This window comes from Podarcis bocagei (assembly GCF_964188305.1).
Source record: "Podarcis bocagei genome assembly, chromosome: 1".
Taxonomy (NCBI): Eukaryota; Metazoa; Chordata; class Lepidosauria; order Squamata; family Lacertidae; genus Podarcis; species Podarcis bocagei.
The window spans coordinates 27,609,008-27,681,096 of NC_138125.1; the positions used below are offsets into that span (position 1 = coordinate 27,609,008).

Consider the following 72,089-nt stretch of genomic DNA (forward strand, 5'->3'; position numbering starts at 1 on the left):
CCTGACAAGCAGGAGATACAGGAGAGTCTCACAGCAGGAAGGATGCATGATACAAGTGGGATGTTTAACCTGAGGAATATTTATGGGTTTTTGTTTTTGCTGTTTACTTATATTTGATTCGACCTCCATTTTAATACGATTATATTAAGATTGTGAAAGGTTTGGCTGAGCCTGTGGGAGATGAGCAAGGCTATCAAAGTAAAATAATAAGGATGCATAATCTGGGTAATGGTTTGCATTGCCCATTGCAAGTTCTTTCCACAGCTGCCTGCTGTTTTGTATTTCACTGTGCAGAGTAATTCCCCCCTCCCTTCATAAGTATGAAGATGCTACACTGCTGAGAATATTGCTGGTTTAAATAGCTCTCGGCCGTCAAGCTTGTCCAAGATTCCACAGGGGCCAATTGCTGTCATGTTTAGAGTGCATTAAAAAGCTTGATTCATTTTGCTTTCTCTGTGTATGTGAATCCTTCCTCTCTGTCAGATGGGGCCTGTCCTTTCAGTCAGTTCCAGGCCAGTAGACCCCCTCCACACACAGAGAAGAAGAAGAAGAGGAGGAGGAGGAGGAGGAGGAGGAGGAGGAGGAGGAGGAGTTTGGATTTGATATCCTGCTTTATCACTACCCGAAGGAGTCTCAAAGTGGCTAACAGTCTCCTTTCCCTTCCTCTCCCACAACAAATACTCTGTGAGGTGAGTGGGGCTGAGAGACTTCATGTGGAGGAGCGGAGATGTGAACCCAGTTCACCAGATTACGAGTCTACCACTCCTAACCACTACACCACACTGGTGCGCGCGCACACACACACACACACACACACACACACACACACTTCACTCCAATGTTCTTCAGTAGTTCTCAGAGTAGTAGCAATTCATCTTTTCAACTTGGGTTTTCTATCATTCCTTCCACTCAAGGGTACTATCTTGACCCGTGTTTCAGGAGGGGTTTAGTCAAGATACATACAGGTCCCATGGCAAAGGTGGGGAACCTGTTCACCTCTAGTTGTTGCAGCTCTCCCAACTCCCATCACCCTCAGGTCAAGGCCGATGGGGTTTGTAGTTCAGCAGCAGTTGGAAGGCCAAAGGTCAACCGCTATTGGTTGGAAGGCTTGTGGCGAAACAGGAGGTGCCACTCTGCCACTGATATTGCCTGCACTGCCCATGATGCTGCCACCAGCAGAGGTAGAGGGCCAGGCAGGGCACCTGCAGGGGCACCACCTAATGGCTGCACCAGCCCTGCTTGTATTGACTATAAAAACAAATGGAAAGGAACACTGCTATCCTATGCATGTCTGGTGTTTTGGACAGCCAGAGTGACCAATGGTCAGGGATGATGGAAGTCATAATCCAGCAATTTCTGGAAGGTTACAAATTCCCCATCCCTGGTATACCAGAGATACAGATACAGATGGATAGCTTAAAAGCGAAAACTGGTCTATAATGAATGTGGTATATGTATTATTATTATTATTATTATTATTATTATTATTATTATTATTATTATTATTATTTCAGGCTCATTTCAGGAGGGGATGAGTCCGCCTATCGGGACGAGGTGGAGCGGCTCTGTGTTTGGTGTGGAGAGAACAATCTGGCTCTTAATACGGCTAAGACCAAGGAATTGGTGGTGGATTACAGGGAAAAAAAGGCGGACATTCAGCCCTTGTATATCAACGGGGAACGGGTGGAGAGGGTGGCGGAATTCAGGTTTTTGGGAGTGACTATGGATCAGGGCATGACTTGGAGCGCAAATACCACTGCTCTGGTGAAGAAGGCCCAGCAGAGAATTTATTTCCTCAGACTTTTAAAAAAGAACAATCTGAGTGAGAGACTGCTGGTGTCCTTCTACCGAGGCTCCATAGAGAGCATACTCACATACTGTATTTGTGCTTGGTTCTCCAGTTGTACAGCTAGAGAGAGGAAGGTGCTCCAGAAGGTCATAACCACAGCCCAAAGGATTATTGGTCACCCTCTCCCACCTTTGGAAGAACTGTACGGTTCCCGTTGCCTTAGGAAAGCAAACAACATCCTGCAGGATCCATCTCACCCGGGATACAGTCTGTTTGCACTACTGCCTTCTGGCAGGAGGTATAGAAACATCAAGTCAAGGACAAATAGACTGAAAAACAGTTTATATCCAAGAGCTGTGGCCTTTTTGAATGCTGTAACTCGATAGTGAGATCTGGGAGTTTTTGGGGGTGGGTGTGGGTGTGGTTGGAAGGTGGTTTGTTTGGTTGTTGTTGTTGTTTTGCTTTTATTGTTTTTAAGGGATGGCATCCAATTTCGTTGCACTTGTGCAATGTTGCACTAGTGTAATGACAATAAAGAATCTATCTATCTATCTATCTATCTATCTATCTATCTATCTATCTATCTATTGGACCTATGCAGAAGTGATGCTTTTCTTGTCCACTTGGTCATCTCCTCCAGTGAGCATAAAGGCACTGACATTTATTTATTTTAGCATACAAGCACTCTGAAATTGTACTGCAAATCACAGCTTATCAACAGCTTAAGCTTCTTGGAGGTAGAAGTGGAGGGAGCTTGCCATACAAAACCTCTGAATGCAATTTTACCAGGGAAAAGAATTGTCATCCTGACTTTCTAGGGAGAGGCGAATCTTTAAAAATAGTAATAATAATTTGTCTTCCCAGAACAAATGATTTCTAATTTATAAGATGATGGATTGCTTAAAAATCTCGATTGTTTAAATAATTTGGCCAACATTCCAAATAATATTAGTAACAATGCTTTGCAGCCCATTGGTTAAACAGCTGAAACACCCACAAGGGGGTTCCACATCCTGTCTTCCCTTCTCCCAAAGGAGCCAAAATTCAAACATTTTAGGGTGACACTTGTTATCGCAACTCACCAGCTTTATCTCAAGGACTTGTCATCAACCCTGCAGTTATTTCTTGTTCTGGAAAAGGGAGGGGGGAGAACAGAAAAAAGAGATGAGAAATCCTGGTTTAAATAATATATAAAACAGGTGAGAGCTCTGTTTAAAAAGAACAGTTTTTTTTAAAAAAAGAGAAAGTGTGCCTTGCTTCATAAATGTCATTACTGAAACAAAAATAGCTGAGGTCTTTGAAAGTAGTGCAAGGGAGGCAGATGGTGCCATTGTGAGAGCAGAATCTGATTATTTACCCCCCCCCCTCAGTCTTCATCAGTCTAATGAGCAGAGTGATAGAGTAATGATCTGTGACTGCTAACATGTTCTGGCAATGCAGCCACCGGTTAAGGATATTCTCTGACTTCATAGTGTTGGTACAAAATTGGCAATGTTTGGATGCCCAGCATACACTGCTGCTGGATTTGGTACAGGGCTGGGGTGGGTACATTATATAAAATTAGTGTGGACTAATGGGCAGAATGTTGAATCTCTGCCAGAAGAAGTCAGAATGGGGACATGAGGGAGAAAGATGCCTACATTATGTGGTTCTACCAAATGCCTGGGTTTTCAGATCCACTGGGGCAACCCACCCAACTTTCCCAGGCCAGTAGTGTGGGGTTAGTCAGTCACATTTCTGGATGTGATTCCTTCAGTTGGTACGGTGGCCCTCCTGATGTTGCTGGACTCCAACTCCCATTAGCCCCAGTCAGCTTAGCCTATACTCAGGGATATTGGAACTTGTAGTTCAATCAGCTGAGAGGTACAGATTCCCCATCACTGGTCTACTCCATACTGTTAGGGAGTGATGTGTCAAGAGTTGACTGATTGGATAATTGAATTGACACTAGTCAATTGAGACTAGTCACAACTAGCAGGGAGTTTGAGCGAGGGCAGGAGTTATGAACACTTTGAGACACCTGGAGAGTCAGTTTCCTAACCTACTTTTCAAGACCAGCTAGCTCAAGGGGATGTGGGAGGAATGCTCTCCTTGGGCCCTAGAGGATTTACCCCATCAAATGCTTCCCAGGTAGTGTGGTGCAGACAGGATTCCCTTGGCTCTCCTGTTAATGTGAGCAGGTGAAAGCTGTAGATCCAGAATGGTGTCATCCATATTGTGAGACAGTGACTAGTTTTTCGAGTTGCATCCTTAAGATATAGGATGCTTGCATGGATATGAAGAATGTTAGATAATATGGTGATAGTTGCAGATCTGTGGCAGATTCTTATTAGTTATGACCCTTCCACCCAATTATGGTCTGCTGTCTTCACTCCAGCCTTGAGAGGAGGCCATGGTAAATGGACCCAGGAATCATAGAATTGTAGAGTTGGAAGGTAGCATGAGGATCATCTAGTCCAACCCCCTGCAGTGCCCATGTGGGGCTCTAACCCACAACCCTGAGGTTAAGAGTCTCATGCTCTACTGACTGATCTGTCCACTTCAAGATGGGACTCAAATGTCCACTTAAATCACAGGATCTGGACTCTTGAATGCTTAGAATGTCAACACTGACTTGTGCTCACTGAGATATTTGTGTATGCTGTTAACCAGTTTCATTTCCTTGGAGTGGAGTGTGGCGCTCAGTTGAGCCCTGCACATCCATCCCAGGAAATCTTATCCAATTATCACTGTGGCTTCTGAGATTCTACTAGGTCCACAAACCTTCAAGGATAGCCTTGTAAGTACCCATAAGGGGGGGAACACACATACTGTATATAGTTATTTGATTCAGTTGTTCCTCCAGATGCAATTTCAGTGATAGGGAGGGTGTATGCCTCTTTTGCGCTCCCCCCCAATTGCATCCCCCATGGCTCATCACTGCAGCTGTCTGTGCATTTGAGCTGAAGTTCTTCTCTTGTCAACTCCCTGTGCAGAGTAGAATCTTTCATAAATAGGATCCTGTAATGTAAGTGGAGCTGGCTTTTCTAGATAAAAAGACCTTCCACTTGAACACATGGATAGGCTATTGGGAATGCAGTGAAAGGAGCGGGGCCAAGTGTGCGCACTGTCTTGCCCTCCTCAAATGGAATCACATGAGAATGACCTGAATTCTGCATCTAGTTATTCATTATGTGGTTTGTAGGTAATCAGGGACAACACCCGCAAAATCCAATTCCTTCCAAAAAAATCTCAGTAGTTTTAGCTTCCATAGAGTGAGCCCTGGTGTTTTCAAATTGTGGGGCAGGCCCTCTTTGTGGGCATGTGCAGAATATTTGAAAATGCTTAAGTTCCAGGAAGGGACAGGATCCTGAGACAAGTTGAGCCTTCCTCCCTTCTTCCGTGAAGTCATGAACATACTCTCCAACATGTTACTTCATCCCTGAAAGCATACCCTATCTTCATCCCTGAAAGCATACCCTATCTTCATCCCTGAAAGCATACCCTGAAGCCCCTGCTAAGAACACACTGCTGAGGGCTCTATCTGTGTCATGCTGTATTTGTTAAGTCTGCTGCAGCCTGTTTTCCATTGATATAAAGTCACAATTACATTTGCACCTTGGGGCAGACACTATTTGTCTGGCATATGCTGCTGTGGTTCAATATAGGCCTCGGCATCCAGCATGTATAATGGCAAACTGGATGATAGATACATGGTGCCTTTCTGTTAATTTCCATGCATTTATATGCCTGTGCATTCAAATAAGATGTGTGTGCCTGTGTGTATGACCCCTAGTAATTCAAAATAACAACATGTGAACAAGGCACCCCAAATGACAAAAACAGTGTCTGTCTCTGGTATATCAGCAGAGTTGAAATATATGCCTATGTAGGCTAATTTAGCCATGATAAATAAATGAGGATTCAATGACAGGGGGCAAACTTGTGGAAATTAGGTCTGCTAATAGATATTAGTCATGCTGGCTATACGGGAGCAGTCTCTGGTCTAAATGCTGCATAATTGTAGTTGCTGAAGAGTTATTGTCTTCCCATGCTGCTTGTGTGCTTCCAGGAGCCATCTACTTGGCCTTGCTGGGCAGCAGGATAGTAGACTAGATTAACACCTGGGCTGCTCTTTTGGGTTTGCAGCCCCTATTGGCCCAACATAATTTGGGAGGAGCTCCTGATGTGTTCTAATGGTGTCCCCATGCACGTGGTTTCAGGAGAGGCGTCTTCTTCCATTCCGTTCTGCTCCTTTACACAATAGTTGCAGTTTGTATGCATGTGACTTCATGCACACTGATGTGGAACAAATGCTGCACTGTTGGGGAGGCAATTCTGCAATAAGGTTAGGAAAGGTGGAGGGGGGCAAATGCCAAAAGCTTGAGAAACACTTTCCTACACTGAGTGATGATATATAAATACATCTCAAAAGGAAAATTGTTTTAAAATAAATAAATAAGGCAATGCCTCGGCATCTATATAAAGGCAAAGGTGACATCCCTTTAGAGTGTACTCGGACAATAGAAGGAAATTCTTGGGTCTCTGTGCTGAGCTCACAGGCTGAGGATTTGCGACAGACAGAGTCCTGTAAGATCTCCCGCCCCACTCGTAATTTTCTATCTCTGTAGCAATGATGCCACTGCTGAACACAGGCCAAGCTGCCATTGGAAGAGTTTGTGGTCTGCAGCAAAGGCGGGTGTACAGTTTCATCCCCATGGATGAATTGCCCTGAGACCTCTTGGATATGGGGCATTTGGTTTGCTCGGGGTGCTCCTCGAGAATGTTGTCCTGCCACCCTGGAAGAAAGAAAGACCGGTGAGTGTAGGCTTACAAAGGCTTACCAGAGCAGCACACAGAAACACCATTTACCTTCCCACCGGAGCAGTACCTAGTTATCTACTTGCACTTGACGTGCTTTTGAGCTGCTAGGTGGGCAGGAGCTGGGAGCTCACCCCGTCGCAGGGATTTGAACCACTGACCTTCTGATCAGCAAGCCCTAGGCTCTGTGGTTTAGACCACAGCGCCACCTGATCCCTACAAAATGCATTAGGGTAGAGACAATTACTTTGCCAAAAATATACTTGGTAGGCAAAATTCCATACAAACCGTGTGCATAATAGGATATTCTTGAACTAAAATGCTGGTGTATTTTCATGAGGACATTAGCAACAATGCAAACTGATGTGGCAATGAGGAGAAGTGAAGTTAAAGAAACTGAGAGAAACCCAAACTGACTTATTTGCTCGTCCCCACTAATGAGTTAAAAATGACTTTTAAACATGAAGAGAATATTGAAGACAGAGATGAGTCAAAGAACCCACATTCTATACACTGGGAGAAAGTAATCCCTTTATATAAAAATAACTACTTATTTGTTTTTTATTTATTTGTGTGTGTGTTTTTATAAAAAAAATGCTTGCTATTGTTTTCTTTCCTTCCAGGCAGCCTGTGGTCTGACTGTGGCAGTGAAATCATTGTCTTTTTGTGGGCTGAACTCTGTCATCCTGTCAACTGGGGAGTGTGACCGTCAGAAGGGCAAGGGTAGGTCACTGCACCTGGGACAGATTTGTATAAACAGGCTTTTCCTGCTGTCTGTCTACCTCCCTTCATATCCTTGATCCCACCCACAGACTGTTTGAAATTGCAGGCAGGAGTCCTGCAAGGAGGGTGGGGGGGGGGGGAGAGACCTGGTTGAAGTGAAGATAGTGGCCTGATTGTGTCTTTATATGCATGCTGCTATTTTTTCATCAGAGTTTAAGCAGTGATTAAATTTTCTCCTCTTTCTTCCTCCACCTGCAGTCATCATGTATTGTAACCATGGAAATATTTGTGACTTGTGGCTTTTATCTGTACAGTTTCCTAGCCAAGATGATACATCTATTTCCTGTAAATTTCAAAGTAGCTTCCATCTTGGTCCCAAATAAATAACATTTGGGTTCTTTGTACCTTTAGTCTCAAAATCAAATATATCCCAGAAGGATCATGAAATCATTCTTTCTCCTAGTTTGCAGTGCAGTCCTACCTATGTCTACTCAGAACTCTAAATACAGTTCTGCCATTAAATATATGGCAGCAGAACACCCCTGGTTACAACATTGTGTCCAGGTTTCTAAACCTACTGTTTTCCTAAATGTTAGTCTGACCTTAGCAAAATTCCCTCTCACCCCAATATAGAATCATGGGTTTATGAATGGATGCTTTTAAAGAATGGGGATCTACTTTAACTTCAGTTTTAAGTAATGTGCCAGTTCTATTATGTGTGTCTCCAAGTTGCCCATGTAGAAATTTATTTTGCATTATATTCAAATCATTTCTTCTAAAGCTACCCTAAATTGCTGTACCATGTAACAAGCAAGGTAGAGTTTCAGCTAGGAGGAACTTTTACCGTCAATGACCCTTAGTATAATAAGCTGCCTTTATAGTCCCCCAATGAATGCAGATGAAATTTTAATTGCCTCACAATGGGTGTGCCATAGAGCACCTTCACAAAAAAATGAAAGCCTAAGTACTCAAACGAACAAGTCATTTATGATGCTTATGCCTTTTGGCAAACACCATCACTTTAGTCTTACCGTAATTAGTAGATAAACCTCCCTGCTTCTGATAAGTGAGCTCCTGGAGTCTATGACAGGGTGTTGAGGTTAAGGACCTGGGGGAAGCCAAGTGTCTGTAATAAGTACATTTCCCGTCTCCTGTTGTGGCTAAGTGGTAAGATCTTGAATCCTGGGAGCTTTTGGCCCAGACATAGATGGTTTTCGCCAGGCATAAACAAAGTAAATGGAGTCATGTTGTCCCTTCTCTGTGAACGGGGCTCAAAATTCATCTCCTAATTCCCCACCCCATTTACTGCAGTGAGCCTGTGGAGATTGCTGTTGTTGTTGTGTGTGCACCCTTCTTAAATTTCCTGGCCCTTCCTTCCCTGGCTGTTTGTAATAAGAATATTTTCTTCCCTGTGTAGCTCTTGAACCCTTGGCCTGGAAGGGGAATGCCTGCTGTCTGTAGGGTCCCTACCCAGGAGCTTCATGTGTGATGGACTGTCTTGTGAACAGCACGAGGAGATGCAAATCCCTGTACGAATTGATGCCTGGAAGTAATGGGGCCATTTCTGTTTGCTTTCTTGGAGCTGGAGGAGTTTGGGTAGCACTGTGGCATCTTGTGTGTTTTGATGTAGGGCTGTGTGCTGGAGACATGTCCATGTCACAGTGAGTTCATTATAGGCAGCGTGAGGAAGTCAGCACTGGTAAAGTCCACTAGTTATAAAACTAGTGAAGCTTAAGCCTAAACGGCCTCAGCCTCAGCCCAGTATACCTGAAGGAGCGTCTCCACCCCCACTGTTCTGCCCGGACACTGAGGTCCAGTGCCAAGGGCTTTCTGGTGGTTCCCTCACTGTGAGAAGCAAAGCTACAGGGAACCAGGCAGAGGGCCTTCTCAGTAGTGGCACCTACCCTGTGGAATGCCCTCCCATCAGATGTCAAGGAAATAAACAAATATCTGACTTTTAGAAGACATCTGAAGGCAGCCCTATTTAGGGAAGTTCCTAATGTTTGATGGTTTATTGTGCTTTTAATTCTGTTGGGAGCTGCCCAGAGTGGCTGGGGAAACCAGCTAGATGGGCAGGGTATAAATAATAATAATAACAATAACAACAACAATAATAATAATAGCTTGAGGGCCCCTAATTCCAGAGGGGTCCCAGAAGCAACTTTAGTCCACATTGTTTAAAATGTTTGGGTCTAGTAGACCCAATTTGAGTCACATGACTCAGATAAAAATTAATCAGCTTATTTCAACAATACCTGAAACACATAAAATGTGCATTTTTTATTTTTACAAAAAAAGTACACAAAACTTAATTCTATGTTAGATGGGCTTGCTGAAATAATCAATAAAACACATATGGAACAAACTCCTATTCCCATCATCCCTGACCTTTGGTTGCACTGGCAGCACCTGATGGGCTTCCTCATCCCTGTTGTAATGTCTGAACCACCCCTGTATGAGCATCTCTGGTGACACACCTGCTCTAGCGCCATCTAGAGGCATAAGCTGCTGTGGGAATTTCCACCTGCCATTGAATTGCACTGCAGCCTTGGAATTTTCCTTGGGGCTTGCCCATTCCAAAATAGCTCAGAACCAATCTGCCAAACACCTGGCCCTGAACATAATCGCAAACCAATGTGGTGTGTCTACAGGTGCTTAGTCTCCCAGAGTTGCCGAACTGGATGCCACAAATCAATGCCTGACAAAGCGGGAGAGGGTGAGCAGTGAACTCAGTATAAGTGCAAAAAGATCTGAAATCAATACTGGAATGATGTTTGCGGGGGGGGGGGCGGTAGGGGAGAGACCAGGCATTAAAGTATGCAGTCGCTCTCTTTATTTATGAACCTGCCAGACATGTAAAATCTACACCCTGCAGAGTAACTGTAGGTGCTTAATTGACTGCCTGCAAGCAAAGCATTACAATGCCATTACTCCATCAACTGCAAGGGAAGGCACAGTGGGTAAAACCAACTTGTAAGTAAAGTTTTCACACCCCTGCTCTGCAGCTGACTCCCTCGATACCTTTTGGGCCATCCTCTTCCCTTATCCATTCCACGATCACATCCACAGCACGCCAGGGCTGGACCAACTGAGCCTGATGATTAGAAAGAAGTTCTGCTACGCAGCAAACATCCAGGCTTTCTAGGAGAGACAGCGGTTTCCAGTGGCGATTTTGCTGGAGTAAAGCTTTCCTGGATGGGCTCCATTAACATCCAGTTTTCCTGTTAAAAATCCATTTGGTGCACAGATGGAAGGGGAGAAACCAAACACAGCTCTTCCTGTTTTTTATTTATTTAAACCGTTTGCCTCGCCACAGAGGTCACCTCTCTGGGACCAATGTCAGTGGTATGCAATGAAAACAATGGAGAACCTCTGGGGCTTTTTTAATGATGAAGACATATCCTAACTGCAAGGAAAGTTTGGCAGCGCAGAAGCTTCGGAATATCTTCCCTTGGAGGTTTCCAAGAAAGGTTTGGGCCTGCCATATGCTGGGAATGATGCTTTAGGGCCGGGGTGGAAAACCTCAGGCTTGGGAGTCAAATACAACTCTGCAGGCCTCACTGTGTGGTACTTAGGACCCTCATAGGGCCACACAACCTCCATCGGTCAACATTCTCTCTCTCCAGGCCAGACCACTCACTAGCCTTGCTTCATACCTCTCCTTGCCTAGCTGGAATGTGTTGTTGAGCTTTGATAATGCCTCTGTTTGCCTGGATGAAGGGCAGAGTATGTGAGTATATGCAGAAACCAGAGAATTGTGCAAAGGTAACATTTGTTTGCTCTGCTCACCATTGCCTCTGGCTCAACCATCATGGGCAACGTTGCCTAGAAGGGCTAGAAGCCCAAACTTCTGAAATGAACTGGAATACCAGCACAGATGAAATGGAAAGAAATATTAGGAAGGGTAGAGTCCTGGTTCATACATTTTTTGGGGGGTGAACAGTGCTGAAATAGCATAGCCATGGGGTCACGTAAGCGACTTCCCTCCACCACACAGACAGCCTTCAGTGTGAAGCATCCTCTTCATCTGAGCATCAGGTTCCAAAAATCCCCATTTCTTGTAGACATTCACACAAGCCCTGTTGCATATCTTCCAAGTGTCCTGGAAAAAAAGGGACATTCCTTTTTTTATCTTGACAGCCATTATCTCACACGCATTTTGGGGCAAGGCAAGAGATCTCACCCAGAAAGAAGCACGTTTGGGGGGCGAGAATGATGCACGGATCATGTGCCTCTCCTGGGAGCATGCCCAGAAGACGAGCATCCTGGTTTTGAGTCAGAAAAAGTTGGACTGTATGCTATTGGCTGGTTCTGATGAACACATGGTGGAGGAAGGGGGTCATATGTACTGTCACCACTCCCAGTCTCCATATGTTCTGCCACGTCAACTGGCCCATAGTTGCTGAGACAATCTCAGTACTACAGGTCTTCACAGATGTCCAGGACTGTCAAAACCAGATCACGATCTTCTGTAATTAAATTATGCAATTTGCTCCCACAAGAGGCAGTGATGGCCACCAATGTGAATGTCTTTAAAAGACAAATGCATAAAGGATAAGGCTATCAATGGTTACTAACCCTGACGGCCATGTTCTGCCTCCATGGTCAAAGGCAGTAACGCCTCTGAAAATCAGTTGCTGGAAACTAGAGGAGAGGAAAGTGGCTGTTGTTCTCAGGTCCTGTTTGCTGACTTTCCATAGGCATCTGTTTGGCCACTGTGAGATCAGGATGCTGTGCTAGATGGCTCACTGTCCTGATCTAGTAGGCTCTTATGTTCTTATCACACAAACAGAATTATTTAATTTTGGGTTCTTACTACAGTTAAGCATCAGAAAAAGCCAAAGAAAGGAAGCCACCAGACTCCAACGGTTGGAATGTTAGAGACCAAATTTTCTCTCTAAGGAAACAATTACCTCTAAGGAAATTGGGGGTGAAGAGGAGATCAAGAAGGAACTGGTCATTTCTCTTTTCTGAGAACAGCTTGCAGGTGTGTGTATATTTTACTACCCGCACATCCATCTTGATAGTGTTGATGGATTTACTTTTTTAAGCTTACATTCCCTGCCAATAAATTCATCATATGCAACATGCTATATCCCAGTAAGGCAGCTGGGATATGCCTTTATATTATTTTGTATGCAATTCTGCTGCCATTATTTCAACACTAAATCTCAAGAGAACCCTCAGCATATATATCACCTTTAAAAATCAGTCCCTTTTAATTAAGGAATTGGCAGAGGGCGGGGTGAGAGAGAATGAAATGAAACATATTACGAGAAATGTTGATATGTTGCTACACATGTGAAGAACGTCAGAAGCGCCCTGCAGGGTTAGGTCCTATTGGAAGCTCTATGGGACCTATAGGAAGCCCACAAGCATGGCCTGTGTGTAGCAGCAACTTACCACTTGTAAGGTAAAGGGTAAAGGGGACCCCTGACCATTAGGTCCAGTCATGACCAACTCTGGGGTTGCAGCGCTCATCTCGCTTTACTAGCCAAGGGAGCCGGCGAACAGCTTCCGGGTCATGTGGCCAGTGTGACTAAGCGGCTTCTGGTGAACCAGAGCAGTGCACGGAAACACTGTTTACCTTCCCGCCAGGGCGGTACCTATTTATCTACTTGTACTTTAGTGTGCTTTCAAACTGCTAGGTTGGCAGGAGCTGGGACCGAGCAACGGGAGCTCACCCCGTCGTGGGGATTCGAACCACCGACATTCTGATCGGTAAGTCCTAGGCTCTGTGGTTTAACCCACAGCACCACCTGTGTCCCGTCCCCTCTTGTAGTTCCCTGCAATTGGTATTCAGAGACATGCTGCATCCAACAGTGGAGGGAACACATAGCCATAATATTAAAACAGGATCAGAGAGAAACCATTGTTTCAAGGCCTTTTCTGATGACACATCCATGTTCAGGGCTTGTGCAAAGCATGACCCCACTTGAGGCCTGCAGCTCTTCCACTCACCTCATCTCTCTCTATTCAATAAAACACAGCTACAACTCACAAAACTGTGTTTGTTTGTTTTTAAAGTTATATATAAGATAATTATCAAGGGGGGAAGGGGAAACAGAACATCTAATTTTAAAATAAACTTAGATAACCAAGTATTTGCATGGTGGTAGTGCTCCTGTCCTTGGATCAGGCCACGACCCACTAGTTTCATCAGTTTCATCAGTGTTCTCTAGAAGCTGTATAATGAAGGCGCCAATCACAACTCTGTGGGGAGGGAATTCCACAACTTAGGGGTCCCCTTTCCCAGGCTGCCACCCCACTGGGCAGAGGAGCTAGCACGTTGCTATGTTATTAGAGCCATGGTCTTTATGCCATGCTGTAGGTAGGAGAAGATAGGGTTGGGTGGAGTTCTGAAGTACATCCCAAGGCAAAGTCATGGTGATCTCAGTCCTGCTGCCAAGACTGCGATAAATGCATCAATTAGTCATTTTCTGTTCCACTTTGTCATTCATATTTATCAGGCTATGCCAGAGAGTCAAGGACGATACAATCCCTCAGAGAAAGTCGCTTGTTGTATCAAAGCAGGAACACCAATGTCTTGTTCATCTTGCTAAGCAAGGCCAGGTATGTTTTTGTAACCTTCGGTGTTGGGGGCACTTTTTGTGGGGTTGTGTTTGTGTGCGCAGCCAGCTGCTGTGTTCCTTGGCAGAGACAAGCCTGTCTTCGAGATGAAGAAAGCTATTTCCATCTTTTAATAAGTCATTCCAAGTTTCCTGTGATGTTATAAATAAGTGGGGCGAGTGGTCAGCCTTATTTGGCTTAATTTGATATGGCAAGAGTTGGAGAGTGGAGGGTAAAAATAATAATAATAAGGAGTCTCAATCTCTGGAGCTGGAATCAGACCAAGATTCTTTTTCCTTTCTCCCTTTCCAAATGTGATAAAGGTTTATCGCAAACTCTGCCTATCATTGCAACTGATATGGTGCTTGGCCTTCGTGTCTATATTTGTTCAAGGGTTCTGCTCATGGTCAGACCCCTGCATGCTTGGTGCATGAGGTCACCCTGAGCTGGGCTTGCTTTGGGGAGCTGGCAGCTAGGCTGACAAATGTTGCCTAAAGTGCTTGTCCTTCAGGATAAATGAAAGTGCTTGTGAAACGAGGCCAATTAACTGGAAGTGGAGATGCACCCTGCAAGTTTGTAATGTATTAAGGGCACTAATGCCATATTTAATATTCCTTTCAGCATCTTGTAGAGGGCAGGTTAGGAGCAAGGGGCAGCATCCTTCAGAGCAGTTGTTCTAAAGCTTTGCTGTGCCAAGAACAAGTCTAAAAAAACCGGTGGCACACAGAAGAATTTCCCTTGTGTGTTAATAGAGAACACAAGAAGAGCCCAGCTGTATCAGACCAAAGGTCTATCTAATCTAGTTTCCTGTCCCCCACACTGGCCAGTTAGAGGCCTATGGGAAGCTTGCAGACTCGACATGAGTGCAATTCTGGGGCATCTAGACCAGTGCAGAATACACCAGATGCTGGCTGTTAGCCAAGATCCCAGGCAGAGGAATTTGCCATCTCTGCTAGCCATATGCTTTGTAATTGGGGACCATTGGTGTTGTTTAGGCTCATTAATTTGGGAGGGACCTCCTTTAGTGCAGCCACTTAATAGGAAAGCAATGAGGGGAGAAGGGACCTTCTAATGTTGTGAGGTGACTAGATGATAGCAGGAATCTCTCTTTCATATCTGGGTACTGTATGCTTCCCAGCTAATCTTCTGGACAAGAACTATCCTATCCTAAATCATGAAAATATAGAATAATTAGAAATGGGTCATGTTTTTTTTAAAAGCAAACATTTGTAATTAGTTAGCTAAAATAAAATGTTTGTCTGAATTACCTCTGCTCACTGTCTCTGGATTCATTGGATGAAGTGGAGAGGAAAAAAACCAGACAAATAATTTTTTTGGTTATAGGTATGGATTTGTTGGGAAAAGTAAGCTACCTTATTTGTAAGAAGCAGGGTGGAAACAGAGGGAAATGTACCGAACAGGATCTTCTCCCTTCCTTTTCCTAGCCTTCCTTGAGGAGGAGGATAATGTAAAAATCCATAAAACCTATAAGTAAATGGGGAAAGCCCCCACCAAACTGCCAATACTGCTTCAAAAATTTATCCCTGCATTACTCTTGAGAATTAAAAGTTCTCCCAAATAAAAATGCCTTGAGATACGTTTCTGTTTCTGTTTTGTTGACTTGTAATGTAGAAAAAAATAGTAACCCCGAATAGTTCCTCTCTGTTAGGTATGCATTGGATTCAAATGAATCCTGAGCAACATGCCTCAGTTGTATCTGGGGTTTGCAAAAGTTAAAGTGGGATGTTTATGAGGTGGACACAAGTCGAAGCAGGATCCCCTGAAGCACTTCATGGTATCTCAGCAATCCAGACATAAAAAGACTTATTGGCAAGCTTCTGCCGAAAGCAAAAAGAATCTATCTCATCTTCCTTGATGGAATGAAGGGGGAAGGGAGAGCAAGCACTACAGTGGATAGAGAGTATGGAGAAAATTCTCTTTTGTGACTGACAGGACTACCTGGTAATCAAAGGGGGTGGTTTTACAAGCACTGTCCAGTCCTTTGCTAGGGGGTGGGAGGAGTAGCTTTCCTAGAGTGAAACTTATGTCTTGAAGCTTAAGGAAGGTGTCAGGAAGGAAATGCTGGGATGGAGAAATCCTTCACAGTAGACTGTTCTAACTTGTAACCAGAGAGAATAAGTTTACTTTGGAGACCAAAGCCCTTTTGTCCTTCCCACACCAAAACCATCTTCTAAAGTTCCTAGTCCATGGACCTATTTGACCATACTTTGGCAGGTTTCTTACCCAAGGACATCTCTTCCATTTTTGCAATTTCCAAAGCAATTGCCCTCCAAACCCACAGGGGATAGCAAGTAATTCCTTTTTATGCACCCGCAAACTGTAATAGCTGCCTGTATAAGAAAACCACTACAAACATTCTTCTGAAATATGACAGGATTCATGCCCTCCAAAGGAGTAACCATTCCTGCAAATTTCATTTGATTTTGTCAAATAATAATTTTTAAAAGGCTATATGTTGTTCAGGGTCGGAGTCATATTTTAGGGGTCTCCAGCACAAAAGTCCCTAGATTCACTCAGGAGGGACTGCTATGTTCGAAAATTCCATTCCCTTTTGTCAAAAGCAACAACATAGCTATATTTTTAAAATCTCCCAATAGTTAATAAGGGTGCGGAGAACAAAGCAGACTTAAGGCTCTCCCTGCTCCAACTTGATCGGAGCCAAATCAGACTGTTTTAAGAAGTGGCAAACTGGAGTCTAAACTGAATCTTGTGGTCAGTACACACTGTTCTCGGCAAGCCCCACTTCAGACAATTTCTAAGCTGCATATTTTCTTGTTAGCCAAAGTGATGCCCTGAAGGCAACCACATTCTGAACCGAAAAAAGCAAGGTCTTTTTCTTTAGAATGTCTCAGGTTATATTTTCAGATCAAAATCATTTGCAAAATACAATCCAGATGTATTGCTATAGATATTTCATAGTTACTGCAGAAAGGTATATCAGTGTTGCACACACAAGAAATTAGCTTGCTTGATGAGTCATAATATTAAATAATTTCCTTTTAAAAATATAAAACTAAAACCTCATCTGATTTCATTACATTCTGTGATGTTATTTCCAAGGTGATAATGTAATCAAGATTGGTCAGAGTGCTCTTCCTCACTGACTCTGCAGTCTTAAGAATATGATTATGCTGGGATGTTGTTTCTTAACAAAGCTCCTCTTTGATTTCAGGATGCTGGTTTTATAATGCTGGCAAGAATTGAATCAAGATGAGCTTAGTTTAATTATGAAAGGTATGTCTGTTGGTTGCCTACTAAAAACAAGCTTACCAGAAAAAGTATTAAACTGAATGAATGTCAAGTCTAGAAAAAGTAGTAACATTTAGGCTTTCTATACTATTGGCTTTACAGTGGTACCTCGGGTTAAGAACTTAATTCGTTCTGGAGGTGAGGTCCGATCTTAACCTGAAGCTGTTCTTAACCTGAGGTACCACTTTAGCTAATGAGGCCTCCCAATGCCGCCGCGCCACCACGGCACAACTTTTGTTCTCATCCTGAAGCAAAGTTCTTAACCCGAGGTACTATTTCTGGGTTAGCGGAGTCTGTAACCTGAAGCGTCTGTAACCCGAGGTGCCACTGTATTTGAAATGCTTCATATGCTTTGCTAAGGATGAACAAATTTTGACTTAGGGCAGGAAAATGGAAACTGTGGACTCCAGACATTATTGGACAATACCACCCTGACTATTGGGCACACTGACTGGGGCTGATGGGATTTGGGCATCTAAATGCATCTAAAGGGGATTTCACTGCTTTAGGGAAAGCCTGGTGACTACATAAGAATGAGAGCTACCTCCTTAAGTTTCCAGCAGCAACTATGCCCAATGCTAACCAACGACTAAATTTCATTTGATTTCAAAAAAGTGAAACCTCTCATGGGCACCAACAAGGCAGGGGGGGGATACCATTGAAATCCACTGGATTTTATTCTAAGGAAGCGAGTTTGGGATTTGGGTGGAAGAATCAAGTTTGCATTACTGTCCAACTCTCAACCTGAGAGAGACATTAAAAAACAGCAAGTCAATATTTGAAAAATCAACAATGTAGAACAGCTAAAGGTCTTTTCTGGAAAGCCGAAAGTCAAAAGTACAAGATGATTAATGATGATGGCCTCTATTGATCCTATTAGCAAACAAATTCACAAACAAGTGTTCGTTGTACCAGGGAGGTAAAATTCCTATTGCACTCAGGAACCCAGCATCCACTAATTTATTACATGTGAAGCAAGGTCACTGAATGCTTTCCCCACGATCAATGATATTAGAAAATGCATTAATCCTTGGACATGAATCAGTGGCATGGCCCTTGGGAGAATTCACAGGATCCAAAATGACTTTCATTGTGCGTTGGAAATGAAGCATTTATTTCTTAGCCTCCTGGATGCAATGTACACTTTGAGTTAGCCAAGTATAATCTGTGACTTCTTAGTGATCATCTCTCTGCACTTCAGTCCCCTTGGAAAAGTTTTGATTCTTGGTAACGTATAGCACATTACAGCTAAATTTAAGTATGCCAGAGAAATTTTTGGACACCAACAGAAGAGTAATAAGGTAAGGTAAAAAGGTAAATGACCCCTGGACAGTTAAGTCCAGTCAAATGCAATTATGTAGGAAAAACTCATAACTATCAAATCACGTTGACTCAACACAAAAGGCTTAAAAGGAGAACGTAACTGATGGGTACCAAGTGTGGATGTAAAGAGATGTTTCTTAGCATCTGTGCTCATATTCATTCCACTATTAAGTTACTCAAGATACAGAAAAAGCACACAAGGAAGACTAATAATGGGAGTTGATTTTTAATTACGGTAGGGCTGAATATTCCATTATTTCAATATTCACTTGAAAGAAGCACATTCAACATAGCTCATTGAACACCAAGAACTCACCTTTTTGAGCATTTGCTTTGCTTTGATTCCATTTATTGCTTTGTTGTTCCCATTACTGCTTTTTCTGAGAGCTGTTTTCCTCCATGTTTGCCTTTCCTCATCAAAAGGTGATCACAGTGCCATTCAATACAATCAGTTGTTGCAAACTTACATGATTTTTGTTCCTAGTAATGTTCCAATGATGGCACCATCTCAGCCTTACATGCACAGAGATGTGTGTTTGTGTGCATATGTTCCTCAACCCCATGCACAAATTTATATCATGCCCCTTCTCACACGCCTTTTTTCTGATTTCTATACCTCCCTAGTTATCGCTTTCTGCATCTTCCCTAGCACTAAAATATCCCCTTTGAGCTGTGATGAAATATATACAGGTATTCTAACTGTGGTGGCACCATAGATTTGTACAAAAGCGTTATGATATTGGCAATGTTGTTTCAGTTCCCTTCCCTAATGATCACTAACATGGAGTCCTCTCTTTTTACTGCTTCTGCACACTGGGTCAATTTTCTCATTGAACTATGCACCATGTCTTCAAAATAACTTTCCTAGTAAGCTGCTGTCAGTTCAGATTCCATCAGCATATATCTGAAGTTAAAACTTCACACCTATATGTATATTGAACCACATATGCCATTTTAATACCCAATCACACAGTTCTGAGAACTGCCCACACAACCTTGTTTGTTTTGCTTTACCATCCTGAATGAATGTCACCAGTAAACTTGGTCAAATCATTTCTCACCTCTATGTCACCTATTACGGTAACCAGTCCAACAACACTGGTCTTTGGCTGAACATCTTACCTCTCTCCACTAATTCTTCTTCTCTGCTTCTTGTTCTTCAAGCATTTATTGATCTGTAAGAGAACCTGTACTCTTATCCCATGCATAATAAGTTTACTCAGTCTCTGCTGAGGAACTGTATCAAAAGATGATGATGATGATGATGATGATGATGATGATGATGATGGAAGATTGCACTTAAGTGTATCATGCAAGCTGGCTTCTCTGGACCCATGTGAGTTTAAATATTTAGAAATGCTTTTTTTAAAATTCACATGTCCATAGAGGAGCCAGACATTTTTGTTTTCTTATACCAGGGATGGCTGACCAACATGTATTCTTGGGAGCTACTCTAGTCTCCAGGCAGGCAGTGGTTCAGAGGCTGGGAGTATATTTTTCAGCAGAAACTGCCTCTTTCATGGCAGTTCAGGCTTTGTGATAAAGTTGCTCCAATCTAGCAATAAGGGAATAATGATTATGGAAGACTTGCAGTCAAGCATAACTGGAGCATTATATATAAAATCCAAGAGAGAGATGTGTGTGATTAAATTACTTATACTGTAAACTACCCTATGATCTTCAGATGAAGAATGGTATATCAATCAATCAATCAATCAATCAATCATCATAATTAAAGCAGGAAATACCATTATATTTTTTATTTTGGGGCCCCATCCAAACTATAAATTTAAATTGGGACATTCTGGGATCAAATCAGAAACTGGTACAGCTTCTCTAAATCAGGGATGTCCGTGGAAAATAGGGACACTTAGAGGGTCTGGAATGTATAGTGTGAATGGGGCTGTTATGAATTAAACTTTAGTTAAATGTTTCACCAGATCTGATTAGAATTTAGTAAGGCTGCCTAATAATTGGGGGGGGGAGCACTCCAGCTATAGACTATTAGTTGCCTTTCTTGCTTAAAGGAAATGTGGAAGAAAACTAGCCCCCCCCCCCGAATATAAATTCTGCCATTATTCTAGCTAACAGGCTTTGATCATCAGATATGCCATATAGCACAGATCATAAACAGCAACTAGGTACTGAAGGTATCTCTAGCGGTCTTTCCCCAAATAAAAATGGTATTTCATTATGTTATTATTATTTATTAAATGTGTATACAGTGGTACCTCGGGTTAAGTACTTAATTTGTTCCAGAGGTCCATTCTTAACCTGAAACTGTTCTTAACCTGAAGCACCACTTTAGCTAATGGGGCCTCCTGCTGCCGCCGTGCCACCGGAACACGATTTCTGTTCTCATCCTGAAGCAAAGTTCTTAACCCAAGGTAATATTTCTGGGTTAGTGGAGTCTGTAACCTGAAGCGTCTGTAACCTGAAGCGTATTTAACCCGAGGTACCACTGTACTGCCCTTCATCTGAAGATCACAGAGCAGTTCACAGCTATATGTTGGATATGCCTGCTTCTTGGCAACTATCAAAATAAATGATTTTATTAACCGTGAATAATCTAGGCAGCCTCCTTTAACAACAATGATCTATGTACATTTTGGTGAATACTGGAATAACCAGTGCTATTTTTCTAGAAAAAGAGGTGCCTGATTTCACCATGAACACTTCCCTCATTCTCTTAGAATAGCAATGGCACCCACCTGAGAGGTGCCAGAATGAAAAAAAGCCTTGATAGCTAACATTGATTAAGAGACTTCCCATTTCATAAAAAGAGTTTTGAATATTGACATGTTTAGATTATCTTTTCACCTCAGACGTAGGTGACTCACTACCACATTATCTAATACTTTAATTTTTAAAAAATGAACTTTCAAGGCCTGAATTTTGAGGTTAATCATTCCCAAAGAGCCACTGAGATTAGTTTTAACCCATGTCTAAACTGAACCACTTCAGACAGAAGGTGGTCTCACATGAAATAATTCCCTTCTGTGCAAAAAGGTTACCTGCATGCAGGAAACTATATTATCAAGGAGAAAGATTCCAGCTTCAACCTCCCTGGATGTCCTAGAACCTAGATTTTTATGTGCAGGGAGGTTTTTGCATAGAAGACTCTTCCATTTGCAATATAAAGTGTCCCAACCCAGACACTGGTTTGCCATCCCAGTGAGATCTGGATTAAATTTTGGGGATTTAGTTTCATTGCTCAGATTTTTGTAATATTTTATCTTTATAGTTACAGAGTGGGTGGGATGGAAGCGGGGGAACTTGTTTACAAGCTCTTGGGGTTTTCTATATTGGAAAATTGTTTTTATTATTTTATAGGATGCCAAGTGGCCTTCAGGCATGGATGCCTATAAATGAAATTTATTATTATTATTACTGTTATGATTACCCAATATATTGTGTTAAGCCCCTTGGGTCATAAGTAAAATGTACAATTTTAATGGAAAGGAAATCAATCTTCTACACTGTTGTTGCTAGAGTGGAACAAAAATACACAGGTCTCTCTTTTTTCCATTTTGAATAACAATAATAATGCTTTGAACTTGCATAGTAATTTCCATCTGAGAAACTAAGGCCGCAATCTTATACCCACTTGCCCAGGAGTAAGCTACATTAAAATATTTGGATTTAATTTTAAGTAGACATTTGTAGGTTTTCACTACAAAGGTGCTATAAATTGCAATTGCTGTTTAGTCATGCCACACAGGTCTGAGGTTACTAACAAAGGAAAATAAAAGAAAGGAGAATAAGTCTGCATGGGTCTACCTGAAAGTGTGCTTCCTTGTATATTACATCTTAGGAGTATATGTAAGATGTTACTCTATCCCCAAGAGGCCGGCTGTAGTGAACACATGTATCATGCAAACACAAGCCTTGTTCAAACGTTATTCTAAACAAAGGTATACACTGTCCCTATGAATTTACAAGTGTATGTGTGAAACAGTGTGCCCTTTTTAGAATCATATGAACATAGAATGATAGAATTGTAGAGTTGGAAGGGACCCCAATGATCATCTAGTCCAAGCCCTGCAATGCAGGAATCTCAGCTAAAGCATCCAGGACAGATGGCCATTCAACCTCTGCTTAAAAACCTCCAAGGAAGGAGAGTCCACCACCTCCCGAGGGAGACTGTTCCACAGTCAAGCAGTTCTTACCATGAGGACGTTCTTCCTGGTGTTTAGTCAGAATATCCTTTCTTGTAATTTGAAGCCAACATACGAGCCATGTTAGGGCTAATCAGAAAAGGAACTGAAAATAAATAACAATTTAATAATACAAACCTTTATTGCGATTACATTTGGATTACTGAAAGACCTACATTGGCTCCCAGTACGTTTCCGAGCACAATTCAAAGTGTTGGTGCTTACCTTTAAAGTCCTAAACGGCCTCGGTCCAGTATACCTGAAGGAGCGTCTCCACCTCCATCGTTCTGCCCAGACACTTCTGGTGATTCCCTCACTGCGAGAAGCCAAGTTACAGGGAACCAGGCAGAGGGCCTTCTCGGTAGTGGCACCCCCCTGGGGAACACCCTCCCACCAGATGTCAAAGAGAACAACAACTACCAGACTTTTAGAAGACATCTGAAGGCAGCCCTGTTTAGGGAAGCTTTTAATGTTTGATGCATGACTGTATTTTAATATTTTGTTGGAAGCCGCCCAGAGTTGCTGGGGAAGCCCAGCCAGATGGGCGGGGTATAAATAAATTAGTAGTAGTAGTAGTAGTAGTAGTAGTAGTAGTACTGTATATACCTCACCTGAAAAGGAATATTGTAGAGTTGGAAATGGCTTGGAAAACTACAACCAAAATTATTAAGGGAATGAAGCAATTTACCTATGAGGAAAGATCAAAATATTTGAAACCTCCAGTTGTAGGCAGTATACCTCTGAATACTACTGCTACTAATTTGATTATTTATACCTCACTCATCGGTCTGGGTTTCACCAGAGGCAGGGCTAGCTGCTCCGGCGCCCGGAGCAGGGCACATGCTGTGCACCCGGGGGTGAGCGTCCTGGGGGGGGTGATGTCACCCCCCTCAGGGATGACACCTGGGGCGACCCGCACCTACCACACCCCCTTCCTCCGCCACTGAGTTTTGCCAGCCACTCTGGGCAGCTCCCAGCGGATACAACATGAAACATTAAAAACTAAACAGGGGTGCCTTCAGATGTCTTCTAAAGGTCAGATAATTATTTATTTCCTTGACATCTGAAGGGAGGGTGTTCCACAGGGAGGGTGCCACTACTGAGAAGACCCTCTGCCTGGTTCCCTGTAACTTTGCTTCCCACAGTTAGGGAACTCGCAGATGACCCTAGGAGGAGGACCTCAGTTTCTGGGCTGAGCGATTGGGGTGGAAACGCTCCTACCAGTTGCAGGAATCACAGGTGGGGAAAGTGCTGTTGAACTCAGGGTCTGCTTGTGGGCTTCCATTATGCATCTGGTTGGCCAGAATGTGAAAAGAAAATGCTTGATTAGACGAGCCCTTATGTACTTAGTCCACTCTGCTAGTAAATAACTGGCCAACAAAGAATCAACCAAGAGTGTTTTGTGTCTTCAGACAATCCCCTATTCTCCTCCATTGCTTTTCCTGTCCCTGTCTACATAAGTACTATGGAAAATTTCTGGAACAAGTTTCTTTTTTCCCCTTTTTTGAGAGGCTGTAGTTTTATTAATGGCCTGACTAGAATCTGATCATTTTATTTATTCATATTCACTATTAATTGTGTTGTCTCTGCCGTGACTCTTTACCAAGTTGACATCTATAATGCAAACCGCATGGTGACAGAAGATTTTAAATTTATAACTACAGGCAAGTAAATCCTTTGAATGATTTTCTTTCTGGATAAGAAATATCATGTGGTGTTTTTTTCTGCATCATGACAAGATTCCTGTTTTATCTGCCTTTTATGCAATATAAGCTGTTGATTATATAATCAGCCCATTTGGATTGCCCGTAATTTAATCTGTTTTCAGCAGGTTAAGCAAAAATGATCCTTTAATTGTAATTGATGACTCCAAATGAACTTTCTCATGGTGGGAAAGAAAAGCTGAAGTGCTTCAGATGATAATCAAGTCTTATATTGCAAGCTTGCCTTTCATCCCTCAGGATTGCCAAGTAAGTTACATCTTATTAAACAGAAATATAGCATGAATTATTGGCTAAGTCCAGTGGTAATTACTTACAGTCCTCTGCTCCTTGCTCCCACATTCTGGCATAAGTGGGGACCATCCATTTTTGAGCACATTCTTTGCAAAGACTTTGTGTACAAAATTACCCTCTGGCTTTTTTAAAAGGGGAAGCATTCATAAATAAAGGGGGGGGAGAGATAGAGGGGAGGTTGTTTCATGTCACACTTTCAGTCTTCTTAGTGACCTTATGCCACAATATGGTCAGTTATTACATACAGCTGCTCTGATGGAACAATTTCAATTTATCTCACCAACACAACACACACACAGAGAGAAAGAGAGAGATTAAGCTTTTATATGAACAGATTTGGAACTATGCTGTAATAGACCATCTAACAAATCACATCAGGGGAACTGGGGATTCAATTAAATCTGAATTGTTTTTTGCTATGTGGTGCTCTTTTCTTCCATATGCTGACATTTAAATGAAAGCCACTCTACCTTGAAAATGCAGAAATCTATTATTATTATTATTATTATTATTATTATTATTATTATTATTATTATTATTGTGATTTTTCTGGGGGGACGCAGGGGTGGGTACACATACCCCTAAACATTTTGTGAACCTAACGGGAGAAGAAACTTTTTTTTAAAAAAATAAATAATAGTTTCTTCTCTAGCACAGTGAATCGTCAGTTCCGTTCTACCCCAATGGCGACCTCATTTTCTGTCACTGTTTTTCCTGAGTCTCATAAAGAAGCGAGTGTTTAATGTGTGAAGCAGTATTTTTCCCGGATTTGAACTATAAAATGGCGATTTTTATTGAGCCAAATGAGAGTACCCCTAAACTTTTTTTTTTTTTGAAAAGCACAGATTGTTGTTGTTGTTGTTGCTGTTGTTATTATTACTATTATGCCTTTAAAAGGATTTATATTTAACTCTCTTTCATTGTAATGGATTTTTTGTGTGCTGAGATACCGAGGAGGGCTGTATATTTTTTATTCTTGCTTCACGGTTTTAAAATGTCCTTAATACTTTATTTTTAAAATAAAATTTAAACCCCCAATTATTTCCCAAGATTCTATGAATTTGAGAAGTGTTTGCTGGATCAAGCCAATGGCTCTAGTATCCTGTTCTCACACTGGTCATCAAGATCCTCGTGGGAAACCTGCCAGCAGAACCTAATTCTGTAAAGCACAATCCCAATTTTTGGATTTTTGTTTTTTGTTTTAAACCCCACTTCCATATAGCGTGTTCTCCAATAAATGAGAGCACGTGTTGCAGTGTGGGCCACCAGGCCAGGCCTCTTGTTGCCAGGCAGGTTAATAGTTGTTGCCTGGCATCATGATTGGGTAACCGGGTTGCTCGGGCAAATTGTATGTTGCAAATTGGGTGGGTGGGACCATAGTCTTTAAATATTGGTGCACTCTGGTTTCTCTTGCTCTTTGCAGAGTGCATTGGATCACCCGCCCGCCCGCCCGCCCTCTTTCCGGTTGACCTTGGTTTGCTTGTCATGGGGTCGTCTGCTTTGGAGCAGGGGCCTAGTAGGAATTTTGCCATTTGGTGATTGGCTGTGCCATTTGGTTTTTGCCTACTACTCAGCAATTCGTCACAACTTGTAAGGTTGTGGTTAGGCATTGGTTATAATATGCTGGTGGTGGAGGGGTCAGGCTGGGCCTGCCCCTCCTATTGCGCTGAAGGGAATTCCGTTAAAGGAATCCTGGGGCTTGCCATGATTTCGTCCAATCCCTGTTATGGATTGTTTGGTTGGGCTTGGGGAATTATTATTTTTTTTATTTTGATGTTTTTGTAATTTTTACATTTTTTTGCTTGTATTGTTTTATTGGTTTTGTTTGTTTGTTTAAGGTGTTATTTTGTTTTTAGGGGGAGGGTTCAGGGCTGCCGGGGAGTGGGCCCCAGCCCACAAAATGGCTGGGGCATGTTCCACAGGGGGGGATGCACTGGGACAACCGATCTCAGTGATCACGGGTAGGAGGAGGAGTTACGCTAAGACCAGACCATGTCATTACAGAGGAGGCAGGTTTAGTCGTTGTCTGAGGACTATCCCTGCCTCCGGGTCTGGTCCTGTCCGGATGGATACTAGAATCAGCAAGGGATACCCACGTGACCTGAAGGTGCTGCTGTGCAATGCCAGGTCAATGATTCGTAAGACCACTGCCATCCATGACTTGATCATGGATGGAGGATTTGACCTGGCATGTGTAACAGAGACTTGGTTGGATGAAGCAGATGGGCCTGTCCTTGCCGCTGCTTGTCCACCAGGTTTCTCTTACGCACAGCAACCCAGGTCACGTGGGCGGGGAGGGGGGGTTGCAGTGATTTTTAGGAAGTCATTAGTTTGCACCAGGCGTCCTATTGGGAAGACCCAGTTTTCTGAGTGCATGTTCTGGAAGTTGGGCAATAGGGGCAGTACAGGATTCCTTTTGGTGTACCGACCTCCCCACTGCACCAAGGATTCCCTGCCCGAGCTGCTTCAGGTCGTGGCGGATGTTCTCCTGGAGACACCTAGCCTGGTCGTCCTAGGGGATTTTAACATCCATGCCGACACGACCTTACGAGGGGCCGCTCGGGACTTCGTGGAAAGCATGGCCTCCATGGGGCTGTCCCTGAATAAGTCTGGCCCAACCCATAGCCGTGGACATGCCTTGGACCTGGTGTTTACCTCTATGGATGTTGGTGATCTGACACTAAGTAAAAGCGAAATGAAAGAAGTGCCATGGTCAGATCACTTCCTGGTGCAACTGGACTTCTCTGCGACCCATCCCCTCTGCAGGGAGGTGGGACCAATTCGGATGGTCCGCCCCCGCCACTTAATGGATCCAAATGGTTTCCAGAGAGTGGTAGGGAATGCTTTATCCCATGTTGATGGCCTTTCAGCCGATTCCCTGGTGGCCCGCTGGAATGTGGAGTTAACCAGGGCTATTGACTGTTTGGCTCCGAAGCGCCCTCTCCGATTGCATGGAGCCCGGACAGCCCCGTGGTTTTCCACGGATCTGAGGGCAATGAAACAATCGTTGAGACGGCTAGAGTGCCGGTGGCGGATAACTCATTCCGAATCTGACCGGACACAGGTTAGAGCTCAACGTCGAGCCTACCAAGTGGCGATAGCGACGGCGAAGAAGAATTTCTTCACCGCCTCTATTGCATCTGCAGAAAACAGCAGCAGGAGACTTTTTCAGGTGGTTCACAATTTAGCGGAACCACCTGCAACATCGGGGCCCAGTACGGGCCACATGTTCTCCTGCAATGATTTTGCAAAGTTTTTTGCAGATAAAATCGCCCAGATTCGGGAAGAAGTAGACTCCACCGTGGGAGCAGGGCCGGGGCGGGAGAGTGCTAGAGTTCTGTCTAGTCAAGTTGAGTGGGATCAATTTCAATCTGTTACCTCCGAGGATGTGGACAGGCTGCTTGGACGAGTGAAACCAACCACCTGTCTCCTGGATCCTTGCCCATCCTGGCTTATAAAAGCTAGCCGGGAAGGACTGGGCGATGGGCTTCGTGGGGTGGTGAATGCTTCCCTCCGTGAGGGAGCCTTCCCAGACCCGCTGAAAGAGGCGGTTATTAAACCGCTTCTTAAAAAAGCATCTTTAGATGCAGCCACGATGGCCAACTATCGCCCAGTCTCAAATCTTCCATTCCTGGGCAAGGTGATTGAGCGAGTGGTTGCTGAACAACTCCAGGCACGCCTGGAAGAAGCGGACCATTTGGATCCCTTCCAGTCGGGATTCAGGCCTCATCATGGGACTGAAACTGCCTTGGTCGCACTGGTTGATGATCTCCGGCGGGCTAGGGACAAAGGTGAGAGCTGTTTCCTAGTTCTGCTGGATCTCTCAGCGGCGTTTGATACCATCGACCATAGCATCCTTCTGGACCGTCTTGAGGGGCTGGGAGCTGGGGGCACTGTTATACAGTGGTTCCGCTCCTTCCTCCTGGGCCGTGTTCAGAAAGTGGTGGTGGGGGATGAGTGTTCAGACCCTTGGGCCCTCACTTGTGGGGTGCCTCAGGGTTCTGTCCTCTCCCCCATGCTTTTTAACATCTATATGAAGCCGCTGGGAGAGATCATCAGGAGGTTTGGGCTGGGTGTTCATCAGTATGCGGATGACACCCAGCTCTACCTCTCTTTTAAATCAGAACCAGTGAAGGCGGTGAAGGTCCTGTGTGAGTGTCTGGAGGCGGTTGGAGGATGGATGGCGGCTAACAGATTGAGGTTGAATCCTGACAAGACAGAAGTACTGTTTTTGGGGGACAGGAGGCGGGCGGGTGTGGAGGATTCCCTGGTCCTGAATGGGGTAACTGTGCCCCTGAAGGACCAGGTGCGCAGCCTGGGAGTCATTTTGGACTCACAGCTGTCCATGGAGGCACAGGTCAAATCTGTGTCCAGGGCAGCTGTTTACCAGCTCCATCTGGTACGTAGGCTGAGACCCTATCTGCCTGCGGACTGTCTCGCCAGAGTGGTGCATGCTCTGGTTATCTCCCGCTTGGACTACTGCAATGCGCTCTACGTGGGGCTACCTTTGAAGGTGACGCGGAAACTACAACTAATCCAGAATGCGGCAGCTAGACTGGTGACTGGGAGCGGCCGCCGAGACCATATAACACCGGTCTTGAAAGACCTGCATTGGCTCCCAGTACGTTTCCGAGCACAATTCAAAGTGTTGGTGCTGACCTTTAAAGCCCTAAACGGCCTCGGTCCAGTATACCTGAAGGAGCGTCTCCACCCCCATCAGTCTGCCCGGACGCTGAGGTCCAGCGCCGAGGGCCTTCTGGCCGTTCCCTCATTGCGAGAAGCAAAGCTACAGGGAACCAGGCAGAGGGCCTTCTCGGTAGTGGCGCCCGCCCTGTGGAACGCCCTTCCAGCAGATGTCAAAGCGATAAACAACTACTTGACATTCAGGAGACATCTTAAGGCAGCCCTGTTCAGGGAAGTTTTTAACGTGTGATATTTTACTGTATTTTTGGTTTTTATGGAAGCCGCCCAGAGTGGCTGGGGAGGCCCAGCCAGATGGGCGGGGTATAAATAATAAATTATTATTATTATTATTATTATTATTATTATTATTATGGGACCAGGGCTGCCCAATCCCTGTTATGGGAATCCTTGTTATAGGACCGGGCAGGCAAGCTTTCGGGGAGCTGCTGGGGTGAGCGGCGTAGGTCCGACGCTTAGCTCAAATAACCCCCAAGTTTGACTTTCTCTTCTACTGGCTACCGATCGGACCTCGGGATGTCAGTTCTGTCCCAGGCGGGGGGACAGATAGTCATAACCAATGTCTAAACAACCACTCACTGATTTTGTATTTTAATAAAGTTGTGGCCAAAATAGTGCCCAAAAACCAAAACTAAAATTACATGTTATGTGTGAAGTTATTTGAGGGGTGGCCTGGGGACCTACACACGCAACCACTTATACACAATGGTATATTTAACCAGGTTCCTTTACTAGCAGAAGCCAGCACAAGTCCCACCAGCACAGTGGAACCCTCCCCCTTTCCTCACCCCATGCACCCTGCACCCCCACAAAGTCTGCTCAGTAGGGTCAGGAGAACCCCACAAACAGCACATAGGCTGGAGGGGAAATTGTTCCACCTTTCAGGCAGAAGTAATTATGCTGATGGAATTATCTCCTGCATGTGCCTTTGAGCTCCATCCAGAACATATATATTTGACTCTATAGCTTTAATAACCTGTGCCTGAGCTTGCTTTCCCCTCCTCCCTTCCATTCATTTTTCTTTATGTGTTTCACCTAGAATTGTAGATTCATAGAACTGTAGAGTTGGGAGGAACCCAAGGGTCATCTAGTCTAACCCGCTCCAATGCAGGAATCTCAGCTAAAGCATCCATGACAGATGGCCATCCAACCTCTGCTTAAAAACCTCCAAGGAAGGAGAGTCCACAACCTCCCAAGGGAGTCTGTTCCACTCTCGAACAGCTCTTCCTGTCAGAAAGTTTTTTTTCCAAATGCTTAGTCGGAATCTCCTTTCTTGCAACTTGAAGCCATTGCCTTGAGTCCTGCTCCCAAGAGCAGGAGAAAACAAGCATGTTCCCTCCTCCATGTGACAGCCCTTAAGATAGTTGAAGATGGCTATCATATTGCACCCGCCCTGTGGAACGCCCTCCCATCAGATGTCAAGGAAATAAACAACTATCTAACTTTTAGAAGACATCTGAAGGCATCCCTGTTTAGGGAAGTTTTTAATGATTGATGTTTTATTGTATTTTTAATATTTTGTTGGAAACCGCCCAGAGTGGCTGGGGAAACCCAGCCAGATGGGCAGGGTATGTATGCATGCATGCATGTATGTATGTATAAATAAATAGATAAATCATCATCATCTCCTCTCAGTCTCCTGTTTTCCAGACTAAGCATACCTTTTCTTACATTGTGAGCTCAGGGGGACAGGGACTACCTTAAGTAAGTCAACATGGTTACCTTTTTGACAAATAATCTAAACAAACAAACAAATTGAGTGGAATCTTAAAGGTTGCCAGCCATGTCCTCTACATGTCGACTCAGAAGACACCTCTGCTGAGTTCAGTAAGACTTACACCCAGGTAAGTGACTAAAGAATTACCACTTAAATAGCTAAACAGGAAGGTCAAGATCAATCCTACCTCTCTGATTCCACAGTGCCAGGGGACAGACTAACAGCCCAAGCATGAAGCCTTCTAATTTTATATCACTGGTATTAGTGCCCTCAGGTTGCTAACACAATAAGCTGAGTGGGGCTCTTCCTGACAGCAGTGCCATGCCAGCTCTTTTGGGGTTAATCAAACAATGCAAGGCAGGAAATCACCTTGGCAAGTAGCTTCGAAGATGCACATTCTTCAGGCCAAAGTTCATCTGCTTGAGTCCTCTAATAGATTCCCCCTTTGGCTTTCTGCACACTTTTGTTTTGTTTTAACGGCAGTGCTGTTGGCTTCCTCCTCGCTTTGCTTTCTGTAGATTCCCTTTCGGTGGGCATGATGCAAAAATTGGAAGGCCAAGTGTAACCCCCTACAGACCTCTCTCCGCCTGTCAGTCTAGACTCTAGACGCTAGTGGGAAAAGCTCAGAGGCAGATTAGGCTCAGCAATCCCTTGTTTTCTTCCCCTCCAATTTCCTCTGTTTCTTTCCTCTTCCCTGTTGCCAGCAACTGCTTTAGAAGCCAATCTGAGCAGATTTTGACGAGCATTTTCCCAGTGGACCCTCCTATTCCAAAGCCTCTTTCTTCTCTCTCTCTTTTTTTTTTTTTTTTTTTTTTTGCTCTTTTAGTAATCATGGTAAGCATAAATAGCTTGCATCTTAAGTGTCCCCTCATTCTCAGGGCCATTCTGGGTTGGAATCCAAAGGCCAGTCACCATTAGTTCAAACCCCATGAGCATATCTGTGAAATGTAGACATAGCCCTATACAGCCTAGGACCCTCGTACCTACGGGACCGCCTCTCCTGGTATGTCCCACAGAGGACCTTACGATCTTCAAACAAAAACATCTTGGAGGTCCCGGGCCACAGAGAGGTTAGGCTGGCCTCAACCAGAGCCAGGGCTTTTTCAGCTGTGACTCAGATCTGGTGGAACGCTCTGTCACAAGAGACTAGGGCCCTGTGGGACTTGACATCTTTCCGCAGGGCCTGCAAGACAGAGCTGTTCCACCAGGCCTTTGGCCAGGGCACAGCCTGACCCCCTCCTTTGGCAATCCTCACAGAACTCTAGCCCAATGGTTGCCATTAATCTGATTTGAACTGATTTTATAATGAAATGATTTTAGAATGTTGTATTATTTTACTGTTAGCCGCTCTGAGCCCGGCTTCAGCTGGGGAGGGCGGGATATAAATAAATTATTATTATTATCATTATTATATTTACATTTGCCTCAATGGGCACCATCTCACACTTGCTTACATTCAATTTCATTTGCCATTTTACTGCTCAGTTACTCAGGTTTGGAGAGATCCTTTTGGAGCTCTTCGCAATTCCTTCTTGTTTTTACCACCCTGAATATTTTGATATCATCAGCAAACTTGACCACCTCATTGTTCACCCCTAGTTGTAGATCATTTGTGAGCAAATTGAAAAGCAAAGGTTTCCAGTTCCTCCACTGGAAGAACTTGTCTACTTATTCCCATGTTCTGCTTCCCATTTCTCAATGAATTTGTCAACCAGAGATAAATCACTTGCATAAACAGGTTAAAAAATTAGGGTTCCTAGAAGAGAAGCACAACATGGATTTATGCAGTAGTTGAATTACAGTTGAATTATGTTGTGTTCTATTTTTAAGTAAGAATGGGCTGCTTAATAGATTTAAAAATAGTAGGTGAAAATTATTGGTGTATCATCTCTATTCAATCCACTTGTCACCCAGTGAGTCCAATGCCCTAAGCACTTCAACTTACTGGATTTCTAATAAAAAAATTCCTTCCAGTAGCACCTTAAAGACCAACTAAGTTAGTTCTTGGTATGAGCTTTCGTGTGCATGCACACTTCTTCAGATACACTGAAACAGAAGTTGCCAGATCCTTCTATAGAGAGAGAAGGTGGGGAGGGGTTTTACTCAGAAGGGTGGTGGGAATGGGAGATTGGCAGATAGCTGAGATGAGCCTGTTGACAACTCTTAACGACTGCAATAGGTCTTACAGGAAAAGGCAAGGGGTGAGAAGGTGAAAAATGGCTAAGTCATGTATAATGAGATTTCTAATGCTATTTTGACACTCTCTGTGCTTTGAGTTCAGTGGGGCTTGCTCTGCCAGGTAGGCAGGTGCAGGATTGCAGCCTTAGGGTAGTTTTACTCTGCCTTCTGACTTATAAATGCCCACAGGTTACAAAACAACAATGCTATCTCCTCCCCCCCCCAAAAAAAAAACATACAAAGGATGTCTTCCACCAGGTAAAAATCTCTAGCCATACTACAAGGGTATGTTCTTATCAGATGAGCGTCTGATAATACCAATAATATGTGACAATGCTCTTTCCATGCACATTTGATTATACACATTCAACGTGTGTCCTTTTCCTGTTTCCTCCCAAAGGGAGGAACAGCGAGTACTCCATTCAGATAGGTCCCTGATTAATGTTCACTGCTATGAAAGAGAGCTGGCTTCAGGAGTTGTTTATTGAAATATGTAGCTGAGTCTCAAAGCCAACAACATCCCCCTAGGGTGCCCATTAGGTAGAAGGGCAACGCAGTTGTAAACAATCTGTTTTGTAACGTTGAAGAATATGATAGAAAAGACATCTAAGCGGTATTTGGTAAATATTTCATATTCTTGAACGAATCGCTTGCAGGCAGAAAAAAAATGGTGCAAGGCAATTATTTATATGCACAATTCTTAGAGAGGGAGGGAGAGAGAAAAGAAAAACCCTCCATAAAGTATTGCAGCAACAAATTAATATTAAAAAGTGAGTGGATACAAGCAGGAATAAAAGATAAGGGAACAAGCAAAGCTACAAACACACCCAAAGTGAATAGACAATGGATGAATACTGAATCAAGTTTAATTTGTCTTGGGAACTGCTCCATGTCCTTGTGGGGTCACTGTGATTAAGAGGACCATTGTTAGTAATTCCCCATGCACCAGATGTCTTATCAGTGGAATCTGGTCCATTTGGGCCACATTCACACTATACATCTAAAACAGTAAGATGCCCACTGTAAACATTCATGGCTTCCTGCATAGAACTCCGGGAGGTGTAGTTTCTTAAGAGTTCTAGGGGTTGCTAGGAGAACACTTTTCCCCTCACAGGGCTCACTGGGATTGAGGGTGGTGGCAATGGATTTGGGATCCCATTGCCCTCCCAGTGAAATAATTCAGCTGTTTTACAACTTCCTATGAAAATAGCTCAATTTTCAATGAGCAAATTAACCCTTAGATCCATGCAGCAACATGCAGATAGGCATAGTTAATTTTTAATTTTTAATAATCTTCTGAGAATTGCAGTTCTCCAGGATGACCAAATAGAGAATTGTCGGCGTGTGTTATGAGGGCCAGTAGGAAATCCACTACAAGTGATGCAAACAAGTGTTCCTTAACAGCCCTGACTGAATGACAAGACATCTGTCTTCAGTGCAGAAGGTCTCAGGATTGAATCTCAGAATCTCAAAGAATGGCTGACAAGATTGCCTGTATGAAACCCTGGAGCTCCATAGCCACTCTGTGTAGACAATATTGTGTAGACATAGGTCTGACTCCATATAAGGCAGCTTCCTAGGTCTCTCCACAGCTGTGGAATTCTCTTCCTAGACAAGTACTGTATGTACAGCCTTGTCTATATTCGACATACAGCAGATATTTAAAACATTTCTGTTTAGCTCCGTTGTATTGATTTGTCATGCATGCTGATTGTTAGCTGCTGCTGCTTTTGTTGTAGTTGTTTTTTAATCTGGTTATTTTGATGCATTGTAATTGTATTTAAACTACTCTTTGTGTTCTTTAAATGGTTGCAAGCTGCCTTGGGAGTGAATCTTGCCCTGGAAAATGGGGCAGAACTGTATTCCATCCATAAATATAAATTGCCTCTTTCTGGAGGCTGTGTCCAGTTTGAGAGAACAGAAGCAAGGGATGGATTAGAAAAAGTAGGTTTGTAGTCCCTTCCCCTTTTCTGTCTCAAATTATCATCTCATTGATGGCAGGAGGGGTTGAAAGAGGAGGGTAGTTGAGCAGGGAGGGGGGACTCCACATCTCATAATTTCATCCAATTCATCACACTTGGCTGCAGAGATAGGAGGAAAATTTGAATAAGCTGACATTTAAAAGGGAAGTTACCCCAAGTCACACTTTCTGAAATAATATGTGAACTGGTCATCCTTACACTAAGGTTTTGTTTGCTTGATTTTTTGTGTTTTGTTAAAACAAGTTTTATCTTCATTCCTACTCAAACTTCTGCCATTGTTTAAAAACACAATTCTTCTCTCAGTGTCTCTCCCCCCTTGCTTGATTCAGACTTCTGCCATTGTTTGAGTATGGTGAAAAGGTAGAGACACTGAACGAAAACATGGCTGCTATAAACTTCCCTCTCTTCCATTCCTTAGCTGCTTATATGAGAGAGATAAAAGTTGCAGAGCCCTCAAAGGATGCCTGATCCTCAAAGGATGTGGAGCCTTCTTACACTGTGTTTCACTCCTGATACCATGTGTTGCGTTTAATATAATAATTTAGAAGAGATATTTTATTAATAAGCAACTACCCATATATGTAAAATATCCACCAACTGACGTTAACTTTCTCTGACAGTCTCACTCTTCTAATTCTGCTCATCTTAAAAGATACAGTAACGCAAATGGGGGTGTGCACAAAAGGAGCTGCAGAACAGGAGAAAGGATGAGGCATGGAAATAGGGGGTGGTCTGTGTGCAAGGGAGAGCTGTGAAAAGTAAGGAGGGAGGAGGAAAATGAGAGTGGAGGTGAAAATAGGGATGCAAAAAAGAGAGAGCAGGAAACATGGGAATGGGGTTGAAGATAAAAGCAGGGGAATGAAAGGATCTGAAGAAAAGGAGGGGATGATGGCTTCATAATTGGGCAGAATGTGAAACTGGGGGTTGTGATGTGTGGGAGGAGGAAGATACAGGAAGTTACCATGGGGTGGTTTGTGTACAGGGGGGAGGAGACACAGACATGGGGGTTAATGTGAAAACAGGGGTGCAAAATGGAGCTGCACTTCTGTGTTGCATACACCAGTGTTTCCCAACCAGTGTTCCCAACTAGTGTGCCGTGAGACGTTGGCTGGTGTGCCGTGGGAGGGAGGCGGGCGAGTCGGGTGGCGAGAGGCGGCGGCGGCGAGGATCCGCGTCGAGCCGGGGGCGGCTCCGCGGTGGTGGTGCCGAGCGGCGGGGCAGCGCGTGCAAAAGGGAGGAGCGCAAGACAGCGGAGGAGGAGGAGGCCGGCATGTCCGGGCAGCAGCAGCAACAGCAGCAGCAGCAACTCCCGGCGACGGCTCCTCAAGCCCTGCCGTCGCCCCCTCCTCCGCCCGCTATCGCCGCCACCACCACAACAGCCGCCGCCGCCTCAGTTGCCGCCGTCCCTCAGTCCCTCGCTCTGCTGCCTCCTCCCACCCCCAAAGCTTGGAGGTTCCCCGGCAAGGGGGAGGGAAAAAACTTTCACTTTCGTGCGTCCCTCCCGGTGTGACGCTGCGCGCTGACATCACGGGGCTGTAATGGTGGTGTGCCGCGAGATTTTTTTCATTAAACAGGTGTGCCGTTGCCCAAAAAAGGTTGGGAAACACTGGCATACACACTTCTCATCCCAATCTGGTATCAAGTGTGCTGGGTGCACCTAATTAATCCCCCCCATGTGCATTTACTGCCTTTACTGGATCACTGTGTTTTGAAACTCCACAATTTCAAAGTGAGTATTGCAACACTTTGGCGTTTGACACCCTGGAACAAGATGCGAAGGTACAATATTGCAAAGGTTGCTGACGGTAACACACTTTAATGCCCTTAAAATACATTTTTCAATGGGTATATTTATTGCATGAGAAGCTTCTTTTAAACACTGGATTCAGTTCTAGAAATAAATTCAGCTCTCACATAAATCTGGACAAGTAAATAAATGTGTAAGTAGTCGTATCCAAAGTGAAAACTCTAATTCATGCTGGAATAAGATCCACTCTGGCACAAATATTAGGGAATTAGTTATAATATCCATGACATTAAGTTAAATTAGCCAGAGATGGAATAACACCCATGGGAACCATCAAAATCCTGTATAGCAGGCTATTACATTATGAGCTACAGATCAGAAATGGGGGGATAGAACCAGGGCATTTTAATCTATTATAAAAATAGCTCTTGGCAGAACCATTTACATTTACATTTACTATGGACGTAGAATCATAGAGTTGGAAGGGACCACAAGAGTCATCAAGTCCAACCCCCTGCAATGCATGATCTCAACTAAAGCTTCCATGACAGACAGCCATCCAACCTTGGCTTAAAAACATCCATGGAAGAAAAGTCCACCCCCTCCTGATGGAGACTGTTCCACTGTTGAACAGCTCTTACAGTCAGAAAGTTCTTCCTGATGTTGAATCAGAATCTCTGTTCATTTAACCTGATTCCATTGGTTTGAGTCCTACCCTCCAAAGCAGGAGAAAACAGCCTGCTCTATCCTACATGTGACAGCCCTTAAGATGTTTGAAGATGGCTATCATGTCTCCTCTCAGTCTCTTTTTTCCAAGCTAAACATACCCAGCTCCTTCAACTGTTCTCCATAAGACTTGGTTTCCAGACTTGATCATCTTGGTTGTCCTCCTGTGCACACATTCCAGCTTGTCAAAATGTTTCTGGTGTTGCATGCGAGAGGAAGAACCTATAGCCACCCCATATCCCACAATGTAACTTTGGCACCCAGCCATTTCTGCTGGAGGTGTCTGTCCTTCCCTGTATGTTCATGGATAAAGTAATTCTCTCTGCAGTGAACATGTGGGTGGATAAGCAACGGAGGTTGCACGGAGAGGAAAGCAGAAACAATGTGGTGCCAAGATGGCATGGGAAAGGTAACACATAAGGAACATGCAAACAACCCCCAACCCCGCTGACCTTCTGTGTCCTGACTCCACATCAGATCTTTTCACATTGAGGAGGAAGCTCTGGAGGATGAATCCACTTGGATTCATCATACTTGGATTCATCCACTTGGATTCATAAGGGCCCAGGTGATAAGGCTGAGTTCCAGATTGTAGGAGGTTCAACTGAATGTGCACAGCTTTCTAATTAATTAATTATTGAATTGGTTTACCACCCATATAATTAAGTTGCCTGGGCAGTTTACAGGCCATTAAAAATTGAAAATGCAATGCACAGTTCAAATGATAAGAAGAAGTACAACCAATTATAAATTCAATTAGAAAACAAGCTTTCAGTTTAACTTGTTGTGTTAAGGGCTTTCCATGTTCACTCCAGTTCCAAAATGCTGCAAAATACAGCTCTTATTGTCCATGACCTTAACATATGTGTCACTTAGATCCTGTAGATAGGGTATTGTATTGTCTGTTCACTGGTAGACACATGGTGACTATGCAACTGAGGAGTAGATACTGTGGGATGTAAACACAGGAGCAGTCAATGACAACATTCCTAGAGTGTACATGTTAGAATATGAGGAGGAATGTCTGTCCAGCAAGCAGGTAAACTTCCTGGGGACGGACTTCCTCCTCATGTGACCAGAGGTGGGTGTGGCCTCACCTGTGCAGGTAATGACAAAAGCACAGGGCAGGCAGCCACTCCCTCTCTCTGCCATTTTCCTTCGATGAAGAAACATCTAAGGATGCCCTCTTGGCTCTCAGCCAAGGGAGGAGATAAGGACTATCTTGCTACAAGATAGATTCTAAGCGTATGTAACCTTTTTTAAGCTGTCTGCCTTTGGGATCATATTGTGAACAGAATGTGAGTAAACTCTTTTATACTTTTATAAAGACTGTGTCGTGTCTTGTATTTTAAGAGGGAACAAAGGGGAAATTACCAGAGTAATTATTATAGAGGTTCTAGCGAACCTGTGCAGATGTTACCGTTGCAAACTTAAAGGGGAATGTCATAAACTCTGCTGATATTTTGGGAACTTGTTAGCACAAGTTGGATAAGGATATAATTAGTCAATATATCCTCTCCTGCACCCCAGAACATTCCCACAGATACTAGGGCAGTGGGTTAGATTTCAATGCCTACCCCTGCCCTGTCCCAATGTGTAGGCACCATGCTTTCAGAAAACACCTGTATATTGTGTATATATGTACCTGTATATATGCATAAACACCTTTATTCAGAGCTTGAATGAATGTGGCTCCACACTGTTTGTACTGGCTCAGGTATCCAACATACTCAGCGATGAATCTCAAAATACTCATCAACTCAGAACAGGATCAAAAATTCACCCTCATTACAATGGGGTGCAGCTTTTGCATTTCCATCATCCAGGACCAGAGTTCTCCCCACTGTCCTTTGCGATTAATTTGATTACAGCTGGGGTTCTAATCAAACAACAAATAGATACAGTATCTTACTATAGTAAACCTTGGGATGCTGCATACTTTGGGATAGCAAGATGTGTTATTTTAATCACATTCAACTATCATCCCCCATGTGGTTGCAGCAGAGATCATTTCCATCTGGAGAATTTTAGCATGTGTGCATCAGGCCATAGCAACAGCAGAACTCAATAAAGGGGGAGATTGATGTGGGAGGGGCCAATCCATGCTGTTATGGTGTGCATGAGATTTTACTTTAACAAAGACGAAAACTTCCTTCTTTATAAAACATAGTAGCATTAGTTTCATTTTCTCCCTCCTCTACCCCCTCGCACCACTACAAATTTGTGTCCTCCTGACAGAACACAAATGAGTCTCTAATTGCCAATCCTGGAGGATAAAAGTACAAGATTATTTGCACCACACTTACCTCTCTCACCTCATTACCTCCCATTTCTTTACTCCTCTTTCTTCCTTGGCTTTAGCAAATGCAATTGTTATTCTTCGCTGTGGCATAGGGTCCACTGTTTTTACTATAACACGATGCCTTCAAATTATTTATGAAACTGCACGCCGGGGAGTAAAATGACACATTGCCTGCAAGCATTGCTCTCTGTATATGTAAAATGGGTGGATGTGCAGGATGTTGAGGCTGAAAGCAGACTCGGCATATGGGATGGACCCCTGAGGTTTGCAATATAATAATATTTTTCAACGCCCCCCCTCCCCTATCTTCAACTGAGGCTTCAGAATGCAGATGAGTACATGCACAAACAATGTCAGGAGATAGTGAATCACCTGATAGTGATTTTTTTGGGGGGGAGGTGGGGGGCGAGAGAGGAAAATGGCACAGGGAAAACCTCCTTTTCTATACAAATTGTGATCCTAACCTAGGTCAGAGTGACTCACAACTGCTTTACTATTTCCTGTCAGAGGCAGTCTGCTTCTTCTTCTTCTTTTATTGGGTTTTACAAACAAGAGTGTTGTTGTTGTTTAGTCATTTAGTCGTGTCCGACTCTTCATGACCCCATGGACCAGAGCACACCAGGCACTCCTGTCTTCCACTGCCTCCCGCAATTTGGTCAAACTCATGCTGGTAGCTTCGAGAACACTGTCCAACCATCTCGTCATCTGTTGTCCCCTTCTCCTTGTGCCCTCCATCTTTCCCAACATCAGGGTCTTTTCCAGGGAGTCTTCTCTTCTCATGAGGTGGCCAAAGTATTGGAGCCTCAGCTTCAAGATCTGTCCTTCCAGTGAGTACTCAGGGCTGATTTCCTTCAGAATGGATGGGTTTGATCTTCTTGCAGTCCATGGAACTCTCAAGAGTCTCCTCCAGCACCATAATTCAAAAGCATCAATTATTTGGCAATCAGCTTTCTTTATGGTCCAGCTCTCACTTCCATACATCACTACTGGGAAAACCATAGCTTTAACTATATGGGCCTTTGTTGGCAATAACAAGAATAATGTTATACAGATAAGTATACCAAGTTCTCTCATGTCATTTGTATATCACAAAAACAGCACAACCAATGTAGAAAAATGTCTACAACATATGTTTCATTATCAGTGGTCAATGTATAAGTTCTTGGTTCATGAATTGGTTTAAACAATTAGGAAGAAGAAAAAAGGGGGGAAGGTGGGGAGTGATGAGTGGGATGGGGTCGGGTGGCTATGCTTCTATTATTCTACTTAGATGGGGAGGGGGGCTTCTGAATTCCAGTTGCTAGAAACTGCAGGAGGTGAGAGTGCTGCTGATCTCAGGACCTGCTTATTGCCTTCCCAGAAGTATCTGGTTGGCTACTGTGAGAAAAGGATGCTGGACTAGATGGGCTACTGCCCTGATTAATTTCAACAGGTGTACTCCAAGTAAAAGTGAGTTGAATTCCACCCATTATTTATTATTTGATTCCAATTATGAATCAGTTCCCATAAAAATATCTGGAAGCAATTTCCCAGTAAAAACACTGACAATTAAAACAACAAGAAACAATTCCATATGTGAAAACAATGAAAAACAATTGCATGTATGGAAAAACAATTTCAAATCCAATGCAGTTACAACTGAGGTAAAGATCTACACTTGTAGGCTTGTTGCTTAAACACTTTTGATATAGCATGATGTTTGAAAATCAGATGCATATCCAAATGGACACAATGGACACAGGTACACAGGTCATAGGACACAATGGAACAGGTACACAGGTAAGACTCACATCCATTGTTCTGTTCACTCCTGTAGGTCACCCATGAGGAAATATGACCTTCATGCTGGGGGCAGAGGGGGGGGGAATGGTTCTCTACAATTGCTCTGGCTACTAAGGAAAAGGAGTTTGCACCCCAAGACCCCCCCAACCCTTTTCCAGTAAAATAACTTCAAACGAACACATAATTTTAGTTTAAGTTTTGGGGCAAAATTTGGGCCACAACTTTATTGATTACAAAACAAATTGAGCGGTATTGGCCTAGGCATTGGTCAGGGACTATAACTGACTCCAGTTTCTCTGGCTGGCAGTCTGAAAGTGTAAACACCAAACGAGGGAGCAACATCGGTGAAGATCGATTGAAGCACACCCCGGGGTTCCTGTGGGCCTGGCATGGCCCTAGCCCCTCAAGCGGACTTCAGACGAGATCCAGGACCCCCAGAGTCCTTTACCGGAATACCCTATTTCTGGAGGGGCAGGTGATGGCCACACCTCCCCCCCCCGCACATTTCTATAAACCAATGCCTAACCCCAAACCTTACAAAGTTGTGACTATTGCTAAGGCGTAGGCGAAAACCAAGTGGCTAAGCCAATCAGAAAAAAATCCTGCCCAGCCTCTGCTCCAAAGCAGGTGACCCAATCCAAAGCAAGGCCAAAGCAGCAGCACCTAAAATAGGTTTGGCAGCATGAAGCAAGTTCCCCACCCCCGTTGCACTGCCACATTTATAGGTCCCTGGGATCACGCCACTCACCCCAATTGGCCCAAACAGCCAAGTGCGATCCCGGGGCCCAACAGACAAGGCTTGGGCCATGCCTAACAACAACACACCCCGTGGGGGTGGCTTAAGGTTCCCAAGTGCAATCAAGACCCTCAATTTAGGAGGATCACAACCAACAATGCCCTCTGACACTGAAAGCAAAAAGAAAGAAAGAAAGAAAGAAAGAAAGAAAGAAAGAAAGAAAGAAAGAAAGAAAGAAAGAAGCAAACAAGGAACTACCATTGCTAAATATTTATATGTAACTTTATTGATAAGAAATCTATCTTGTTCCACAAAAAACCTACCAAAGATGCATCCAATTTATGACTCAGTTAGGTTACCATATTTGGAGTTTTTCTTTTATCACCTTGACACATGCTCAAACTGTGATCTTCTATGCAATCCACACACACACTTTTTGATATTTTTCCACTGGCACATTCAATTGGTCTTTGGCTCGTGGAGGAATACCCAGATGGCTACCTCATCACTTCAGCATTTGGCCATGCCCACCAAAGAAAAATGGAAAATTAACCCAGAGAGTTGTTGTGTTTTGCTGTCAGGTCCTTATCTGGACATGTCATTTGCATTTCCAATCTCTTTCTTGTTCACCCAAGTAAAACAGCTATTTTGCTGCACGCAACTCTTTAAATAAGTTAACAACTTGGATTGTATTCCATTGTGGAACTTGGAACATGATCACGGAGGAAAACAAATAGAATGAAGTGCTCAGGAAATGGAAACCATCAACAACAGTGGGACTCAAACTCATGACTTCCTTTATCATCTCATCTCAGGAGACACTGTTGCCAAAGACTACAAGAACATTTGATGACCTCAGGCTGCACTTTTGCATCTTCCCAATAGATGCTTTTGGAGCACTATAAATATTAGTTGCTCCAGAGAGATATAGTAGACTTTGGCATGGGCTATGTGTCACATTGTATTTGGTAATACATAAGCTAACTTGATGTTATCCGGGTACAAATGCTGAGAATGTGATACTTGTGGCTGCTGCCCAATGCATGCATCCCTGATGGAGAGGGAGAAAGTCTAGTCATATTGTACTCCATGGCTGTGTTTCAGTGGTAGTACGTCTGATTTACAAGCAGAAAGTCCCAGGTTCAAATCCTAGGCACCTGCATGCAGTGCTGGAGGGAGATTCCTACCTGAAATCTCAGAGAAACACTTCCAGTTAGTGTAGGCAAGACTCTTTAAGGATGTTGATGCTGTGAACACCTCCATCGTAGGCTCGGGTTGTAATTCTGTGCAACTAAACCATATATCATAAAGACACCACAGTCTCAGCTGTGCCTCATTTCCAAAAGGAAACACAAACCCTGGGTGAGTGCCTGGAACCCCTGGAATCTCACATGGCTTGGAGGTAGGGGTGGCATGAAACACTACATTTTATACACTTGTTGTTGTTGAACTGCCTTGTGAAATTCAATATGTGTGAATTCCAAAGGATGGCTGCTTTTCTGCTTGCATATTGTTTTGAGAAGAATTAGGTTTGCATTAAAATATGAAGTGAACCAAATGTCTGCCCCATCCGTATCTTAGAGTACTATAAGATGAGTACAGCAGAATAGAAAAATGGCCCGGGGGGGGGAGGGGAATAACCTGGCTTCTGCTTAGCTGAGTTTGTTGTCATTCAGGTAGACACTTTCTTCCTCACAAATCACATCTGGAAGTGATGTCAGTTAGGGATTCCACAAACCTGTCAATAACCATGAAACTCTGCGTGTACAAGGTAATTGAAGAGCCCACAAGTATGTGTTTTATAGGAATCAGTTAAATGAATTACACTCAGGGAAGTGCCAATCAAGTGTCTCTTGAAAAGTCCCTGTTTCCTCCATCCTCTCCAACTCATTAAAGTTTATTACCAAGGCAATTCTAGCTATGAAGTGTCTGCTGCTCAGAGATCTTTTAGAGTCTTCAGCAATCATCTGCCAAAATTGTCATTCCATAGACTGCCTTTGCACTCCACTGTCGATAGTAGTGCTGTGCTGAAAAACATACTGCATTTTTTCCTCTTACATTGTCTGTCTATTAATGAGTAAAGAAACAGCATTTGCAAATAATCAAAGGGGAAATAATTTTTGCTCATATTCTCATGGGTGGAGTGTGGGGTTTGTTTTTTTGTTTTGCACTTACACTTTGATTTGAGGTGTGCAGGAGTGTCCTCATGGGTGTTTTTCCTTCCATATTCTCCATCAAGGAAAGCAAGAAGAACTATCAGATTCCAGGATATGCCCCATCCAGGATATAAATAGTCAAGGATGGTACAAACTAGGGTAGTGAGTAGTGTGGCCTGGGGGAAGAGTCCCAGAATTTGGTCCATAGGTCTAACATTCTCCAACCCTGTAGTAAACTAAGATAGGAGGAAATAAAGGTAAAGGTAAAGGTACCCCTGACCATTAGGTCCAGTCGTGACCGACTCTGGGGTTACGGCGCTCATCTCGCTTTATTGGCCGAGGGAGCCGGCGTTTGTCCGCAGACAGCTTCCGGGTCATGTGGCCAGCATGACTAAGCTGCTTCTGGCGAACCAGAGCAGCACACGGAAAAGGTGTTTACCTTCCCGCAGGAGCGGTACCTATTTATCTACTTGCACTTTGACGTGCTTTCGAACTGCTAGGGTGGCAGGAGCAGGGACTAAGCAATGGGAGCTCACCCAGTCACGGGGATTTGAACCACCGACCTTTTGATTGGAAAGCCCTAGGCTCTGTGGTTTAACCCACAGCACCACCTGCATCCCTTAGGAGGAAAGAAGGCTACTCTAAAACATTGCCATCATCCGATTTACTGTATGGGGAGCATCAAATTGGGAAGAAAATGGGACTGGTATTTTGCTACCCATGATATTGTGTGAACCTTGCAAAAACTTGCATGAGCCCATCCAGATGCACTCAAAGACATTAGCAAATGGGACCCTACGAAAACACAGTATCTGTCTGGGAACACTACAGAAGCCTGAGTGAGGGAAACAAACAATATGGGAAAGTATCCGCTTTATAAAGAGATAAAGGAGAGCTGCTACGTGCAGAACGTTCTTTGCCATGAAAAGATTGCCAGATGTGACTTGAAGGAGGACACGGCTTGGAGTGATTCATGGCTCAGGTAGGCGGAGCTGTGCTTCAGATGCTGCATAAGATATGAATGATCAAATGGATTATATCAGACGGATCTTCCTGCAATATTTTTCCACATGCAAAGAAAAATGGCCCTTTCACTTTAGATTACTTTTTCAGTAGTTATGAACAAAGGAATTCCCTCTTCTCTCAAAGGCACTATGTCTTGGAAACGTTTGCCTCTCTGCAGTGGCATTCCCTTTTGAGTCTACCATTTCTTTACTGGCAGCTGGCCTATTTGTCTTTATGTTGAATCTGTTTTCATTTAAACATTGTTTAACAGATACTGATCTAGCTGGCCGTCTCTCTCATCTGTGCACCCATCCAACTGACATTAGGATCAACATCCTTGCATTCAGATATGGCTTCCTAAAGAATGGTGCATTGTACCAAAAGACTCACAAGCTCTCTAAATCACTTATTGTCCAGCTGCCCGCCCCCCTCACTGGAATGATGTCATGAGGCATAACTGGAATGCCCTCAAGTTTACTTTACTTAACCATGCAGTGCAGAAAGAGTAACCAATAGGAACTTCTGAAGTTTTTTGAGACAGCACTCATCTTGGCTAAACCATTCTAGGTCAAAGGACAGTCCGCCAAAACAGATCCATGCTTTTCTTTGCCTGCATGCTGTAAATTCAGACCAAGGGACCCAAAGTCTCTCCAGCATTTTCTTAGTGATCAGTATTTGATGAACTGAAGTGTGCATTTCCTATCCTTACCATAGCCATTCTAGCAAGACAGCAATGAGAAGTAGCTTGAGGTAGGGTTCTTTCAGCCTCCAGCAGCTCAGTTGCTCCACCAAGGGCCTATATCACCTGCACCTACACAACCAGTGAATTGCAAGCCAAACAGACAGATCAGAAGAACCCCATTAGCCACAAAAGCGTGGGGGAGGTGAAAAAAGTAGGCCCAGTAGACAATCAGGACCGACTCCGAAAATCCTTCTCCCCAGTAAGCAGCAGCCAACCGATGCTCACCTTATCTGAAAGGGGTGGGTGAGTGAGAATATCTGTCCAATATCTGATGAAGGGGCATTTTGATTTGATTTGAATTTCTTATATTTCTATGTCACTTTTCATTTGAATGAATCCCAAAGCAGCTTAAAAACAATAAATGACAATAACATGACAGAGCATCACAAATACAGCATAAATCATATAGAATGACTAACAAATCATCAGTAAAACAATAGCAATCTTTAGAACACTGTTAACAAAGCAACAACTAATAAAAATAAGCTAAACACCACATTTAAAGCAAAGATTATATTATACGGTTAACAAATCAATAAAGCCTTTACAGTCAAACCTTGGTTCCTGAACGGCTCTGTTTTTGAACGTTTCGGCTCCCAAACGCCGAAACCCAAGAAGTAAATGGTTTTCAAATGTTTTTTGGAAGCCGAACATCCGCCACAGCTTCCACTTGAGTGCAAGAAGCTCTTGCAACTAACCAGAAGCTATGCCTTGGTTGTCGAATATTTCAGCTTCTAGAATGGATTACGTTCAACAACTAAGGTTTGACTGTATGATCTGTAGAACAATATGAACAGCATGAACGAACTAGCAACCAAAAGATAGACTAAGCACTGTTAAGTACGTATACACATACTCCCCACACCTCCATGACTCATAATTTTTCACTCCTTCCACACATGGGTTCTACTTCCTGGATCAGAGTCTGTACATACAAAGGTGTAACAATAGGTAGTACCCCACCTGCACTTAATAATAGGAGCTATGTGCATACTGATCCATGCACCCATCCTCACAGGTGGTAGTTGGCTTGGCTAACTTTCCCTTCACCAATCATTTCTTTGGAAGGCCTGGAAGGAACAAAATCCCCCAGCTCTCTAGCATGTGATTCTTGTTGTCCAATCTGAACCTGCTTGCCATTCCTTTGTGGGCACATGTAGTCCACTTCTCAGCACAAGTTTCTGTAGACTGGAGCCATTCGCTATAACCAGTTACTCCATGAGCCCCGAAAAGCTGCATTTGTCACAAAAATTATTGGGCGTAAATGATTTGCTCAGTTCTGGTTATTAAACCAATCCTCTTTACGCTACATGCCCTTTAATATGAACAACATTTCCATTTTCCCCTGCTCGGTTTCTCCAAAAGTCTTTTAATAATAATAATAAATGATTCTGTTCTGCTAATTAATTTCAGATGCCTATATAGCCTCAATTCTTAAAATCCATTTGCAAAGAAACATGGTTTGGAATCAATATCAGTCATCAAATTGTTGATTCACCCTCCACCCACCCAAGGTAAAATAAAAACCTTGAAGAAATTCAATCTTGTGTCTACACAGATTTATACTCATTGCTGTATAAAATGAACTTTTTAAAAAATGAAAATTAATCAGGAAACTCTACAGTGTGCCTTTATTTTACAATTATTTCTCAAAAGGCATTACTGGTTTTGATGATTTGGCTCCTTAGGTGGGCTTGAAAATAGAAACTGGAACAAAGGGGTAGACAATGCAATGCCCTCCAGATGTTGTTAGACTACAACTCCCATCTTCTATGGCCATTGGCCATGCTGGCTGAGGCTGATGGGAATCGCAGTCCAACAACATCTGATGGGCACAACACTGGCTCCTCCTAGAACAGGACAGAGGCCCCATCTACACTATATATTTAAAACAGTATACCACTTTAAGCAATCATGGCTTCCCCCAAAGAATCCTGGGAAGTGTAGTTTGTTAAGGGTGCTGAGAGCTGCTAAGAGTCCCCTATTCCCCTCACAGAGTGATGGTTCCCTTAGTTCCCTGGGAGGAAGGACATACCCTCCAACTTATTGAGTCCCAAAATCAGGATGTGCATCTTCCTGCCCATGCTCCTGTGCAAGTCACATGACCTGCGCAATATAATGCAGCCCAAAAGATGCACTTTATTCGGGGTCATCCAAGCATGACACCTAAAAACATGTATTTTGGGGTGCCCGTGCAAGATTGTGAACCTGAGAAAACACACTTTTGGGGGTGAGATCTCAGCACAAAATCACATGACATCAGAGCACCCAAAATGACCGCAATGCTGTCAGACGAGAAAACGGGATGTCCTGGGTTGTTGTTGTTGTTTTTTCCCCGGCACACTTTTGGTGTATGGAAGAATCAACTGTTAAACCATTCTGAGGACATGGCTGGAAGAAGGAGGGTCTAAACCTATTAATTTCTCCATCACTATTTTAATAATGATCAAATAATATCATAGCTCTATCCGGGGGTTCTGCCCAAATTTCCCAATGTTGTTCAGAGGTGCCAAAATGAGAAGAGAGAAGAAGAAGAAGAAGAAGAGTTTGGATTTGATATCCCGCCTTTCACTCCCCTTCAGGAGTCTCAAAGCGGCTAACATTCTCCTTTCCCTTCCTCCCCCACAACAAACACTCTGTGAGGTGAGTGGGGCTGAGAGACTTCACAGAAGTGTGACTGGCCCAAGGTCACCCAGCAGTTGCATGTGGAGGAGCGGAGACACGAACCCGGTTCCCCAGATTACGTGAGTACCGCTCTTAACCACTACACCACACTGGCTCTCATTTTACTGAATAGTTTCTGGGAGGAGGATTGAAATACTCTGACAGCTCTGAGGAAACCTGGAAAAGGCGACTTTCTGTGTGAGGAAATTCTGTTCTGAAAAATATTGGCCTAGCTTGTGCCACATGAGGCTGACAAGGAAGCAGCAGTCTGAAGATGAACAGAGAAAGAAGTCCTCCTTTATTAGAGTTTGCTGGTAGAAGCAGTGAGGGAGCCTCCAAGCATCTATTAAGACTGGAATTTCTATGGGTCAGGCACCACCCGAAAAGAGAGCAACAAAGCTCAAATATAAAGCTGATTAAAGTACTGTTCATTGCTGCGGCTAACGGTCTCAGGGAATGTTTTTCCTATAAACTTATGAACCTGAAATTCTTCAAATCTTTGCCCTCTCGGTTTGGCCTGTTACATGCAGCCCATGTGAGTTGAGTGTCTTGAAGGGGAGCTTGTGTTTCTCTTTCTGTTGAGAAAGCTATAGAGTCCTTCTGTTGCTCCGCAGAAACCTCTGAAGTTTATTTGAATTAGGAGCAATTCCGCTAATACTCCACTATTGCCTTGTTTTCTTATATGTATATATGTGTGCTTTCCTTTTGCATTCCTTTTACAGCTGCCTCAAAGCCGTTGCTTGCTTAAAACAGTTCCCCGCTCTCTTTATTTTTACTTTACACGGAGGGTCGGTGCTGACATTGCGAATCTGCACACAGAACTGCAGGATGCAGCTATTTATTTATTTATTTATTTATTTATTGTGCTTTCATTTGTTTGCTTGCTTGTTTCACTTCTAAACTGCCATTCATTCAAACAAATGCCAGGGTAGTTCACTGACAAATCAATAAAATACAGATAAAAAATGTAACTACCCTTCATTCAAGCAAATCCCAGGGCAGTTTGCAAACAAATCAATACAAGATAGATAAAAAAATATCATTAAAAGAAAACTATCAATGCAACAAGAATTTAAATCATTAGGACCAAAAAAAAAAAAGTTGGAGCAAATACAAATGTGCCAGCCCATATAGTAAAGGTAAAGGGACCCCTGACCATTAGGTCCAGTCATGACCGACTCTGGGGTTGTGGCGCTCATCTCGCTTTATTGGCCGAGGGAGCCGGCGTTTGTCCGCAGACAGCTTCCGGGTCATGTGGCCCGCATGACTAAGCCGCTGGAGTGGTACCTATTCACCTACTTGCACTTTGTGCTTTCGAACGGCTAGGTTGGCAGGAGCTGGGACCAAGCAACGGGAGCTCACCCCGTTGTGGGGATTTGAACTGCCGACCTTCTGATCGGCAAGTCCTAGGCTCTGTGGTTTAACCCACAGCGCCACCCGTGTCCCTTTTGCCAGCCCATATAATGCCCCCCAAATTCCAAAAGCTTGTGGAGTGTAATCGATTTTGGAAGCTATAAAGGTACCGGTTAACTGCTCACATAGAAACATATAATGTCACAGTTGGGGCACCACCACAGAAAAGGCCTTATTTTATGTCACCATATAGGAGGAAATTTGGTGGCGTGTGGTGAATTTTTTCGTAGGTGAACAGTTAGGATTGTATATAGAGTTGGGGACTCCAAGGGTCATTCAGTCCAATTGCCTGCAAGACAGGAATCTCCACTCAAGCATCCCTGACAAATGTCTAAAAATCTTCAATTAAAGAGAGTCCATAGCCTCCTAAGGATGTCCATTCCCCAGCTGGTCAATTTGCCAGTTCCTAGCAGCATGCAAAAAGAAGAAAAAATGGGCTTTGCTGCTTCTTCTTCTTCTTCTTCTTCTTCTTCTTCTTCTTCTTCTTCTTCTTCTTCTTCTTCTTCCTCCTCCTCCTCCTCCTCCTCCTCCTCCTCCTCCTCCTCTTCTTCTTCTTCTTCTTCTTCTTCTTCTTCTTCTTCTTCTTCTTCTTCTTCGACAACCCCAGGCAGAAGGTTGGATTCCTCTCTCCCCAATTAAAAAACCATTTTTAACACACACACCCTTTCTTCATCATCTCCCTTTCTATGATCTTGTTTGTTGTTGGTTGTTGCATGTTGCTGCTGATCCTTCAGTTTCTGGCAGATTGGGACTGGGGGTTTATTTTAATAAAACGGCATGCTTTCAAAACACACACAGTGGCTGAAGGAGAGGAGAGAGGAAGTGAGATATTAAGAGAACTTGTCTTCCAGCCCATAGGCACTTGAGGGATGCACTTCTGCTTCAAGCAGCCACTTCCTGCTCATGGCTGCATATTGCTCTGCAGGGTTGTGCAGTTTTGCAGCCTTTAAAGGGGTGTGTATGAGGGGGGTGGAGAGAAGGAACCTGGAGACACTGGCTAAGCAGGTACACTGAAAGGTCCTGTTGACCTTCACCTTGAAGCTTCACCTTCAGCCCTCTCTATTCGGTCATCAGAATTCTTCCCAGACCATACACCCTCTTTTGGACTACAGCCACCATGACCACTGTCCTTCAGCCCAATTGACTGGAGTTAATGGGAACTGCAATTTAAAAAATCTGGAGGAAACTTAACTGGTGAAGGCTGAACTAGGATAAAGCTAGCATGTCAAAGAAAGAAGTGAAAATATGGGAACAGGCAACACATCCAGATTCACCATTGTTTTTATTCATACAAAATGGGGGAAAATCCTCAAGCATTGGAAGAAGAAGAAAAAGTAGATTAACACAATCCCAGGAATTTGGCCTGAAAACCTGACTCCTCCCATGCAAAGTCAACTGGATCACAAGTGATAATATTTTCACCTTTACAAACTCCCAGCCCCATTCTCTGTGCTGCATAAGACATCTTTTTTAAAAAATGTCTGCATTGTCTGAATTATCAGTCGCCCAGGTGAACTGTCTGTTGGGCAGGAAAAGTTTTCATCTGGTGCAGGGAATCTGGTGACTTTATAGACTTACTTTATGGTTTCCCCTGTATGCTTACTTCTCTCTGATGTTTTTTCCATATTGCCTAACACCGGGAAAGGGATGTGGGCAAATGATAAGGATGAAATAAGCCATCTCTTTGTATGAGAGAGCAGAGTAACATTTGATGAAATGAACAGATTAGTGATGGGGGAAATTTTCCCAGCCGTGTTGAAACATCTAAGTATGATGGACCTTGAACAATTGTAAGTTAGGAGAACAGCATCCAATTAAAATAAAAATGGGCACTTTGGGGAGAAGAGAATACATTTAGGATATTCTGTGCACTTTTTGTTATTATTTGAAACCATTCCTTAATTTTTTGACCACATAATTCATATGCTCATAGGTTAGCTACTCTGGGGAAACTGCAGAAATTAATCCTCTGAACACACAGTAATCTATTTTATTTTATTACTATTATTGTGTGAGAGCTACTTGAGGCTTTACTGTGTAATTAAAATACACAAAAAACACCAAGGTACCCTTTAGGTCACAACACAGAGGCAGCTCATGAGTGGGGAAAAGCCACTATGCTAGCTTCTCAGCAGAGGTGGGTTGCTGTGCTTACTGGGAGGACAAGTCAGTGCAGTGTAAATACACCAGCAGGAGTGCCAGGCTGGTGTGTTTGCAGCACCCCAACTTTGCCACCTTTCCACATTCCCTCCCAATAAGCAACAATGACCCACCAACTGGGAAGCTGGTATAGTGGATCTGCCTGGGTTGCTGCTTCTGTCACAACATGAATTTGAACTCCTAAGCCCACTCCTCTCTGCTGCAGTTTTGATAGTAAATGAATACAGGCATACCTCTTGTTACGTTTGCTTCACGTTGTGGCTTTTCAGGTTATGAATGCGGCAAACCCAGAAGTGTTTACTTCCGGGTTTGCTGTGTGCGCATGCGCAGACACAATCTGTGTGCTTCATGCATGCGCAGAAGCGATCTGTTGTGCTTCGTGCACACGCAGTAGCGGCACTCTACTTATGGACTTTTTGGGGTGCGAACGGCACCCCAAGACGGATTGTGTTTGTAAGTAGAGGTACCACTGTATGGTGCAATGGATAGAGAACTGAGGAATTTAAGTGTCTGCTTAGCCACTAAGCACCTCATATCCATTGAGCATCTTGTGGAACAGTAAAGTTTAGAAGAGGGCAAATATATTAATTTCAGGGGGGGGGGTGTATTCATTCTCCTTTTTCCAATCTCCACATTTCCACATCGGTTCGCAAACTTCTTCCTTTTTTTAAAGTTCTTATGAAAAGCCATCAGCAGTTATTGTGAATTCCTCCCGATATACAGTGGTATCTCAGGTTAAGAACTTAATTCGTTCTGGAGGCTCATTCTTAACCTGAAACTGTTCTTAACCTGAGGTACCACTTTAGCTAATGGGGCCTCCCGCTGCCGTCACGCTGCTGCCACCCGATTTCTGTTCTCATCCTGAAGCAAAGTTCTTAACCCAAGGTACTATTTCTGTTTTGTTTTTTTATAAATATTTATTAGGATTTTACAAATTATAACAGACATATCAGTACACACAAAGACAAACAAAAATAAAATAAAAAGAAAGAACAAGTATAGTTTCAATACCTTATTTTCTTAAAACTTATTTCACCGACCTCCTCATACCTCCCCTTTCTGCATTCCCATTTCAAAAAATTTAGTTCAGCAAATCCTCACCCTTAATTTTGTCTAATTATTATCCTTACTTTCCTTTCACTTAATGTTTACAGCTGTACTCCATTTGATTTTAAAAACCACATCATTCTAAAATTCATAAATTTTACAGTATTTCTTAAGATAATTCTTAAATTTCTTCCAATCTTCTTCCGCCATCTCTTTTCCCTGGTCTCGGATTCTGCCAGTCATTTCTGCCAAACCACAAGGTACTATTTTTGGGTTAGCAGAGTCTGTAACCTGAATCGTCTGTAACCTGAAGTGTCTGTAACCTGAGGTACCACTACACACATTTCTGAATGGATCTTGCCTGGTATAAATGTTTTTGCATCTACTTTGTTATTTTCCATAGTAAATGCATTTGTGCAGACGTTGCTTTTCTGGAGAGCTGCATTGCAAACATATGTTGAGGTATGAATTTCAAAGGTTGACTGAATTTTGGTTTGTGTGTTATTAAATGCAAACTGGGTCTAGCATCTCACCCAACTCAAGTCAAGGTCATAATAGGCAGCTTGTCAATGTTGTTCCCTTATCTTCATTCAGATTTCAATTAGGGATCTTCCGCTCCTTCATTTGGTTTTGGCATTTAGATGACTGCACACAGCAGTAAGGTCCACTAGCTTTGGAGATGGGGAAGAAGTCGCAAAGCATTTTGCTGCATGGGCTGCTGATGTTTTGCTCTGCTGCTGGACTGTGTCCAACTGTCTGTTCCATAGACTTAATGTGCCCTCTGCATTTATATTGCACCAGTGCTCAGATTTATGACAGAACTTCCTTTTTGACAGGGCAATTCGAGATGTGTGTTGTCAGCCCTTGGTTTATGCAAGCATATGTTTATCTCGGCAATTTTCCGAAAGAGGTAGTTACATATGCTCAGGTATATCAACCTTTCTGAGCGTCTTTCATGGATAATATATTGCATACCTTCAATATTTAAAGAATGAAAGTTGAGCAATAAAGAGAATCAACCATACCAATGGGAACTTAGTAGCGCTCCTAGAAGAATATACAACAAGAGAAAGACAGCAGCTGAATCTCCTTTTTATTCCCATATATCTCGAGTTTCGTTTATCAATAGAGGAAAAGCTGCTCTGGTTCCAGCTCATCTCTGTACCACATTAACTCAACAGGTCCAACATAATATGGGACTAATGCTGGTATAATTGCTAAAAGTTACTGCTGTAATGGGTAGGCTATAAAAACCATCATTTTAAAGAGCAAAGTACTTCATGCAGCAGAAGATTTGAATTAGGGATAAAATGATGAGTTTTGAGCCAACTGTGTTAAAGATTGTGTGGTGGATCTGTGAACTACACTTGTTTTCTCACAAGGAGTTTATGAACGGTGTGCATTTTAAAAAGGTCCTTTGGACACCCCTTGTGGAACTCAAGCTATCATTATGTTCCTTTGAAATGCCAACTAGACTTCCCCGCTGGCTGTTAAAAGATACTACAGCTATATTCAGAGTTCCCCAGGAGATAAGTGCTAGGACATCAAGTCCCACGTATGTTAATATTGATTAGGAACAGAGTTGCCACCGCAGTTTACCTAAAGCAAAATATGAGACATATTTGGGAGGTTCAGCTCAGGAGAAATACATAGAGAGCTTTATAAGGGCTGTTAAAGTAGTCTTGATCTTTGGAGACATATATTGACTAGCATTTAATATTGGCTTATTTGGAAGATTAATTATGGTAAGTAAAGCTTTAGTTGGTTGACTGACTGATTGATTGATTGATTGATTGATTGTGGGTGCAATATTTATCTGTGAGGACAAATTTTAATGATTCAAGATGCATGTCAAAAGCATACCTGTTTATCTACTCTCTCTCTCTCTCTCTCTCTCTCTCTTGAATCTGGTGTGCTTGTGCATTATTCTTCAGCTGGTGGGTTAGGACTCACAAGTGGATTGGTTGCCAAACTAAGGTGGGTAATGGGGTGGGTTTGGATTGTTTTAAATTGAAGTTAATGTTGTAACCTACTCTGGGACCTTATGGTGAGGGGCAGGCAATAAATAAATAAATAAACAACATGGACTCCACATTATTTTATTTTCCATTCTGTGATCTCCTTTTTAAAACGATGAAGAGGCAGAAGACATCCTGCAGCTAGCTAGCTAGGTAAATATAGATAAAAAGTAGATTCAAATGCAATCAATTGCTTTTTCCCAAAATGCTTTTGCTATCCTTTCTTCTCATTTGATTCGCTTTCTGTAAGATATTATGGGTTGTATCCAAGACTGCCTGAGTCGAGTTCAGCTCATGCAACTGGACACCCTCTTCCTATCTTCCCCCTGTGTGCCCCTCTCCAAAATCTGCTCCTGGCAACTTTTTTTCTACAGTTTCTCCCCATCAACCCAATAGTAACAATTAAACAGGTACTGTACTGTTAGGCAGTGCTATTTTTCTAGAAAAAGAGGTGCCGGAACTCACCATGAACAACTCCCCTGTTCTCTTCAAATAGCAATTGGCACCCACCTGAGAGGTGCCAGAATTGAGTTTGTGTGAGTTCCCCCCTAAGAAAAAAGGCCTGCTGTTTGGGCTTTTCTTATGCTGTTATGATCAGCCTGCATGCCCATCTAACAGCATGCTGCAAAAAGAGCCCTGCAATAACATGCTCCTAAAGGAGTTTCAGTGCCTTTTAAGTAGTCTTGCAATGCAGGGAAATATATGGCTTAATATAGAAGATAGGAGAAGGTAAGTGGCTGTTCGTTTGTGAGTGGGACTTTCTCTTTCTTTCCCTTTTTGTTCTGTTCTGGTTTTTCAGTTTAAAGGAAGGGAAATGCTCTCTTAATACCCAGAGGATGAGGTGGAAGCACTTCCACAATCTTCTGTAAGTGCACTTGCAAGGACCTGTTAAACTTCCATCATCAAAATTAAGTTTTCTGCAGAGTGTATAGTCTGTGTAATTTCAAGGCAGAAGGAAGGATTTAATATTTCATGGCAGCAAAGAGACTAGAACTACTGGAATTTTACAAGAAAGCAATTTAAACCAGTGATTTTCAAACTCTCCTAATCCTTTCCTGTGATTCTGTGGTAATGCACATAAGTCAGGCTTCTGCCACTGAACAGAAACTGCCCTTCAGCGCTGTGTGGAGAATAAGAGATTCCAAGAGTAAGGAAGTCCTTCTTCCTATTCAGCATTAAGAAGCAGGCAAACAGGCCATGCTCCCAAAGGGGGATACCCCAGTCCATGCTTTGCTTTTACTTACGAGATGAAAGTGTCTGGGTCTCCCACGTGAATACAGTAACTAAAGTTCAGCAGCAAATTACCCCAGTGGGACTGCTAAACTGATTGTGTACAGGCAGTGAGCCTATGGCATCTGAGCCATTTCTGCCCCAACCCTCCAAGCATTTTGTGCTGGCTCCTAAGTGCCCCAACAATCTGGGTTTGCTTTTGTCCAGTAGCTGGCACTGCTCAAGACCACCATTTTGGTGGAGAGAGCATGGGCCGATCTCATAAGCAGGCAGAGGGGTGATGTCACCTCTTTATACCTACGCAAAATGGCCCCATCTCCCTCTGGTGAGGTGCCATTGTCAGAAGGTCTCAAGAAGTTTTGAAAGTTCCCTGTGGCACTTCTTAATTTGCAAATCACCTCCAAATGAAACAAAGCTATTAAACAACGCTATAGTCCATGTGATTGCATTTGCTCATCCCTTGTTGGGCTCACCTTTGCCATTCCTCCATCTCATTTGCTGACCATGGTTGCAATAAGAATTGTAAGAGTCCCAAGACAGATTTGTTGTCTGCTATCCTACAAGGTAGGTACGCGGGTGGCACTGTGGGTTAAACCACAGAGCCTAGGGCTTGCCGATCAGAAGGTTGGGGGTTTGAATCCCCGCAACGGGGTGAGTTCCCGTTGCCCTGTCCCTGCTCCTGCCAACCTAGCAGTTCGAAAGCATGAAGTGCAAGTAGATAAATAAGTACCACTCCAGCAGGAAGGTAAACGATGTTTCCGTGTGCTGCTCTGGTTCACCAGAAGCTGGCCACAAGACCTGTAAGCTATACGTCGGCTCCCTCGGCCAATAAAGCGAGATGAGTGCCGCAACCCCAGAGTCATCTGCTACTGGACCTAATGGTCAACGGTCCCTTTACCTTTATCCTACAAGGTGCCATGTAAAGCACTGGGTCTCAACAGGGGCGTCAGAACCCACTGGTATGTCATGACCTGATTCAAAGTGGGTCACAACAGGAGCACTACCACCATGCAGATATATTATAAAACAGATGCGGGTAGCTCTGTGGTCTAAACCACTGAGCCTCTTGGGCTTGTCGATTGGAAGGTTGGTGGTTCGAATCTGCACAATGGGGTGAGCTCCTGTTACTCTGTCCCACCTTCTGCCAACCTAGTAGTTCAAAAGCACACCAGCGCACGGAGATAAATAGGTACCACTGCGACAGGAATGTAAACAGCATTTCCGTGTGTTCTGGCTTCCGTCACAGCGTCCCATTGTGCCAGAAGCATTTTAGTCATGCTGGCCACATGACCCAGAAATCTGTCAGTGGACAAACTCCGGCTCCTTCGGCCTGAAAGCAAGATGAGTACCACACCCCATAGTCACCTTTGACTGGACTTAACCGTCCAGAGGTTATTTACCTTTACCTTTTACTGTTTTCTACCACCATGCAGATATATAATAAAAGATTAAGAAATGGGTCCCCTAATGCATGTTTGGGTTAAAACTAGGTCCTGGGTCTGGAAAGATGGAAGATATCTGATGTAAAGTGATGGATTGATTGCTGTGGTGGTACATAGCACAGGTGGGTCTTTTTTTTCCCCTTGTAAAGGGCTGTATTCCCCTGGGATTAATCTGTTTGGGGTTGCATGCTGGTGGTGTGTAGGGCTAGAAGGGCAGAATAAAAGTGAGAAAAACCGGAGCTAAAAGTGGATGCTGTTTGTAGCATTGCAAGTATGCGCTCTCTCTCTCTCTCTCTCTCTCTCTCTCTCTCTCTCTCACACACACACACACACACACACACACCACAGGCACCATGTAGCAGGAAGCAATTTCCATTGAGGTGGTCTAGAGAGCAACAGTCGGCCCACAACATATGAAGGGCCACATGAAATTAGATCAGGAGCCCAAGGTATTCCCTGCCCCATGCCCAAGAACATTAGAAGCTGTATTAGAGCCTATCCACACTTACCTTTTGTAAAGTGGGAAAAGACTGGAAAAGACAGACCTGTGCCTAGAGAGCGTAAAGGAAAATTAGTGTGGAAGAGCCCTTAGACTGGGTCAGCCCAGCAGCTCATCTAGTTCAGTATTCTGTACATTGACCGGCAATGGCTCTCCAGGGTTTAAGACAGGGAGCTTTTCCCAGTCATAGAATCATAGAGTTGGAAGAGACCACAAGGGCCATCGAGTCCAACCCCCTGCCAAGCAGGAAACACCATCAGAGCACTCCTGACATATGGTTGTCAAGCCTCTGCTTAAAGACCTCCAAAGAAGGAGACTCCACCACACTCCTTGGCAGCAAATTCCACTGTCGAACAGCCTGGAAATGCCAGGGATTGAACTTCTTTATACAAGACGGATGCTTAACCACTGAGCAACAACCAGTCCCCAAGTCTACAGGCAATTGATGCTGCAATTGAAAGTGGAGACAATAGATGTGCCATTCCCTGTTTATCTGTTTGTTTTGTAACACAAAAATCCCAATGAAAACTATTTATTAAAAAAAAAATCTGGATGGGAAGCAGCCCAGGTATGCCACCAGGTGTTCATATATTGTGGCAGCACTTGCTGATATAGAGGGTACCATACATTCCCCCCCCCCTCCTACCTATGGGAGCCATTTTGTGCTGGCACCCAAAGCACTTTTATCAGTACATGAGTACTGGCACCTCATTTTAAAAAACAACAACAAAATTTTATCTCCACCCCCTCTCTCTCTCTCTCTCTCTGTGTGTGTGTGTTCATCCTTACTAATTTTGCTTATTTCATCTTTTTAGGATTTGAAAGCCATAGATTTGCCCTAAGACTATTTTTTGCACCAATAAACATAAACCTTTTTGATGGAAAAATACTACTTTGATCACATTTCCCTTGGCATTTTAACTTACATTTTAATTAAAAACTTCCCAGAAATTATTACTGTTATTAAAATGACAGTTTGATGAACTGTTTGACTGTTGGTTGCACTTTGCAATTCTGCATATGTGAGTCAATTGATGGGTGCACATGTACACGATTGATCTTGCTCCTTTCTGAAACAGTATTACGTTGCCTTAAAGGAAACTACCTGCGAAATAGAATAAAGTCATTGCTACTTCCTACACACAGTCAGAATGAAATCAATAAAACTATATAAAAAAGAGACCACTCATACTATAGGCCCAGGTTCTCGACATTATAGGCATATGTGCTAAACATTAAAACTATGGGAGAAATTCAGTGTGACACTAAGGCAGTTGTTCTGTCAAGGAAGCCTCTCTGCTTGCCAAGCAGGACAGGTCCCCCTCTTTTCCCCCTGCCCCCCATGTTGTTCGTAGTTTTCTCCTGAGTGCCCCCCTCAATCCAATTTTGTAGCAGCATGGAGAGAGAGGAAAGATAGGAAACCCCATTTTGCAAGTGAAAGTCCTTGAACAGGGCTTCCACTATTGGGACACATTAGTTGAATCCCACCCAGCTGGGATTTCACAGCACAAGCGATTTTGGCAGGTGGTTGCGACAGCCCACCAGTCAGTCATGTGACATCAGGTTGGTTGACCCACCCACCTTTCAAAGTGTACCCAAAGGATGGGGCCAGATAAGGGACTGGCCCAGACGAGGAGTCAAAGAGTTTCCGCATCCCTGTGTACCAGTAACCTGGAGGATTCTCATCACCTGTGTGAATTGGCTCTATGGCGCTGTGGGTTAAGCCACAGAGCCTAGGACTTGACAATCAGAAGGTCGGCACTTCGAATCCCCGCGACGGGGTGAGCTCCCGTTGCTCGGTCCCAGCTCCTGCCAACCTAGCAGTTCGAAAGCACGTCAAAGTGCAAGTAAATAAACAGGTACCACTCCGGCGGGAAGGTAAACGGCATTTCCGTGCGCTGCTCTGGTTCACCAGAAGTGGCTTAGTCATACTGGCCACATGACCTGGAAGCTGTACGCCGGCTCCCTCAGCCAATAAAGCGAGATGAGCGCCGCAACCACAGAGTAGGCCACGACTGGACCTAATGGTCAGGGGTCCCTTTACCTTTACCTTTAACACCAAGGGGTGGAACAAAAAGATACCAAGTGGGCATTGTCATTGCCCAGAACTGCAGATTACAAAGCGGTTATGGATCGACAGAGCAAGTCACATCTTGCACTGCTGTGTTTTAAGAATATCCTCAGGACTGGGGTGCCTGTCTCAATCCTTCCCCCCCCCCCCGTGTGTGCATTTCTCTTAAAATATATTGGCCATATTGTTATGTTCTCCCCTGAATGCAAGACAGAGGGTTCATATGGTCTCCCTGCGGCATCATATGTCTTTCCTAAGGATACAATTGCAGACAAACATGACATATCTGAAGGAAGTGGTTTCCCCAACAAATTAAAATGTATGGGGCTTTGATTTTCAGGAATGCTGCAATGCACTTAAAGATTCAGTCCACCTTCTGCCCAAGCCGGATATCCTTTAACATTACACCATGGTAGGGATTAGGACGGAACAGATAATGAATGCACCAGGGCAAAAGTTAGGATAACAGATAACTAATAAACCATTGTGGGGGAGGAATTGTGCAGGGAAGAAGATAACAGAGATTACTTTACATTGGGAATTGAAACAATTTGTGGTAATGATTAAACATTGAAATGCACTGGTGTCTTGGGAAAGATAGAAGCACAAACACACCTCCCCACACCCTCTGTGCTATACCCTGAGAATACATGAGCATTAGTAATATACAGCTGAAACCCAAGCTTAATATGATAAGCTGCTTTGGGCTGCTTCTATGGAGTTTTAAAGGAAATGTTTTTCCTTTGGTGCTTCATGGTAAAATACAAACATGCAATTTTTTTTCTTTTTTTCTTTTGCAAGGGTCACTCTAATGTCCCTGCAGCTGAAACATATTATTTTTTATTTCTCTCCTCTAAAAGACACAGATCCCATTTGCTAGTCGAGAATATTTATTGTGGGCTTTCTCTTTATACCCATTTATATTTTGTTCAGATCATGGTTTCTAAAAGCGTAGCCATGGTTAGCGCCAATTGTGGTTGGTTGCCTTAATCCCGGTTAAAATCCTAAACATAAACTGAAACCATGTGATTTAGTATACCTAGCTATGTGTATATGTGTGTGTTGTATTGAATGTGAACAAGGCGAGCAGAGAGGCTGGAGCAATGGGGAACTCCCTTTGCTATCATTTGTTCCGGTTTAATGCAGGCAGCTCTGTCCAATACATTCAGTGAATTATTCACAGGTAAATGTGCATAGGTCTACAGCATTAGACCATGGGTTATCGAAGCCATACCTGGTAAACTCTTTTCAAGCCATTGGCTACACAAATGCAGTCGTACCTTGGATCCCAAATGCCTTGGTACTCGGACGCTTTGGCTCCCCAATGCTGCAAACCCGGAAGTGAGTGTTCCGGTTTGTGAACGTTCTTTGGAACCCAAATGTCCAGTGGGAGTTCCGCGGCTTCTGATTGGCTGCAGGAACTTCCTTCAGCCAATCAGAAGCCACACTTTGGTTTCCGAACGTTTTGGAAGTCGAACGGACTTCCAGAACAGATTCCATTCAAATTCCAAGGTATGACTGTACACACCATTTGAATGTCAGTGCCCAACAACTTTGGGGTGGGGTGTGGCACCCTCAAATATTTTATTGGGAAGCCAAAGGGACTGCAGCCCCTAGGAGTTGGATCCTATGTTCCAAATGCAATCAGCCTTTGAAGCATAGCTGTCAAAGTTTCCCTTTTTTTAAGGGAAATTCCCTTATTCCAAATAGGATTCCTCACAACAAAAGGGAAAAGTTGACAGCTATGCTTTGAAGTTTGCACTTCTCCTAATAGTGCAATGCAATTCCCAAACCAAATAATGTGTACATAAAGGCATACACGGGGATAAAGTCCCCATAAAAATGCATATATTTATTAAAAGAGCATACAAAAAGACACTATTTTAGGGGAAATTGTTTTGAAAAAGTGTGGATGTTAGACATAATCACATACATATCATGATTATTATTACTATGAAGGCAGCAAACACATAAATAATAAAAAACCATTGTAAAAGCTTTCTAAAAACATTGTAACAGCATTCTAAAAGCAGTTAAAAACATTCTCTCAGTCAGTGCTTTCAGGGTTTCCAGGAACAGTATCTTTCAGACAACAAGCACCTGGGTAAACAGGAATGTTTTTAAATTCCTCCTGATAGTCAATAGTGTGCGTAGTAGAATAAAATGCTGGTGAAGTTTCATGAGGACTTTTCCTTTTAAAAAATGCAAATTGATGGGGAAATATGGAGAACTGAATTTTAGACTGGGAAAATGAGAAAGCAATAAAAGCTGAAATTGACAATTTCATCCATCCCCATATCGCAAATAATGCTTAACCATGGTGAAAGAAATCAAGCCATGGGGAAGTGTTAGGTCTTTATATAGCTTTATATAGCTTTTGAGTCGGCATGCCTCCATTCCAACCTAAATAGCTTCTTCCATTGGTTCAGAGAAAAGTCCATGCATTTCTCTGTGGTAGGACTTGCCTGGTCCAACAGCAGAAGAAGTGACAAGTATTTACGATTGCGTGGACAGGCGGAGTCCCCAGATCCTGCACGGTCCCCCCGTCATGTGAATAACGACTCAAGACAACGTGCTATGGGATTAAATTGGCCACAACTTTATTAAATTTCAAATGTGGGTAGACCTTGGCTCAGGCATTGGGTGTTCTCCCTCCCCAGTCCCCAGCCGGGGACCTAGGGAGCATCAGGGTTATCCAGTGTGTGTGTGTGGGGGGGATGGGCCGGCTCTGGAGAACATATGTTCAAGCAAAGATGGCCGCCCCCGTAACGCCGCCGCCGCAGGAGGGAGCAATGACGACCTTTCAGTGTACGGCCAAAGCCTCCCTTCAGAAAACCCCTTTAACGGGGAACCCTGGTATCGCCGCCGCAAGAGGAAGATGGACAAAAGGATTCCGCCCAAGGCCTGATACCGCCAAAGTTGTGACGTTTTGCTACGGGAAAGGCGAAACCTGCCAATGCAGGGAAATTCCTTTCCGGCCCTTTAACAGCGACCTTAACGTAGCAGCGCCCGCATACCTGTGAAGAAAAGTTAACCTGCAAAACCTGTGAAGAAAAGTTAACCTGCAAAATAAGACCTTAACTGAGGGTGGGTAGGGTGGGAGAAGCTCTGGAGCCAAGTGAGGATTCCTAGGTAAGATCCTCCCTCTATTGTGTGGGCAGGTAATCCCTCCCCTACCTGGCCTGGTCTCCTTGGCAACGCTTCCCCCAGGTGGGATTGGACAACTGACTGAGGTAGGTGGAGACCTCCAGGTATCCGACCTGAGGGAAGGCAAAGCCAAGCCTATGCTGTTGGAGCCGCTCCAGATCTAGGGGCTGCACGCGTCCACGCAAAGGGCGCCCCCCATTTTAAGCGGGGAGCGGTCATTATTCAGATTGAATGCAAAAATAACATTCTCAGCATCTTTGGGCAGTGACCAAAGATTTTCCAGGTAGCTAGGGAAGTGTCATCACTATCAGGAAAGTCTTGCCACAGTAGTTCATGCATTGGTTACTTCAAGACTGGAATACTGAAACATGCTGTATGTGGGGCTTCCCTCACACTTGATCTGGAAGTTAGTGCAGAATGCTGCAGCACAATTGCTAACAGGATTGACGCCTTGTCAGCATATAGCACCTGTGCTGCTTCTTTAATCGGGTCTACTCAGATGCTTAGAAAAGTTGGTGTGAATTTTAAACTGTTTTAGTATTTTAACTTTTTGTATGTTTTAATGTATTGTACGTTTTTTCCTGATTTTATCTTTTCGTAAACTGCTTTCTTACAAACAAGTGGTGTAGAAATGTTGTGAAATACAGTGGACACTCGGGTTGCAAACATGATCCATGCAGGATGCATGCTAACAACCTGCAGCGTTCACAACCCGCAGAGGCACTTTTGCACACACGAGGCTTGCAATTCGGCACTCCTGTACATGTGCAAAGTGTGATTTAGCGCTTCTGTGCATGCACGACCGCCTAAACCCGGAAGTAACCCGTTCTGGTACTTCTGAGTTTCGGCGGTCCGTACCCTGAAAAGACACAACCTGAAGCGTCTGTAACCTGGGGTATGACTGTAAATAGATCTGGAATACTGCCAATGGCTCATTAAACAAACATCATCTCTACTTGGTACTAGGAACCAAGAATGGGGGCCACAAAGTCAAGGTGATGACAAAAAGCATAAACTTTCACACTGTGTTACTTAAACGCAGCTCTTAAATAACCACCATACCCTGTTTCTGCAGCTTAGAATCCTTACTTTAGGAACAAACCTATGCTAAATAGGAAGAAAACCTTCACCCTTTAATCACTTGGTTTTATTTTATGCACATCAGTTTCCGGTGACAGAGAATTTAAACAGCACTGAGGTGGATGATAATCCATGAGTTCACAACAGTAATGTTGCTGAAACTTATAATCACCTGGTATGGTATATTATCTTGCCTAGTTCACAACACCCGGGTGCAATACAAATGGAACACTATTTTTTCTCTTAATAGCTCTACCATGGCTCAGAAGGTAAAATAATATTTTGTGGTGCACCAAAAATACCTTTTGATTCTATGCATAGTGTTAGCTCATGTCCTGGACACCAAATGCTGTTCAGACATAGCAAAGCAAGATCTTTGTTTTGCTTGCTTGTTTAAAAAGAATAGTGTTCCTTGCAGATATTGAAGTAAACCATTTTTGTTTGTTTGTTTGCTTGCTTGCTTGGTATAGTGTTATTAAGTTGCTAAGCAGTGGCAAGAGTCTTTGGGGTCCCAGGCACTCACTCACACAGGGTCTGTGCTCCTTTGGAGAATTGAAGACTTGGCAGAGACAGTCGTGGCTTTAAGAAATATCATTTATTCAACTATTTACACCTTCAGTCTGCATGGAGGGAGTCCAGACCTTTCAGTGTGGTCCTTTTACCTTTGTTATTACTTTTTATTAAATTTTCTTCATCACACACATCCAAGAATAAACACAGCCAGTACACATTAAAAGAACATTAAATAAGAAAAAAGGGTTAGAAAAGTAAGAAAAAAGAAAAAAAGAAAAAAGTGTACATACAAACAATTTGTTAAAAGCGACTTCCTTCCCTCCTGATTTCGGATTTCTACCTTTAATGATTTCCTCATACAGCTGGTGTAGATTTTTAGTTTATAACATTGGAAGATTTAGGTCAAACCTACTGTAGTTGGTAAGTTACTAAGATTACCTTCAATATATACCATAAATTTATTCCAATCTTCTTTTAACTTTGTATTTTTTTGATTTCTAATTCTTTGCGTCATTTTTGCCATTTCTATAAAGCCATAAAGTTTCAGTTGCCAGTCTTTCACCATTGGTAAAGTTGGGTTTTTCCAATTTTGGGCAATTAGCATTCTAGCCGCGGCTGTTGCATATTGGAAGAGGGTTTTATCTTTTTCCGGTATTTCTTTTCCCACTATCCCTAGTAGAAAGGCCTCTGGTTTTTTGGGAAATGTGAGTCTAAATATTTTCTTCAATTCATCATATATCTGATTCCAGAATTTTTTTATTCCCTCACACGTCCACCACATATGTATGAAGTTCCCTTCATTTGTTTTGCATTTCCAGCAGGCCTTGTTACCGGTCTTATACATCCTATTTAGTTTTTCTGGGGTTAAATACCATCTGTATATCATTTTTTCTAAGTTTTCTCTAATTGCCGCACTTGCTGTTAATTTTATTCCCTCGTTCCATAGTTTTAACCATTTCTCATGTTCTATATTGTGCCCCAGTGTGGTCCTTTTAAGAGGTACTGGAACCAAAAGAGCACAGGCAACCTTCTGTCTCCCTGCTCAAGATGGATCTCCCCTCTTCTTCCCCTTCTTCTTCCCAACAACCCTTGCTCAAAAACACACCCCATCACCTTGGGAACCCTTCAAACCCTGGTCTCTGTTCACACCTCAGGGGAAGGGCAAGGGAGTTCTCTTGTAGGGACAATGACCCTCAGTGGGCCCTCAATGGCCCTCTATTGTTCCCTTAATGGCCCAGGCTGGTTTGCATAAGCCAGCCTAGGAATTGCCTGTCTGGCACAGCTCTGCAGTTGTGTTTTAATCCGTATTCCAATTAATCAAAATCATGGCATTTATTCATTCCTGGGGTTTAGGACTTGGGTGGCACTGTGGTCTAAACCACTGAGCCTCTGGGGCTTGCCGATCAGAAGGTCAGCGGTTTGAATCCCCTCAATGGGGTGAGCTCCCATTGCTCAGTCCCTCTCCTGCCAATCTAGCAGTTCGAAAGCACGTCAAAAGTGCAAGTAGATAAATAGGTACCACTCCGGTGGGAAGGTAAACGGCGTTTCCGTGCACTGCTCTGGTTTTGGTGCTCCGTTGCGCCAGAAGCGGCTTAGTCATGCTGGTCACATGACCCAGAAAAACTGTCTGCAGACAAACGCCAGCTCCCTCTGCCTGTAAAGCGAGATGAGCACCGCAGCTCCAGAGTCGTCTGTGACTGGACTTAACTGTCAGGGGTCCTTTACCTTTACCTTAGGGTTTAGGGGCGCACCCCCCCCTCCGCAAATTTATAACACCACGGTATGATGCAATACCCTTCTGCAATTTCATAATGGTCATTATGTTGGAAGCCACCCAGAGTGGCTGGGGAAACTGCTGGGGTATAAATTATTATTATTATTATTATTATTATTATTATTATTATTATTATTATTAAAAATAATAGGCAAATTGGAACTTTTAAGTTCTTAAAAATTAAAGAAAGAATGAAAAAAGGACAACATGCAATTGGTGAGCCATTTCTGAGCAGAAGAGAAGAGGGAATTTATCCAACCCTAGTTGTCAAGTCTGTTCTCTAAAATGTATTAATTGGGATTACACAAAGTCACATCTGAAACAACTTGGCAATTCAAACTCTTGATTTGAGGACCATTGAACCTGAACATATGTTCAACTGTCCAAACAAATTTATAAATTTTCTTGCTTCTTTCCAAATTCCTCTAATGCTTGGAGGTATCCCTTTCCTGTTCACACTGAAATTGACTTTAATTGAAATCTGGTAGCAAATAAGGAATAGTGGAATTCCCTCCCCCTCAAATTATTTTGTTTTCCATTGAAATGTTTCTGTTTTTGTAATACTGTTTTTATACTTCAACTATGCTTTCTTGGTTTTTATGTTGTATTTTCGTATAGTACTTCACATTAAAACATTATAATAATAATAATAATTTTTTATTTATACCCCGCCCTCCCCAGCCAAGGCCGGGCTCAGAGCGGCTTACAAGCAATAATAAAAACAAGATGAGTGATTACAACTTAAAAACAAAAATAAAATACAACATTAAAATAATGGAACATTAAAATATTAAAATGGAGCCTCATTGCAGGAGAAGGAAAAGAAAAAAGAAAAAGGGGGCGGAGGGAATCAAATTGGCTCCAATCCAAAGGCCAGGCGGAACAACTCTGTCTTACAGGCCCTGCGGAAAGAGATCAGATCCTGCAGGGCCCTGGTCTCATGAGACAGAGCGTTCCACCAAGTTGGGGCCAGTGCTGAAAAGGCCCTGGCTCTGGTTGAAGCCAATCTAACTTCCTTAGGGCCTGGGACCACTAGGGTGTTGTTATTTATGGACCTTGAGGCTCTCCGTGGGGCATACCAGGCGAGGCGGTCCCGTAGGTACGAGGGTCCTAGGCCGTGAAGGGCTTTAAAGGTCAAAAGCAGCACCTTAAATCTGACCCTGTACTCCACCGGGAGCCAGTGCAGCTTGAAAAGCACTGGATGAATATGCTCCCATGGCAGAGACCCTGTGAGGAGCCTCGCTGCAGCATTCTGTACCCGCTGGAGTTTCTGGGACAGCTTCAAGGGCTGCTTAGAAAGGCTTTTAGATAAAGTAATGAAGCAAATAAATAAAAACTCCTCTGAGAATTTTGCTGGTGCCTAGAACTGACTGAAGGTGGTGTGATTGGGGGTCACATGCACGCCACACATTTTTAAAGTGCTATAATTCCACTTTAAACGCTCATGGCTTCCCACAAAATTGTTTTGGGAGCTGTAGCTTGTTAAGTTTGCCAAGCAGAGACCCCCCACTTCCTCACAGAGGTACAGTTCCAGAGTTCTCCATGAATAGGTATTAATTATGGCCCATTGAGTCCAGCTTCCTGTTCTCACAGTGGCCAACCAGATCCACAACAGGAAAACAGAAAGCAGGGCATGACCACAACAGCACTCTCCCTGTTATGAACTGAAGTTCTCACCTTGGGCCAGCAGGGGGATACTGTAGATAGTTTTCACTCAGGTCCACATATGCAAATAAGGGATTGAAAGTGATGTTCAGTGATTGGATAGTTACAGAAAATGGTTACTGTTGCATTGTAGTGGAGCTTTATATAAGCAGGCTGGCTGAACACTTCAGTTCAGTTCTGTTCTGGCCTGTGAATAAACAAGAGCTGTTTGAAGAATCGCTGTGCCGTCTGATATGTTCACCCACAACTTAACACTCCCCTCCTGTGAATTTCAGAAAACAGTATTCAGAAGCCTACTGCCTCTGACAGTGAAGGTAGAATATAGCCGCTATGGTCAGCAATCTCAAATATAAGAGGGGGAAGAGGAGGAGTTTACTATTCAGATGAATTGCCCATGTTAAGGGAGGAAAAAAACACCCCTGCAACATCCATTCTCTACAAGCAATTCCTGTTGCCAGTGTTTGAACCTGAAAGCAATGTAGAATCAGTGCACCATGTTGTACCTTAGAAAAGAGGGAACAGAATTAAGCCACGGTTTAGATTCATCTGGGTAGTAACAGCGGATAACCGCTTTTTAGTAAGAAAGAGTTAATTTTAGAGGGCACCAGGAGTTACATTGCAAACTCTGAAAACTGCAGATTACTTAAGATGAATTGTTCATGCGGAGAAATGGATTTTACAATGAAATGAGAGATTCAAAACCTTTCAGCAGTTTAATAAACCATATAAATAGAAGCAATGGGCTGGGGCAGAGCTGCTCAGCCCACCTGTCTACCTCCAGATGTAGTCAAAACACCCATGGGTAACAGGAGCAAAATAACTGCTCTCCTATTCATTCACATGCCTGGCAGGCAGACAGAGGCAGGCCTGCCTTTAGGAATTAAAATATTGATGTGTTTTTCCAGGGTAGACTGAAGAAATTCCACTGGCTGACAAGGCAACAAGGATCTTATTTGTAGCTCTTGACAACCAATCATTGTATGACATTGGCCCTGTCAGAACATCCCTCTCCTTCTGGCTCAGCAATACCAAAAGACTGAGAGCTGATGCATACATAATGGCTGCCATGCAGAGGCCATTTTAAATCACCCCATGAGACAAGTAGCCCTGCATTGTGAGCCAACAATTTTCTCCACCCCTTTGTAGATGTAGAAGTGGAGAGGTCAGTTGTCCCACAGAACATTCCATAATATGTATTGAAAGCTCACGGGGGCGGGGGGATAAGGCTTTTCGAAATATCTCCATAATGGCTGTGATTTGTGCTCTAGTCCTATGAGCTGTGAGGGTTGGCGGAACTCAGGAAGCCCCTACAGGTCTACCTCACATCCTTTGAGATCATCTGGTTAGGCTCTGCTCAAAATCACTTCACAAGTGATTAATTCTATGGAAGAAGAAGAAGAAGAAGAAGAAGAAGAAGAAGAAGAAGAAGAAGAAGAAGAAGAAGAAGAAGAAGAAGGAGGAGGAGGAGGAGGAGGGGAGGAGGAAGAAACAGGGTCGTGACAGTTTTGGCCCCTCCAGCATGGAAGATTCTGCTCATGAATTTCAGTCCAGACCTTATTTTGGAAGAATAACACAAATGGAAAAGTCATTCTGATTTGGAAGAAGTGCTTTGTGTTCCTTGAATGTCAGACAGCTAGGATAGAATGTAAGACTTTGACTGTTGTTTGGAGACCTCTGAGAGTTGTTAAGAGTTCCCTGCAGATAAGGTTTGACTGTTAAACTACACTGAGAATGGAAGTTCTATCAGGAGAATAGGGATCTCCTACACCTCTCAGCACCCTTAGCAAACTAAGATGGAGGGGGGCAGAGAGCAATAGCTATTTAAAATGGTATGGTACTGCTATATATGTATATTGCAGGTGGGACCTTTAGGGTGAAACTTTACATTTTACCAGGCCTTGATTGCCATTGAGTAAGGCTGTCTACTAATATATTTTTTTTGGGGGGGGTGAGTGGGAGCTTAGTGTGTGCCCTACCAGTGCCAATGGGCACAAGCCACCAGTAGCCAAACCCCTTACCAGGAATTATCAGGTACAAAAGTACGTTGCTGAACTGAGGGATTTCTCTTTTAGATAAAGATCTGAGCCTTTTATTTTCTTGGTTTGCTTGTTTGTTTGTTTTCAGTTTTCAAATGCAAATTAACTATTTGATTCAATTTTGCTTTTGCATCCCTTGATAATTCTTGCTTTGAATTTTGCCTTTCCCAAATTTGCATGCAACAACTTCAAGGAAATAATCAAGTTTTAAATATATTTCCGATGTTCTGTTCCACAGTTCTTGGGTGAGATGAAAAGCTAAATAAGTAAATAAACACAAATGTTATTCTCAAAGCTCTACACCCTGACAATGAAGGATTACTTACAGCACTCTAATATGTCTGTTGATATACTTGAACTTTTTAATTTTATTTTTGAGCTTGCATAACCAGTTTGCTGAAATATTTTAGATGATGTTGAATATGCATAGATTTCCTATCAAGCAACATAACTCCCCAAGGTTACGATGAAAAGAATACCCCAAAAACACTGAATTAGAACTCAGCTCCAAAGTAACATCATGGCAGACAAATGATTCAGTGACACAAAGTATATGTAAATCTAGCACCCTGCCTTTCTTCACTATGGGCCTATTCACATCTTATGTGGTAGTTAGATTTCAAGGGTTCCACATATACATGAAAATTGCATATACCCAAAGACCCTTGGAGCCATGTGTGCAAGAAAGGCAGGATATAAGTGTAATAAACGGTAGCAATAAAATGCTTTGCAGCAGCTGCAATATTAAAGAAAGCTGTGACGGGCTGCGAAAAGAAAAGAAAAGAGGAAGAGGAATGCAAAATAAGTGTTACAAATTACTGAGATGTGGTAATAAAAGAGAATGTGGCTCTTGAAATCAAGATCCTTTATTTCCTTGTTTTTTTAAGCACACACACACAAAACTTCTAA

General features: G+C 43.3%; 1 long non-coding RNA gene across 1 annotated transcript; it reads left to right on the forward strand.

The window, feature by feature from the left end:
- Positions 1-13,783: 13,783 nt before the first annotated feature.
- On the forward strand, positions 13,784-30,665 carry LOC308576131. Its single transcript, XR_014003114.1, has 3 exons — positions 13,784-13,885; positions 24,464-24,602; positions 30,388-30,665. It is a non-coding gene; the product is annotated as an uncharacterized lncRNA (long non-coding RNA).
- The last annotated feature ends 41,424 nt before the right edge of the window (positions 30,666-72,089 follow it).